Source organism: Salmo salar, chromosome 02, assembly GCF_965601325.2.
Source record: "Salmo salar chromosome 02, fSalSal1, whole genome shotgun sequence".
Classification (NCBI taxonomy): domain Eukaryota; kingdom Metazoa; phylum Chordata; class Actinopteri; order Salmoniformes; family Salmonidae; genus Salmo; species Salmo salar.
In genome coordinates this window covers 75,972,888-76,044,976 of record NC_138292.1, presented here as the reverse complement: position 1 = coordinate 76,044,976, position 72,089 = coordinate 75,972,888, and the positions used below count along the sequence as shown (strand labels likewise).

The window sequence follows — 72,089 nt, the reverse complement described above, 5'->3', positions numbered from 1 at the left end:
CCAGGCTCCTCTCTGGACGTCTTCAAAACACTATGGGAGACTTCAGCAAGGCCAAAATCTGTAAGCTAGAGAGAGAGAGAGAGAGACAGCGAGAAAGAGAGTGAACGTGTGAGAGAGAGAGAGAGAGAGAGATGGGCTTCACATAGACTAAACAGAAATAGTAATGTTCAGTAAATGTGTATACTGCCAGTGGGTAGTGACGACTGCATATAGTTCAGACGTATCTCACCACTAGTAGAGACTCAGGATCTTGGGACTTGCCTTTGCATTAAGGTTGTCATCCAGCAGCACGTTATTGGGCTTTAGGTCGCGATGCAAAAGTGGCTGAGGGAGGTTGTGAAGGAAGTTAATTCCCAGAGCGATCTGGTGGGCCAGGCGGAAGGCTAGGGGCCAGGGTGGGGGGCCAGAGAGGCTGGCCTGGAGGGTGGCCAGTGAGCCTATCTTCATTAACTCCATCACAATACCCAGCTGGCTGGAGAGGCCTCTACTTGGAGATGGAGGGCACCCCTGGTACACCCCCAGAATCCTCACCACATGGGGGCTCCCTCCCTTCTGCATATTTTTTACCTCCTTAAGCAGGAAAGTGCTAGAGCTGGAATGAGGTGTGAGTGTGGGAGGGTCGGGGTGGGGTGGTGGGATAAAGACAGGGATTATAGTCCATGAGCCAGACCAACAAGTTATTGATCACATACTGTATACCCTTTAATCATATTCCATTTGAAAGATTAGTCACAGCTATCCATCAGACTCATTTTCTCATCCGACATATTTCTCATCAGACATATTTTCATATCTTTAGGTTACATATTAGAATGACCTGTATAAATTGCTTTAAAAAGGAAACTGATACATTTTAACTTTGTTTGACAAGTGGTACTGAAAGGTCATGAAATTACCTTTCAAATGATATTTAATATAACCCACTTTGAAAGGATCAGATACAACTATTGTTTAAAAATCAGCTATGTTTTTGGATTGTACACTTTGTTGATAGATGCACCACATTTCACACACACAGCTAGAACAACAGGGTTTTAAAAAAGATTTGTAGATACAGGGCCATCACAGGACTTAACCCGACAGAAGACTTATTCCAATATGGCCGCCAAACAACTCAATGGGTCTTATTGGATTAATTTTGCATGACCAAACCTGTATGAAATATAATTGTAGTACGCACAAGAATGTCTTAAAATGTCCATAGTGATGTAGAACACACAACCACATGACCCATATATAAAGATGTCACATTATGATTGTCACATTATGATTGTCACATTATGATGTCACATTATGATGTCACATTATTCACAGAATTGTGGTAACAAGGTGTCTTAAAAGCTGTATGAATTGATGACTTCTGAATATTTTACCTTCAAACATTTTAAAATGGATATGTACAAATGAATAGTCATGGATGTGAGCTTATTCAAATGACATACAATGTTATATTATTAACTGTTTTCATAAAAGGTTAAAGAAAAGAGCAGAAGCTCTGAATTATCCGTTCAGACTCCAGTTCTACAGTTTATGGAACATGTGCTACTTTAATATTGCACCAGTCGGTTTCCTCAAGTAGAAAGCCTGCACTTCTATGTAAAAAAAACAACAACAACTAAAACACTTTAGTAAAAGCTACGGTAATACCCGCAAAAAATATATAAAAAATAATAAATACTACAGTATACTACAATTAGCAAAAACACCACATGAATTACTATGGTATATACTACATTTTCTTTCACTACAGTGTTTATACTCTTAGAAAAAAAGGTGCTATCTAGAACCCTAAAATGGTGCACTACCGACTGAGCTACACGGGACCCTAGTACCCTAGGTACCCTAGTATTTCACTGAGCTACACGGGACCAGTTTACCCTAGTATTTCACTGAGCTACACGGGACCAGTTTATCCTAGTATTTCACTGAGCTACATGGGACCAGTTTACCCTAGTATTTCATGTGGGTGATCAAATAAAACCACACTGAGTTGTTAGGCGGCCATGTTAGAAAAAGGCTCCACGGGTGAGTCAATAGACTCTTAAGGATTTACAAACTCATTTTTCATAAGCTGTCTGCATCATTTACATAGATGACAGTTATAGAAAAGCACAGAAAAATCAAGAATCACTGTTTTTAAGTCACACAGCATTATAGATTGAGTCACATTGCATTCTAGATTTTAAGTCACATTGCATTCTAGATTTTAAGTCACATTGCATTCTAGATTTTAAGTCACATTGCATTCTAGATTTTAAGTCACACAGCATTATAGATATTAAGTCACACAGCAGGGTGTCAGTGATGTGCACGCCGAGGAATTTTAAGCTTTTCATCATCTCTACTGTGGCCCTGTCGATGTGGATGATCTGTTGTCTCCTGAAGTCCACGATCAGCTCTTTCCTTTTGTTGAAGTTTAGGGAAAGGTTATTTTCCTGGCACCTCTCTGCCAGGACACTCACCTCTTCCCTGTAGGCTGTGTCCTCATTGGTGGTTATCAGGCCTACCACTGTTGTGATGTCAGCAAACTCGATGATTGAGTTGGTGTCGTACGTGGCCACACAGTCATGGGTGAACAGGGAGTACAGGAAGGGGCTGAGCATGCACCCTTGTGGGGCCCCCATGTTGAGGATCAGTGTGGCAGAAGTGTTGTTACTTACTTCCAGGACCCAGTTTCACAGGACGGGGTTCGGACCCAGAGTCCCGAGTTTAGTGATGAGCTTGGAGGGCACTATGGTGTTGAAGGCTGAGCTGTAGTCGATGGACAACATTCTTAGCATAGATTCTGATTGGTCAGACCATCATTGAACAGTCTTTACCACGGGTACTTAATGTTTAAGTTTCTGCCTATAAGAAGGGAGGAGCAAAATGGGATTTGCTGGAGGGAAGGCATGGAAGGGCCTTGTCGCCTTCCTGGAAGGGGGAGTAGCAATAGTCAAGATCCAAGAGTAGCAGAGGAGGTATTTATAAAACCTTGGCAGATTTCCTTTATTAAATTCCCCAGATACAATAAAAAAGGCTTCAGGATATGCAGTTTCCAGTTTACACAAAGTCCAGTGTCGTTCATTGAGAGCCGTCGCAGTGGGGTGTCTGTGTGTGTGTGTGGGGGGGGGTTACACAGCAGTGACGATGACCGAAGAAGGTTGGGAGGTAATACAGGCGCCGTTTGATGGTGAGGTATTTCAGATCGAGAGAACAAAAGGACTTGACTTCTTGTACGTTACTACGGTGACTTAATCATGAAACAAACACCTCCTTTTCTTTTTCCCCAGAGGGTTCTTTCTTCCTGTCCATTAGATGGACGGAGAACCCCGCTGGCTGAATGGACGGGGACAGTATATCCGGAGAGAGCCATGATTACGTAAAACAGAGTCACTGATATCTTTTTGTACCCCAGGGAAAAATACTGTACCCTAACCGTAACCTTATTTCCTAAGAGTGTAGGTTCACCCCTTCCACATATTCTAGACTGACCCTTCAGCCCTGTATCTACAAATGTTTTTTAAACCCTGTTCTAGCTGTGTGTGTGAAATGTGGTGCCTCTATCACCAAAGATACAATACAAAAACATAGCTTCCTCTCTTCGTGGAATGTCAATGGTACAATTTCCGCAATGTTTTAATGGTTGTAGCTGGTATTTTCAAAGTAGGTTATATTACATATAAGTTGAAAGGTAATTTCATGATATTTTAGAACTACTTGTATGAGGGTAATTCTGATGTGTACCCTAGAGGTCAAAGGTAACATTTCTGTTGACCTAAACATTCCGAAAATGTGTCTGACGAATAGCTGTGAATCTTAGCTTTCCAATGATGAGGGAATACGTGATCAGTAACTTCTTGTATACTGGCATTGTTTGTCATAGGATAAAATCCCGATGGGAAAAATGGATGGGATGGATGAATGAAAGAGTGATAACACAGAGAAAAGCTCCCATTGCTACACTGCTATCATACATTTTCAAACTTCAACAAAGACCTTCAACAGAAATCTCTATGAGACATCGTCACCCCAAGTGAGCCGGTCCGACCCCCCTGGCTCATGAACTAGAGCAGGGGTGTCAAACTCATTCCATGGGGGGCCTAGTGTCTGCAGGTTTTTGTTTTTGTCCTTTCAATTAAGACCTAGACAACCAGGTGTGGGGAGTCCTTTACTAATTAGTGACCTTAACTCATAAATCAAGTACAAGGGAGGAGTGAAAACCCGCAGACACTCGGCCCTCTGTGGAATGAGTTTGACACATGGACTAGAACCTTAAAGAAACCTTTACTTCCCCTAGTGGTACCTTGACGTAAATACATTTGACCTAAGAGCAACAACAACAACAAAAATATTTAACAAAGACTGTAGGGGCAGCACTTTAAACCAGAAATAAATTACAGATTGCACCTTTAATCAAAATGGTTGACATCATTAAAACGTATACACTACTGTTCAAAAGTTTGGGGTCACTTAGAAATGTCCTTGTTTTTGAAAGAAAAGCACATTTTTGTCAATTAAAATAACATCAAATTGATCAGAAATACAGTGTAGACATTGTTAATATTGTAAATGACTAATCGAACCCACAAATGCTGATGCTCCAGTTTTATTGCTTTTTTAATCAGAACAACAGTTTTCAGCTGTGCTTACATAATTGCAAAAGGGTTTTCTAATGATCAATTAGCCTTTTAAAATGATTAACTTGGATTAGCTAACACAACGTCCTATTTGAACACAGGAGTGATGGTTGCTGATAATGGGCCTCTGTACGCCTATGTACATAATCCATAAAAATAAATCTGCCGTTTCCAGCTACAATAGTCATTTGCAACATTAACAATGTCTACACTGTATTTCTGATCAATTTAATGTTATTTTAATGGACAAAAAATGTGCTGTTCTTTCAAAAACAAGGACATTTCTAAGTGACCCCAAACTTTTGAACAGTAGTATATATTATGTTTTAAATGTAATGCAGTTCAATTAGTTTTCTTTCATATTGGCCAGGGCCCTTATTTAGAGATTGTGAATGCACCGGAGCAAACAGAATTAACATATTGTCTTATGCACGGCTGTGGGATGGTCATATTTACCCATCATCATAATGCAGCAACTTGATGGCCACATCAAACCTCCACTTTATATGCCTGGCCTTGTGGATCTGTCCAAATCCCCCTCCACCAATCACTTCCCAGTCCTGCAGGCTGTCATTACCGATCAAGTCCAGTGCCGGGCTGCTGGGCAGCGGCAGCGCCATCTTTCATAAAAAAAATATTTAAAAACTCTGATGTTAAATACTTTAACTCAGACTAGCATGAAGACATTTACAGTCAAGATATGGAATTGACACAAAAAGTAGATAAGACTATCGCAACTCAGTTATTTGGCCAAATTAGTTTTTATATATATATATATATATTATATATATATATATATATATATATATATATTACACTAAACAATTAAACTCTGTGTTGCGATTCGCATGTCAATAACCTGTGAAATTAACATTTCGCTATACTTCAGTATCATGTCCTAAAGGTCATTTTCCCCTGCTCAGCGGTTGCATTCATCAACCAATGGTTGAGTGACATATCATCAACTGTGCCGTTGGGCACCAGATTGCTATAACATATGATGTAGTTAGCTGATATATAAAATAGCTATCCAGCCGTTGTAAGATCTGGCATGTGTCAGTAATGTCTGACCAATGGAGCATGACCATCATTTATTTAACTGCATTTTAAATAAATGATGGTAATGTTCCATTGGTCAGACATTACTGACACATGCCAGAGCTTATATAAAATGACATTCCTATTGGGTGGGGGGGGTTCTGAATGAATGTAAATTTAGAAAATGCAAAAGAAAGTTGTTTTAGACCGGAAAACTGTCGAAAGAGAGACATTATACAGCTGGTTGGAGTTGTAGTTCATGATTGTAGTTCTAAATAAACGGATGAAACTTTTTGGCTTCGCGCTTCTTCTTTGCAGTCAAATACAGAGTTTCGAAACCCAGAGGTGGAAGACTAGACTTCCGGGAAAGATTGCGATACACGCCAAACAGACCAGGCCGGGGTTTGTGGTTTCAGAAGTCAATTAGAGAAGTGAAAGATTCTTCCGAAGTTGTTAACTTTCTTGAAATCTAAAAGGCACAACCTAGATTGGAGCCAATGTTTTAAGTAGTTGAACATGGTATTACTCCAACCTTTGAAAGTAAAAACTGATACGTTTTCATAAAAAACGTTATATCGAATGAGTGCCTTTGAGTTGACGGCCCGCACATGCGCAGTTTGCGTTAGACTAAAGCACGCCATCAGTTTTTGAATAGCTTCATACTGTATGGTCTTTGTCAAATACTTTGAAAACCGGCAAATGGTAAGTAAATTCACCCGGAAACACTTACACGTTTTAATATTTATCTTAATGTGATCGCGTTTTCATGTCTTTGACAATGCAAACTTTTAGACTCATTTTTAGCGTACAAAATAAAGATACGGAAGTTACATTTCAGGATCTGACAGTTTCTTCGACTTAAGTAATGTAAATGTTATTCAATAGAAAATGTTATTAGCAATCATTATGAAACAACCACGTACCTGCATTTGGTGTGATTTATTGAAACTGTTGGCCAATCGTGTGCAAATCGATGAAGGCTTCTTGGTTCAGTTTAGCGAAGCATGAATTACTCACTGATAGTTTATAGGAAAAGAGTCTGGCTGCTCTTTATCTGGGAGTAGTGGGGATTTCCACTCTTATGCCATTTGCTATCACGTCATTTCTGGTGAAATATAATTCATGCGGGATTTACTGATTCTGTTACACAAAGGCAACAACAATAACAACATTGTTGAGATTTGTAGTGACCTGATATTATCCTTTAGGTGTTGGGTTGACAGTCCCTGGGTGCCCCTGTTGTGGCTCACTATTTTTGTGTACATAAGTTATTCTTTGATCGTGTATATTTGGTTGATCTAGACATGCGCAGTGCTTCATTTGAGCCGGATCCGGTACATCTACATGAGAAATAAAATCACTGTTTGTAATGTAAAACATTATAATAAAAGCAACCAGAGTTAATTTGAGTTGTCTCCTCATTACCTAATTCTCCTGCCCCCTAAAAAAACGTAATTGTAAAACGTAGATTTTCAGCCCCCACCTGATATTCTTAGAATTCATTCATTGGGCCGGCCCGGTTTTATGGTTTGCGCAATATTATAGACTATGTTTTTGAGACCAACGCGTAGCCGTTGCTGCGGTAAGAGAGAGATCTATGATATCGCTCCCTCTCTCTGCTCTAATAGACACGCAACTCTCATCTCTTTAACGGTTGCACTTCATCATTTATACACTAATAGAATCATACCGCTGGAGGAGCTGCAGCACCCCTGATTAATTGAAATACATTTGCCGAAGTTATAAAATTACTGCTGTCTGTTCAGAAAGAAATTCAATTATTCTGAATACTTCACCAGGAGTAGGTCTATAATTTAGCCAATCATAAGGCATATAGACCTAACCGTGGAACGTGCAGCAAATCTGTCAGTGAACAGCATGCAGCCAGAACAAACCTTTCCCAATATTTCAAATACAATCGCAGGAAAACACAGGTTGGAAAGCAAATGTCTCCTGCTTAAAACAGAAGACTCTAATCTGACTGTAGGCTAACAAAATATTGTATAAACTTCCAAGTAGGCCTAATGAGCAAACATTGTTTTACAAAGTAATACAAAAGAGCAAGAGCCTATTGGCCATCGCCAATGAGTGAGCTGTGCATCATTGGGTGAGTCAGTGAAAGTGGAAAGCTTTTCTAGCTCAGGAGGTTGGTGGCACCTTAAATTGTGGAGGACGGGCTTGTGTTAATGGCTGGAGTGGAATCAGTGGAATGGTATCAAATATATCAAACACATGGTTTCCAAGTGTTTGTTGCCATTCCATTTGCTCCGTTCCAGCCATTATTATGAGCCATCCTCCCCTCAGCAGCCTCCACTGTTTTCTAGGACTATCATTTCCTCCTTATATTGTACAGTATGTCACACCTAGACCTAGACTATTGATGGATTACTTTACTTAGTTTACTTTATTGACCTCAGTTTGTCAGTGTCAAAGTAGCCTGTCATTTAGATCATTTGTGCAGAATTTGAAATATTCTGCTAGTCTCCAGTTATATAAAATGAGGTAGAATTGCATGAAATGTGTTTATAAAAGGCATTTCTTCCCAGACCCAAGTTAAAAAACACCATGAGTGCAACTTCTGTAAGTGTCTCTACTCTAATGCTCTATGTCTCTACTCTAATGCTCTATGCCTCTACTCTAATGCTCCATGTCTCTACTCTAATGCTCTATGCCTCTACTCTAATGCTCTATGCCTCTCTACTCTAAGGCTCTATGTCTCTACTCTAATGCTCTATGCCTCTCTACTCTAATGCTCTATGTCTCTACTCTAATGCTCTATGTCTCTACTCTAATGCTCTATGTCTCTACTCTAATGCTCTATGCCTCTACTCTAATGCTCTATGCCTCTACTCTAATGCTCTATGCCTCTACTCTAATGCTCTATGCCTCTCTACTCTAATGCTCTATGCCTCTACTCTAATGCTCTATGCCTCACTAATGCTCTATGCCTCACTCTACTGCTCTGTGTCTCTACTCTACTGCTCTGTGTCTCTACTCTACTGCTCTGTGTCTCTACTCTAATACTCTATGTCTCTACTCTAATACTCTATGTCTCTACTCTAATGCTCTATGTCTCTACTCTAATGCTCTATGCCTCTCTACTCTAATGCTCTATGCCTCTCTACTCTAATGCTCTATGCCTCTCTACTCTAATGCTCCATGTCTCTACTCTAATGCTCCATGTCTCTACTCTAATGCTCCATGTCTCTACTCTAATGCTCTATGCCTCTACTCTAATGCTCTATGCCTCTCTACTCTAATGCTCTATGCCTCACTCTAATGCTCTATGCCTCACTCTACTGCTCTGTGTCTTTACTCTACTGCTCTGTGTCTCTACTCTAATGCTCTATGTCTCTACTCTAATACTCTATGTCTCTACTCTAATGCTCTATGTCTCTACTCTAATGCTCTATGCCTCTCTACTCTAATGCTCTATGCCTCTCTACTCTAATGCTCTATGCCTCTCTACTCTAATGCTCCATGTCTCTACTCTAATGCTCCATGTCTCTACTCTAATGCTCTATGCCTCTCTACTCTAATGCTCTATGCCTCTACTCTAATGCTCTATGCCTCTCTACTCTAATGCTCTATGCCTCACTCTAATGCTCTATGCCTCACTCTACTGCTCTGTGTCTCTACTCTACTGCTCTGTGTCTCTACTCTAATGCTCTATGCCTCACTCTACAGCTCTATGCCTCACTCTATGCCTCACTCTACTGCTCTGTGTCTCTACTCTAATGCTCTATGCCTCTACTCTAATGCTCTATGCCTCTCTACTCTAATGCTCTATGTCTCTACTCTAATGATCTATGCCTCTCTACTCTAATGCTCTATGCCTCTCTACTCTACTGCTCTGTGTCTCTACTCTAATGCTCTATGCCTCTACTCTAATGCTCTATGCCTCTACTCTAATGCTCTATGCCACTATGCAAATGCAATGATGTGCATGCAATGCTTTATTATAAAGACACTTTTTTTATGATCTGTTCCGGTACCTCAGAGCCCCTCAGGTCATTGTTTTGTTCCGGCACCTCACTAGGGCGGCAGGGTAGCCTAGTGGTTAGAGTGTTGGGCTAGTGACCGAAAGGTTCCAAGTTCGAAACCCCGAGCTGACAAGGTACAAATCTGTCGTTCAGTTAAGGCAGTTAACCCACTAGGCCGTCATTGAAAATAAGAATTTGTTCTGAACTGACTTGCCTAGTTAAATAAAGATAAAATGTTGTTATTTTTTATGGTTTTACAGGGTAGGATAGAGGCTTATCATTGGCCTGGCCATAAGTTCTGTCACACAATATCTGAAGACTTGGTCAGATGAAATCAGGGAAAGATATTTTTGGATGAATCTCTCTTTTAATCCCTTCATGAATAACAGGTTCAGACCCATATCAGGACTGTCTTAACAGAAGTAGGTTAGCACTGGTGATGAATATTAGGGTTTCATCTCTCTTTAAAAATAATCAATATATTCTCTGTTTCTTTTCTCTCTTTATTGGGCTTTTATTCACTTCCAAATTATTAATAATTAAAGTTGCATAATTGCATCAAGAAAATGATCCATCACCAAAGTCCTTCCATCTATATACATCAGAATAGGTCAGTTTTGTGTTTTTGACATATGAAGGGGGCCTGGCAGAAATTGATAGGGGCAATCAAGGTGTGGAAATGTCCACATACTGTATCCTTTAAAAGAGTACGGTGGAACTACAGTACAGCTTTAATACTGGTCCTAATGGCTGTCTTAGGATCAGATTACCCTGAATAAATACTAACCAAACTGTTAAAGAGTAAGGTGGAACTACAGTACAGCTTTAATACTGGTCCTAATGGCTGTCCTAGGATCAGATTACCCTGAATAAATACTAACCAAACTGTTAAAGAGTAAGGTGGAACTACAGTACAGCTTTAATACAGGTCCTAATGGCTGTCCTAGTGTAACAGTGTAGGTTCCGTCCCTCTCTTCGCCCCAACCCGGGCTCGAACCAGGGACCCTTGCACACATCAACAACTGACACCCCACAAAGCATCGTTACCCATCGCGCCACAAAAGCCGCGGCCCTTGCGACGCAAGGGGAAACCCTACTTCAAGTCTCAGAGCGAGTGACGTCACCGATTGAAATGCTACTAGCGCGCACCACTGCTAACTAACTAGCCATTTCACATCGGTTACACTAGGATCAGATTACCCTGACTAAATAATAAACTAACCATTAAAGAGTAAGGTGGAACTACAGTACTGCTTTAATACAGGTCCTAATGGCTGTCCTAGGATCAGATTACCTGACTAAATACTAACCAAACCATTAAAGATCTAAATTATATCAGATATATAGGGGCCAATATGGAATGTAGTATGTTGCTTTATGATGAGTCACTCACCCACTGTAGGTCTCTGAAACACAGGAGTACTCTGTGCAGCTCTGACCAGCTCCTCTTTGTAGGAAGTCAGCAGTTGGCTCTGGACTCTTTCTCCCATGATCCTTTGCTGATCCTTCTCTGGGTTCTCCCCCAGTGGAACTGGCTGGTGAGATGGGGAATGTAATCATTGGAGTTTTGTTCTGTTATGTAACTTTCTCCACATTGGAGTTTGACCTGAGCAAAGCACTACAACAGGATATTTAGTGATTTCGCAATCTTTAGTATTTTTTAATATTAGGAAATAAGGAAGTCAAGGAAAGTTCAGAACTTACTCTGATGCACTTCCATCTCAGCTCAGCCAGGGATAAGGAGACTCTCGTAACAAGTGATGTTATCACAGCACACTGAGGAAGTTATGGAAAACAATATCACTGAATGAGGAAATCACAAACTGTGATGTTTCAGGGTTTGTGTGTGTGTGTGTGTTGTGTGTGTGTTGTGTGTGTAACTCAGCAAGCCATGCAGCAAGTCAACTAAACACTCACCTAATATTCCTATTGCTGTGTGCTCCAATCCTTCTCTCTATCAGGTGAACCAACACTTTTAGGCTACACACATTCTAGACTGGTGCCGTAGTAAGTATGTGAGGTCACCCTCCCTCCCTTCTGGGTCTCTTACCTCTAAGAATCTAAACGTAGTATTACCTGTGCCAGTTGTCGAGACAACATCAGATAAACACCTGTAATGACATGCCCCTCTAATGCTCCAGAATGATATTAATATACCATGTGACTACAGATCTCTCTAACAGAATGATATTAATATACCATGTGACTACAGATCTCTCAGAATGATATTAATAGACCATGTGACTACAGATCTCTCTAACAGAATGATATTAATATACCATGGGACTACAGATCTCTCTAACAGAATTATATTAATATACCATGTGACTACAGATCTCTAACAGAATGATATTAATAGACCATGTGACTACAGATCTCTCTAACAGAATGATATTAATATACCATGTGACTACAGATCTAACAGAATGATATTAATATACCATGTGACTACAGATCTCTCTAACAGAATGATATTAATATACCATGTGACTACAGATCTAACAGAATGATATTAATAGACCATGTGACTATAGATCTCTCAGAATGATATTAATAGACCATGTGACTACAGATCTAACAGAATTATATTAATATACCATGTGACTACAGATCTCTCTAACAGAATGATATTAATAGACCATGTGACTACAGATCTCTAACAGAATGATATTAATAGACCATGTGACTACAGATCTCTCTAACAATGATATTAATATACCATGTGACTACAGATCTAACAGAATGATATTAATATACCATGTGACTACAGATCTCTCTAACAGAATGATATTAATATACCATGTGACTACAGATCTCCAACAGAATGATATTAATAGACCATGTGACTATAGATCTCTCAGAATGATATTAATAGACCATGTGACTACAGATCTAACAGAATTATATTAATATACCATGTGACTACAGATCTCTAACAGAATGATATTAATATACCATGTGACTACAGATCTCTATAACAGAAAGATATTAATATACCATGTGACTACAGATCTCCCAGAATGATATTAATATACCATGTGACTACAGGTCTCTCTAACAGAATGATATTAATATACCATGTGACTACAGGTCTCTCTAACAGAATGATATTAATATACCATGTGACTACAGATCTCCCAGAATGATATTAATATACCATGTGACTACAGATCTCTCTAACAGAATGATATTAATATACCATGTGACTACAGATCTCTCTAACAGAATGATATTAATATACCATGTGACTACAGATCTCCCAGAATGATATTAATATACCATGTGACTACAGGTCTCTCTAACAGAATGATATTAATATACCATGTGACTACAGATCTCCCAGAATGATATTAATATACCATGTGACTACAGATCTAACAGAATGATATTAATACACCATGTAACTACAGATCTAACAGAATTATATTAATACACCATGTGACTACAGATCTAACAGAATGATATTAATACACCATGTGACTACAGATCTCTCTAACAGAATGATATTAATATACCATGTGACTACAGATCTAACAGAATGATATTAATACACCATGTGACTACAGATCTCTCTAACAGAATGATATTAATATACCATGTGACTACAGATCTCTCTAACAGAATGATATTAATACACCATGTGACTACAGGTCTCTCTAACAGAATGACATTAATATACCATGTGACTACAGATCTCTCTAACAGAATGATATTAATATACCATGTGACTACAGATCTCTATAACAGAATGATATTAATATACCATGTGACTACAGGTCTCTAACAGAATGATATTAATATTCCATGTGACTACAGATCTCTATAACAGAAAGATATTAATATACCATGTGACTATAGATCTAACAGAATGATATTAATATACCATGTGACTACAGGTCTAACAGAATGATATTAATATACCATGTGACTACAGATCTAACAGAATGATATTAATATACCATGTGACTACAGATCTAACAGAATGATATTAATACACCATGTGACTACAGATCTAACAGAATGATATTAATATACCATGTGACTACAGGTCTAACAGAATTATATTAATATACCATGTGACTACAGATCTCTAACAGAATGATATTAATATTCCATGTGACTACAGATCTCTATAACAGAAAGATATTAATATACCATGTGACTACAGATCTCTAACAGAATGATATTAATAGACCATGTGACTACAGATCTCTAACAGAATGATATTAATATACCATGTGACTACAGGTCTAACAGAATGATATTAATATACCATGTGACTACAGGTCTAACAGAATGATATTAATATACCATGTGACTACAGATCTCTCTAACAGAATGATATTAATATTCCATGTGACTACAGATCTCTAACAGAATGATATTAATATTCCATGTGACTACAGATCTCTCAGAATGATATTAATATACCATGTGACTACAGGTCTCTCAGAATGATATTAATATACCATGTGACTACAGATCTCTCAGAATGATATTAATATACCATGTGACAACAGATCTCTATAACAGAATGATATTAATATACCATGTGACTACAGGTCTAACAGAATGATATTAATATACCATGTGACTACAGATCTCTCTACCAGAATGAATTAATATTCCATGTGACTACAGATCTCTCAGAATGATATTAATATACCATGTGACTACAGGTCTAACAGAATGATATTAATATACCATGTGACTACAGATCTCTCAGAATGATATTAATATACCATTTGACTACAGATCTCTCTAACAGAATGATATTAATATACCATGTGACTACAGGTCTAACAGAATGATATTAATATACCATGTGACCACAGGTCTAACAGAATGATATTAATATACCATGTGACTACAGATCTCTCTAACAGAATGATATTAATATTCCATGTGACTACAGATCTCTCAGAATGATATTAATATACCATGTGACTACAGATCTCTAACAGAATGATATTAATATTCCATGTGACTACAGATCTCTCAGAATGATATTAATATACCATGTGACTACAGATCTCTAACAGAATGATATTAATATACCATGTGAATACAGATCTCTCTAACAGAATGATATTAATAGACCATGTGACTACAGATCTCTAACAGAATGATATTAATACACCATGTGACTACAGATCTCTAACAGAATGATATTAATATACCATGTGACTACAGATCTAACAGAATGATATTAATATACCATGTGACTACAGATCTCTCTAACAGAATGATATTAATATACCATGTGACTACAGGTCTCTCTAACAGAATGATATTAATATATCATGTGACTACAGGTCTAACAGAATGATATTAATAGACCATGTGACTACAGATCTAACAGAATGATATTAATATACCATGTGACTACAGATCTCTCAGAATGATATTAATAGACCATGTGACTACAGATCTCTCTAACAGAATGATATTAATATACCATGGGACTACAGATCTCTCTAACATAATTATATTAATATACCATGTGACTACAGATCTCTCTAACAGAATGATATTAATAGACCATGTGACTACAGATCTCTAACAGAATGATATTAATATACCATGTGACTACAGATCTCTCTAACAGAATGATATTAATATACCATGTGACTACAGATCTAACAGAATGATATTAATAGACCATGTGACTATAGATCTCTCAGAATGATATTAATAGACCATGTGACTACAGATCTAACAGAATTATATTAATATACCATGTGACTACAGATCTCTAACAGAATGATATTAATATACCATGTGACTACAGATCTCTATAACAGAAAGATATTAATATACCATGTGACTATAGATCTCCCAGAATGATATTAATATACCATGTGACTACAGATCTAACAGAATGATATTAATATACCATGTGACTACAGATCTCTCTAACAGAATGATATTAATATACCATGTGACTACAGATCTAACAGAATGATATTAATAGACCATGTGACTATAGATCTCTCAGAATGATATTAATAGACCATGTGACTACAGATCTAACAGAATTATATTAATATACCATGTGACTACAGATCTCTAACAGAATGATATTAATATACCATGTGACTACAGATCTCTATAACAGAAAGATATTAATATACCATGTGACTACAGATCTCCCAGAATGATATTAATATACCATGTGACTACAGGTCTCTCTAACAGAATGATATTAATATACCATGTGACTACAGGTCTCTCTAACAGAATGATATTAATATACCATGTGACTACAGATCTCCCAGAATGATATTAATATACCATGTGACTACAGATCTCCCAGAATGATATTAATATACCATGTGACTACAGGTCTCTCTAACAGAATGATATTAATACACCATGTGACTACAGGTCTCTCTAACAGAATGATATTAATATACCATGTGACTACAGATCTCCCAGAATGATATTAATATACCATGTGACTACAGATCTAACAGAATGATATTAATACACCATGTGACTACAGATCTAACAGAATGATATTAATACACCATGTGACTACAGATCTAACAGAATGATATTAATACACCATGTGACTACAGATCTCTCTAACATAATGATATTAATATACCATGTGACTACAGATCTAACAGAATGATATTAATACACCATGTGACTACAGATCTCTCTAACAGAATGATATTAATATACCATGTGACTACAGATCTCTCTAACAGAATGATATTAATACACCATGTGACTACAGGTCTCTCTAACAGAATGATATTAATATACCATGTGACTACAGATCTCTCTAACAGAATGATATTAATATACCATGTGACTACAGATCTCTATAACAGAATGATATTAATATTCCATGTGAATACAGATCTCTCTAACAGAATGATATTAATAGACCATGTGACTACAGATCTCTAACAGAATGATATTAATACACCATGTGACTACAGATCTCTAACAGAATTATATTAATATACCATGTGACTACAGATCTAACAGAATGATATTAATATACCATGTGACTACAGATCTCTCTAACAGAATGATATTAATATACCATGTGACTACAGGTCTCTCTAACAGAATGATATTAATATATCATGTGACTACAGGTCTAACAGAATGATATTAATAGACCATGTGACTACAGATCTAACAGAATGATATTAATATACCATGTGACTACAGATCTCTCAGAATGATATTAATAGACCATGTGACTACAGATCTCTCAGAATGATATTAATAGACCATGTGACTACAGATCTCTCTAACAGAATGATATTAATAGACCATGTGACTACAGATCTCTCTAACATAATGATATTAATAGACCATGTGACTACAGATCTCTCTAACAGAATGATATTAATATACCATGTGACTACGGATCTCTCTAACAGAATGATATTAATATACCATGTGACCACAGATCTCTAACAGAATGATATTAATATACCATGTGACAACAGATCTCTGTAACAGAATGATATTAATATACCATGTGACTACAGATCTCTCTAACAGAATGATATTAATAGACCATGTGATTACAGATCTAACAGAATGATATTAATATACCATGTGACTACAGATCTAACAGAATGATATTAATATACCATGTGACTACAGATCTCTCTACCAGAATGATATTAATATACCATGTGACTACAGGTCTCTCAGAATGATATTAATATACCATGTGACTACAGATCTCTCAGAATGATATTAATATACCATGTGACTACAGATCTCTCTAACAGAATGATATTAATATACCATGTGAATACAGATCTCTCTAACAGAATGATATTAATATACCATGTGACTACAGATCTCTCTAACAGAATGATATTAATATACCATGTGACTACAGATCTCTCTAACAGAATGATATTAATATACCATGTGACCACAGATCTCTAACAGAATGATATTAATATACCATGTGACAACAGATCTCTGTAACAGAATTATATTAATATACCATGTGACTACAGATCACTAACAGAATGATATTAATACACCATGTGACTACAGATCTCTCTAACAGAATGATATTAATATAGCATGTGACTACAGATCTAACAGAATGATATTAATAGACCATGTGACTACAGATCTCTCAGAAAGATATTAATATACCATGTGATTACAGGTCTCTCTAACAGAATGATATTAATATAGCATGTGACAACAGATCTCTGTAACAGAATGATATTAATATACCATGTGACTACAGATCTCTCAGAAAGATATTAATATACCATGTGACTACAGGTCTCTCTAACAGAATGATATTAATATACCATGTGACTACAGATCTCTCTAACAGAATGATATTAATATACCATGTGACTACAGATCTCTCTAACAGAATGATATTAATATACCATGTGACTACAGATCTCTCTAACAGAATGATATTAATATACCATGTGACTACAGGTCTCTCTAACAGAATGATATTAATATACCATGTGACTACAGATCTAACAGAATGATATTAATATACCATGTGACTACAGATCTCTCTAACATAATGATATTAATATACCATGTGACTACAGATCTCGCTAACAGAATATTAAAATACCATGTGACTACAGATCTCTCTAACAGAATGATATTAATATACCATGTGAATACAGATCTCTCTAACAGAATGATATTAATATACCATGTGACTACAGATCTAACAGAATGATATTAATATACCATGTGACTACAGATCTCTAACAGAATGATATTAATATACCATGTGACTACAGATCTCTCAGAATGATATTAATATACCATGTGACTACAGATCTCTCTAACATAATTATATTAATATACCATGTGACTACAGATCTCTAACAGAATGATATTAATATACCATGTGACTACAGATCTCTAACAGAATGATATTAATATACCATGTGACTACAGATCTAACAGAATGATATTAATATACCATCTGACTACAGATCTAACAGAATGATATTAATATACCATGTGACTACAGATCTCTCTAACAGAATGATGTTAATATACCATGTGACTACAGGTCTCTCTAACAGAATGATATTAATAGACCATGTGACTACAGATCTAACATAATGATATTAATATACCATGTGACTACAGATCTCTAACAGAATGATATTAATAGACCATGTGACTACAGATCTAACAGAATGATATTAATAGACCATGTGACTACAGATCTAACATAATGATATTAATATACCATGTGACTACAGATCTCCCAGAATGATATTAATATACCATGTGACTACAGATCTCTCTAACAGAATGATATTAATAGACCATGTGACTACAGATCTCTAACAGAATGATATTAATAGACCATGTGACTACAGATCTCTAAACAAATACAAGAGGAGATGGTGAGTACATGAGAAAAGCAACAAAGTGAAAATAACGTTCTATTGGACATTCTTTAATTTTAGAACAAGAATTGTGACTGAAGGGGAATTCCAGATTGGTGTAGTCATAGCTGTACTGTTTGTGTTATTACCCTGTCATAGTAATGGTTTGTATCTGGCACTAAGCAGGAGTGAACTATGAATGGGTGTTGTGCCTCACAGCTTGGTTTCAGTTCAGGGAAAATATAACTTAAATTACCACCACATTAACTGAGGCAGCAGAGACAGACGGGACAAAGTAACAGGTAGGTGTTGAATGGTTTAGTTTGATGAAATTCGATTTGAATCAAGGATACCTGAACAATGTGTATGAAAGGATACACGCTAACGTCCCAAGTACTGCTTTGTAAATGAGGAAAACACGGGGGGACTTTCCTATATCTAGGAGATATGGACACATAAAAACTACCGACATAACTACCACAAAACTACCTACATACCTCCATTCATTTTTTTAAAATGGTACCAGTTACTTTAGATGAGTCCCGTCACATACCATTGTGCTTGTGAGAATCCCACCTTTTCCATAGTGGAGTCATATTAGTTTGTAGCCCAAACCGTTCAGACGCTACAGACAGAAGTTGGCACATCGGCGGTACTGACTTCAGGCAAGTCTGATAACACGTGTGGGGGTCGTAGAGCAAAACGAAGAACATCGTTTGTAGGCCAAACCGTTCGGACGCTACAGCCGTTTTAGTGAGAAGACTGATTTTTGCATGCCACATGGTCTGACAAACACCGCTGTATCTCGGCCACCTTCCTCCACCGCAGATGCAGAAGTCCGATATAGGCGGAGTTGGTAGATTGAGAAGCAGTGGAAAACAGAAAGGAAAACGCTGCACACATTTCCATGACTTTGCCTACATCTCCAGCGCCTGCGGAAAGTGCCTGGATGTGCGTATGTTCTTCAGTTCTGAGATTGAGAAGCAGCCCATGCAAAACAACACATACAGTATCTTTAACTTAAACTGATGGATTTTAATGGGGATTTTTTATTATGTTACTTAGATTGAAGCAAGGGTGAATCAATAGACTCGTTGTTTATTGTGAAACAGTCTGTTCTGTTTAATCTGTTATTGTGTTCTATGTTTATATGTTACATGTTCTATGTTTATTCTGTTCTATGTTAATTCTGTTCTGTGTTTATTCTTCTTTGTGTTCTAAGTTCTATGTTTATTCTGTTCTATGGTAATTCTCTTCTGTTCTGTGTTTATTCTTCTTTGTGTTCTAAGTTCTATGTTTATTCTGTTCTATGGTAATTCTCTTCTGTTCTGTGTTTATTCTTCTTTGTGTTCTAAGTTCTATGTTTATTCTGTTCTATGGTAATTCTCTTCTGTTCTGTGTTTATTCTTCTTTGTGTTCTATGTTTATTCTGTTCTATGTTCATTCTGTCCTATTTTCTATGTTTGTTGTGTTCTATGTTCATTGTTTAACCAGTAAATAACATCACTTCATTGTCTAATTTCAATGCTGTATTGTAGACACCCTCTTCATTGAGTTGAATTGAGTTCAGGATAAACAACAGAGGAAAAGTACATCAACATGATGTCTTCAGGTGAGTGCTGTACCGTGATGATTAAAACCCAAACTTCCCTTAGATATGGAAGAGGACAGTTCAGTAGTGATACTCTACTATGGTAGTGTAACAGCTTCCCTATCATAGAGAAGAGGACAGTTCAGTAGAGATACTGTACTATTGTAGTGTAACAGCTTCCCTATCATATGGAAGAGGACAGTTCAGTAGTGATACTGTACTATTGTAGTCCAACAGAATAGGGAACATAAAACTGACAGGGATGCCAAAGTAAAATATAACCACTTGTTTTGTTTTTATTCTTTCAAGTATCAGTAAATGACAGATCTGCTGAATGCTGTAAAATGCAGCAGATTCTAAATGATTAATACTCAGTGTGTGTATGTGTCACAGCTGCTGATAAGCCAGATTGTGAGCCGATGGTGGTTACTGTTGGGTTCTTGACGTTGATCATTGGAATCGCTGTTGGAGTGAAACTGAAGGTGGCCACAGACCGGTTCGTTCAACAACATCTATGGAAGGTTTATGTCTTTGTCCCTGTTTTTGTTGTTGCTTCTATCATGGTGGTTCTGAACTTGAAGAAACAGGAAGTATAGAGGGATACTGAAGCATGACTCCTACAATTAGCAAACACTTCTCTGTCAGTCACACAAAACTATTGAATGAATGACTGATTTGTACATTTGTTATACATAGCAATAAAATACTTTTCCAAAATGCATGTGTCCATTGTTGATGGAAAGGGGTGGCTGGTAACCTAGCTGTTGAGATTGTTGGGCCAGTAACTGAAAGGTCGCTGGTTTGAATCTCCAACCAAGCCAAATGTGAAAAAATCTGCCGATGTGCCCTTGAGCAAGGAACTTAACCCTAATTGCTCTTGTAAATCGCTCTGGATAAGAGCGTCTGCTAAATGACTGAACTGTAAACAACGTTTTGAAAAAGTGATTTATGGTAGGCTAGATGTATTTGTCTAAGATTGTATTTGTCATCCCATTTGAATGTGACTAAGATCCCTTTCCATCTCTGGCCATCTCTGTGTGTACTCGTACTTTTCTTGTACTTTGTCGATGTGTGTGATTTATAATTGTAAGTGCCTTATTGATCAGTTGAAAATGTACTTAATAATATGTTTTTGTAACCAATTGCATGTGTCACTTCAACTCATTTGTTTCTGCTCATCAACATGTCAGTATCTTCTGGGCTGATTAAACCAAATAATAAAACAGATTTTAACTAACGTGGTCTATTATTTTAGATATTGACCTTTGAACTTTGACCCAGTGACTAAAGAGATGTAGTAAATAAAACATATTTAAATTAGAAAAACACATTGGACAACGTTGAGGCCAACACCCCCAGCAGGTAAGAGGGTTCGGTGCATACGTCGTGGGAAGAAGTTATCCACCACCACCCCATGACACCTACCGATTGAGACCCAGGACGGGCCCCCAGTCCACAGGAGATACATGTCTTCAACTTATCAAGTAAGACCCTGACATCAGCTCACCTCAGTGTTCTCAATAAGGGGTTATGACCCTGACATCAGCTCACCTCAGTGTTCTCAATAAGGGGTTATGACCCTGACCTCAGCTCACTTCAGTGTTCTCAATAAGGGGTTATGACCCTGACATCAGATCACCTCAGTGTTCTGAATAAGGGGTTATGACCCTGACATCAGCTCACCTCAGTGTTCTCAATAAGGGGTTATGACCCTGACATCAGCTCACCTCAGTGTTCTCAATAAGGGGTCATGACCCTGACATCAGCTCACCTCAGTGTTCTCAATAAGGGGTTATGACCCTGACATCAGCTCACCTCAGTGTTGTCAATAAGGGGTTATGACCCTGACATCAGCTCACCTCAGTGTTCTCAATAAGGGGTTATGACCCTGACATCAGCTCACCTTCGTGTTCTCAATAAGTGGTTATAGTTTGTACCCACTGCATACATTAATGTCCAGATCGATCTATTTAAGTTTCTTCATAATCTGAGATTGTGTGAGTTCTTTGATAAGAGTGAAACTTCATGACTCCACTTGAAATGTCATCCTCAGTGAGATGTACATTGGTCTATCATGCTAATCAATAGACTTACCTGTCCTACCTTGAGTCAAGGAGGAGATGAAGCCATTAACCCAGCTGAGGTACCTGAGAACTCTGAGAGAACAACATTTAGAGCAAAAAGTTAATTTGTACCTCCCCCCAAACGCAATGCCCCCATAGAAACCTTCTGCAGGATTGTTGAAAATGATGTATGTGACCTACTGAAAGATAAACAGAAACACAAATCCTCTGATAACCTGAGTAGAGACGAGAGAATGGCTCTTAAGGACTGAAAGTCAGATCCTTCCATTATCATAAAATAAATGTTACAAAGGAGGAGGAATTTGTACAAAACAAGTGCAACTATGTGAATGAATGTCGCCGACAATTATCTAAAGGTAACTTCTATCGCAAACTGAATTGTGACCCTAGAATTCCAGCATAATATCTTGTCCACAGTGGAAAGCTGTTTGGAATCAGGACAAATCACCAAAAAAGAAGTTGAATTTCTATGTGTGAAATTTCCCAAGATACCAACTTTCTATACAGTTGCTAAATTACACAAACAAGTGTCTCCTCCTCCTTCAGGTAGACCCATTGTATCAGCAATCAACTCTGTGACATTAAACATTTATACATTTGTTGATTACCACATTAAACCGATGGTTGAGAATCTCCCATCTTATGTCAATGACACTAATCACATGATCTCACTGATAGAGGGCTTAGGAAGGATACCAGAGGGCTTGCAGGCGCTGCAACACTTCCTTCAGCAGAGAAACTCTACCCTTGCTGCATCCAATGATTGCATCTTACAACTTACTGAACTGGTATTATCCAATACTACTTCGTCTTTGAGTCAGACTTTTTCCTTCAAATTCAAGGTGTAGCCATGGCTCCCCCTTTTACCCCAACTATGCAAACCTATATTTGGGACAATTTGAGGAAGCACTCCTTTATAAAACAGAGACACACTCCTTACTTTCTAAAATCCTCCTATGGAAGAGATACATAGATGATGTCTATGTGCTCTGGGAAGGAAGTCAGCAGGAACTAAATTAATTCCAAACTCTACTTAACAAAAGTTCTGAATACCTCAAATTCACCATGCAAACTGATGAGAGAAAAATAAACTACCTGGACTTATGGATCATCAAAGAGAATGATGCATTACACACAGACTTATACACAAAGCCCACAGACCGCAATACCTTGCTATGTGCGGATAGTATGTATCCCATTCACCTCAAGAATGGTCTACCATACAGCCAGTTATGCAGGGTTAAACGAATCTGTGGCCACCAGACAGATTTTGACAGCAATGCTAAAAAGAAAGTCAGATGAATTCAACATGAGAAGCTACAAGGACATAACTCTTGATGCTGCAATGGTGACAATATCTCAAAAACCAAGAGAGGAATTACTAAAAACTCAACCAAAGAAGAAAAACAACGCAACTGTCTTTTGCACTAAGTACACCAAGGGTTCGGAGAAAATGAAATCAATCCTGAGAAAGCACTGGCATATTCTGCAATCAGACAAAACAAATCGCACACCTCTTCAAGGAACCCCCGCTGGTGGTCTATAAGCGTGGTCGCAATATTTGAGATAGCTTAGTGAGATCTGACCTGCCCCTCAGCCCACTCAGACACTCTTGATAACCATTCCAAATGGGAACAACAAATGTGGCTCATACGCACAGTGCAATATCACTATAAAAACATCCTTCTTCAGACACCCACATACAGGTCGAAAAATCCATGTTAGGGGTATCATCCATGTTAGGGGTATCATCTCTGTTAGGGGTGACATCCCTGTTAGGGTTATCATCTCATGCAAGACCAAAGGAGTAATCTATCTCATCACCTGTTCATGTGGAAAAGCCTATGAAGGACAAACAAAGAGACAATTAAAACAACGCATAGCTGAACACCGCAGCTCAATCAGGTGTAAGAACATTGACTATCCAGTAGCAGCTCACTTTGTTGAAGCTAACCAACCAATCTCCTCCCTCAAATACACAGGCATTGAGCATGTTGCTCTACCAAGGAGAGGAGGAAACATGGAGATCCTGCTACTAGAAAGTGAGGCTTACTGGATATCCTCTCTAAAAACATTGACCCCTAGTGGTCTGAATATTGACTTTGATCTCAGGCCCTTCTTATGAACAATTCCCTCTTTTATGAACAAGTTTTATAAATGTATATATTATTTCCTCTCCTTGGTAGAGCAACATGCTCAATGCCTGTGTATTTGAGGGAGGAGATCCATTATGATCCATCACTACTGATAACAGGCCCCATCATGATCCATCACTACTGATAACAAGCCCCATCATGATCCATCACTACTAATAACATGCCCCATCATGATCCATCACTACTGATAACAAGCCCCATCATGATCCATCACTACTGATAACAGGCCCCATCATGATCCATCACTACTGATAACAAGCCCCATCATGATCCATCACTACTAATAACATGCCCCATCATGATCCATCACTACTGATAACAAGCCCCATCATGATCCATCACTACTGATAACAGGCCCCATCATGAACCATCACTACTGATAACAGGCCCCATCATGATCCATCACTACTGATAACAAGCCCCATCATGATCCATCACTACTGATAACAGGCCCCATCATGATCCATCACTACTGATAACAAGCCCCATCATGATCCATCACTACTGATAACAGGCCCCATCATGATCCATCACTACTGATAACAAGCCCCATCATGATCCATCACTACTGATAACAGGCCCCATCATGAACCATCACTACTGATAACAGGCCCCATCATGATCCATCACTACTGATAACAAGCCCCATCATGATCCATCACTACTGATAACAGGCCCCATCATGATCCATCACTACTGATAACAAGCCCCATCATGATCCATCACTACTGATAACAGGCCCATCATGATCCATCACTACTAATAACAGGCCCCATCACTACTGATAACAGGCCCCATCATGATCCATCACTACTGATAACAGGCCCCATCATGATCCATCACTACTCATAACAAGCCCCATCATGATCCATCACTACTGATAACAGGCCCATCATGATCCATCACTACTGATAACAGGCCCCATCATGAACCATCACTACTGATAACAGGCCCCATCACTACTGATAACAGGCCCCATCATGATCCATCACTACTGATAACAGGCCCAATCATGATCCATCACTACTGATAACAGACCCCATCATGAACCATCACTACTGATAACAGGCCCCATCATGATCCATCACTACTGATAACAAGCACCATCATGATCCATCACTACTGATAACAGGCCCAATCATGATCCATCGCTACTGATAACAGACCCCATCATGATCCATCACTACTAATAGCAGGCCACATCGTGATCCATCACTACTGATAACAAACCCCATCACTACTGATAACAGGTCAGTGGATAACAGGCCTAATCACTACTGATAACAGGCCCATCATGATCCATCACTACTGATAACAGGCCCCATCATGATCCATCACTACTAATAACAGGCCCCATCATGATCCATCACTACTGATAGCAGGCCAGTGGATATCCAAAGGAACGTTATATGGCATACATCATGATCCTTCACTTTCAACAACAAAACCATTGGGGGCACCTGGCAGTTATTTTCTTGCTGAATGAGTAAAAAAAAAAAAAAAAAAAGGTTATAGTTGTCATAGGGACAACACCAATACTCAGTTATGTTAGGATATGTGTTAAGTTAGTAGTTGTCATAGGGACAACACCAGGACTCCAGTGGGTTAACTGACTTCCCTGAGGAAGATGCCATACTTGTTTTGTGTCAGGTTTCCCCTGCAAGTACTATTACATTGAATATGGACTCAAAATCAGTTAAACAATCATATTGAAATGTTAAAAGATTGCCCACCCACCTGTGTCAGGTGATCTGATAAGTAACTTCCAAGAAGCAGTCAAAGGTTGTCTCAGAACATGTTAGGGTATCAATGAAATGCAGGTTGACATTTATTTTCATTCATCTTGACCTGGAGGCAGAACTGAGAGATTTCCGCTAGATGGGTCAGCTGCAAAGTCTAAATTGGCTCTATCGTAAAAAATTATGGAAATAAAAAATTAGCTTTTTGGTCTTAATTTAAGGGTTAGGCATTACGGTTAGCAATGTGTTTAGGGTTATGGTTTGGTTTAAAATCTGATGTTTTGACTTTAGTGTTAAACTGGGGTTAAAGGGGCATTCTGGGGTTGGTACATCTATTTTATTGTATCTGTGATACAGCCATTCGTTATTGAGGATTCAAACTCATAAATGCATCATGAGGCCGATTCAGACTTTTTTACGCGTTTTGATTAAGCACTTCTCAGTATTTGGTATTCAGACTAATCTATTGCAGGTGCATAACAAGGTTTGCAGGTGTGGCTCCCATGCGCACACTAAATACATTTAATGCATTCCCAGAAAACACACCCATTGGATGGCCTACCAACTTGATTAGGGAATTTGTCTTCAATTAATTGTCCTGTTTATTTATTTAAAGCAATACCTTTAGATACTGTACATTTAATTAGAATTTGATTGGCACAAATATTAGAATGTAGCCATCAAATCAACACAATATTAGAATGTAACCTTCAAAACAACACAATATTAGAGTGTAACCTTCAAAACAACACAATATTAGAATGTAGCCATCAAAATAACACAATATTAGAATGTAGCCGTCAAAACAACACAATATCAGAATGTAGCCTATGGAGAATGTGTTCAGAATGGAAACTAATGAAAGGTAGCCATCAAAACAACACAATATTATAATGTAGTTATCAAGGGGCGGCAGGTAGCCTAAATACATTTATTTCAGCGTTGGACTTGTAACCGAAAGGTTGCAAGATTGCAAGATCGAATCCCTGAGCTGACAAGGTACAAATGTGTCGTTCTGCCCCTGAACAAGGCAGTTAACCCACTGTTCCTTGGCCGGCGTTGAAAATAAGAATTGTTCTTAACTGACTTGCCTAGTTAAAAAGATCAAAAATATATTAGAATGTAGTCTATGGAGAATGTCTTCAGAAAGGAGACCAATGAAAGGTAGCCATCAAAACAATACTAGAAGGTAGTCATTAACACAATATTAGAATGTAGTCTATGGAGAATGTCTTCAGAAAGGAGACCAATGAAAGGTAGCCATCAAAACAATACTAGAAGGTAGTCATTAACACAATATTAGAATGTAGTCTATGGAGAATGTCTTCAGAAAGGAGACCAATGAAAGATAGCCATCAAAACAATACTAGAAGGTAGTCATTAACACAATATTAGAATGTAGTCTATGGAGAATGTCTTCAGAAAGGAGACCAATGAAAGGTAGCCATCAAAACAATACTAGAAGGTAGTCATTAACACAATATTAGAATGTAGTCTATGGAGAATGTCTTCAGAAAGGAGACCAATGAAATGTAGCCATCAAAACAACTGACACACGTTCTTCAACCCGTTGGAAGATTAGTGTATGGTGGAAATAGTAAGGTTAAAACATTTTGTGAGTCATCCCCCACTGGGCACAGTCGTACGACAGTTCAATGTCTTGCTTTGATTTACGTTTGATCGAGTTGGCAACTAGCCGTGGATTGGAAGTGAAATCAAGAACAAATGCCACCATGTCATTGGATTTAAGTTAAAAGTTGGGTGAAAGAAAACAACAAAACGTTTTGCAAATCCAATCGGTTATCCACGTTGATTAAATGTCATCACGTTGATTTGTTTGCTTGAATTGACGTGGAAACAACGTTGATTCAACCAGTGTGTCACGGTTTCTGTTTCATTTTTGAGTGTGCTCCCTGAGCTTACCGCTGGAGGGCACCCTTACTTTGTTTCTAGTGTCCAGGTTACCCTGATTGTTATCATTGGTTTCACCTGTGTGTTGATTGCCCTCTCGGTTCACCTGTTGACTGGCTATTTAGGTTCCTCTGTGGGCAGATCTCTTTGCTTAGGTCTAATGTTTTAATTAGTGTGCTGGTATGTTTTTGCTTTGTTTTTCTGTGAAGACCTTAGTAAATGTTCTGGATTTACCCTTACCTGCTGTGTTTCTCTGCGTCTGAGTTTATACTAGCATTATTGTCACACAGTGGCCACATGCTCCAGGCTGCAGTAGACTACCTATTTAGCTGCATCTCCAAGTTTCATCACTGCAAGCTAAAAGGCCATACAGTTAAAATGATGCATAAGGTCACAGCATTCCATAAGGTCACAGCATTCCATAAGGTCACAGCAATCCATAAGGTCACAGCATTCCATAAGGTCACAACATCACAGCATTCCATAAGGTCATAGCATTCCATAAGGCCACAACATTCCATAAGGTCACAGCATTCAATAAGGTCACAGCATTCCATAAGGTCACAGCATTCCATAAGGTCACAGCATTCCATAAGGTCACAGCATTCCATAAGGTCACAACATTCCATAAGGTCACAACATTCCATAAGGTCACAGCATTCCATAAGGTCACAGCATTCTGTACTTTACTGTGCGAAAGGGGCACTTGTTGGGTTTTCAGTTTGCTTCCATGACTGGTTTCACATTTGTCTCCAGCATGCCAAAGTAAAAATCATCTAAAACAATCTGTTTGTATTTACAATCCCCTTCTCCAAATAGATTAGAACCTACTCATTTACCTAGTTTGAATTTTGCAACTTAAAAAAAAAACGATTAAACTTTAACCCCAGCCATCTCTTTAAGGATTCACATGTGAGGCCATGTACTAAACAACCAAAGATTTCAAGACCAAAGGCTGGTTTATACTACGGGTGTGTTCGTAAATTTATCTGGAGTGCCAGAGTGTTTTCTGGGCGTAAAGTCAGACCGCTGTCAGATTGTCCCTTCGTAAATTCAGAGTGTTACGCTCTCGGAGTGGTCAGAGCGCTCACTGGCCGAGGAGTAGGGATGATTTGAGCATTCTGACCTAACAACAGCAGTCAAGCACCCAAGCTAACTGGCTAACGTTGGCTATCTTGCTAGCTACCTCCAGACACAAATGAAAGAACAGCTCACTCTGACAATTTTACTCACCCTAGCAGAGCTGGTTAGGCTGTTTTTATGTTATCCAGAGCATTGGTGACTGCAACTGTATTGCTGGAAACAATTTAATGCTTTTTTTGCCAACGTTTACTGACACTGGCCATATTCAGTTGGTGTTGAGCGTTTGTAAATTCGTCAGTTATTCTGTAAGAACAGCAGAAGCCCAATCAGGCTACATATTTTTGTTAATTTGAGAGCAGGGTTTACTGATTTCATGACAGATATGAGAGCAGGGTTTACTGATTCCATGACAGATTGAGACCAGGGTTTACTGATTCCATGACAGATAAGAGAGCAGGGTTTACTGATTCCATGACAGATATGAGAGCAAGGTTTACTGATTCCATGACAGATAAGAGAGCAGGGTTTACTGATTCCATGACAGATTCAGAGCAGGGTTTACTGATTCCATGACAGATAAGAGAGCAGGGTTTACTGATTCCATGACAGATATGAGAGCAGCGTTTACTGATTCCATGACAGATAAGAGAGCAGGGTTTACTGATTCCATGACAGATTCAGAGCAGGGTTTACTGATTCCATGACAGATAAGAGAGCAGGGTTTACTGATTCCATGACAGATAAGAGAGCAGGGTTTACTGATTCCATGACAGATATGAGAGCAGCGTTTACTGATTCCATGACAGATATGAGAGCAGCGTTTACTGATTCCATGACAGATAAGAGAGCAGGGTTTACTGATTCCATGACAGATAAGAGAGCAGGGTTTAATGATTCCATGACAGATAAGAGAGCAGGGTTTACTGATTCCATGACAGATTGAGCCGACAACAATAACAACATTGTTGAGATTAGTAGTGACCAGGGCCCGTAGGAGTGCTGATCTAGCACCAGTTTTTGACTTTTAGATCATAATGATTATATGGACAGATCCTAGATCAGTACTCCTACTCTGAGGTACTTTCTGGATACGGGCTGTGATCTTGGCCAAACTGTGTTGGGTTGACAGTCACTGGATCGGGGTTCTAGTAAGATCACTATGTTTGTTTACGTAAACTATTAATTGATCATGTATATTTGGTGATCTAGTCATTAGTTCTTGTTGCTGATATTCTGAAGGATTTTACAGGGTAGGATGAAGGTCTTTCATTGGCCTGGCCATAACTACTGTCACACAATATCTGAATACTTGGTCAGATGAAATCAGGGAAAGATATTTCTGGATGAATCTCACTTTTAATCCCTTCATGACTAACAGGTTCAGACCCATATCAGGACTGTCTTAACAGAAGTAGGTTAGCACTGGTGATGAATATGAGGGTTTTATCTCTCTTTAAAAATAATCACTATATTCTCTGTTTCTTTTCTCTCTATATTGGGCTTTTATTCACTTCCAAATTATTAATAATTAAAGTTTTATAATTGCATCAAAGAAACATCATCCATCACCAAAGCCCTTCCATCTATACACATTAAAATAGTTTTATCCTCCAAATGTCTTCATAAAAGTAGATCCATAACCTACACATGGTGCCTCCCAGTAAGTCAGGGGCTCCACCAGTTCCTGACCAGTCCTGTTGTAAACCATATCACCGCCCCTGTCAACCCTCCCATGACAATACCCCCAAAACCACCTGTCAGAACCCCCATCAACAACCCCGTCACTATGGCAACGATGAGCTCCAATCTGTCACTGACGATTCTCTGCCTGTCCTCCTTCCTCCACTGGTATCTGTAGCGCTCCCTCTCCTTTACCTCATTGGACCGCACTGCCAAGAGAAAGACACACCCCTCTTTACTCACAGGGGGAAACGGTCACCAACGTGGAAGAGATCTATGATCTTTGAGGGAAGTTAATGAAAAGAACCTCATAAATTCCTAAATGTATTGTACTGTACTGTATTTTACTGTATTATAACTAGGTTGAATAAGTATAATTAAGTAAATGGTGCAGATTATTTATTCAACGTATTTCACAAATCACCGTTAGATGGCGTGCTTTCACTAAAAGACTGAAAATGAGATATTACTATTTACGGAGAAAGAAGTAGCCTAGACACTGATCTGAGGTCAGACTTGGTGTTTTAGTCCTACAAAGGGGGCCTGACAGGATTGGAAAAGTTGGATAAAGACGAAGTAGCCCCAAGACACTGATCTGAGGTCAGATTTGTGTTTTTGGCCTGTAAGTAGGCCCTGACAGGATTGGATAGGTGCAATCAAGGTGTAGAAATGTCCACAGAGCCTTTCAAAGAGTACGGTGGACCTACAGTACAGCTTTAATACAGCTCCTAATGGCTGTCCTGGGATAAGATTACCCTGACTAAATACTAACCAAACCATTAAAGAGTAAGGTGGATCTACAGTACAGCTTTAATACAGGTCCTAATGGCTGTCCTAGGATCATTACCTGACTAAATACTAACCAAACCATTAAAGATCTAAATCATATCAGATATACAGGGGCCAATATGGAATGTAGTATGTTGCTTTATGATGAGTCACTCACCCACTGTAGGTCTCTGAAACACAGGAGTACTCTGTGCAGCTCTGACCAGCTCGTCTTTGTAGGAAGTCAGCAGTTGGCTCTGGACTCTTTCTCCCATGATCCTTTGCTGATACTCCTCTGGGTTCTAACCGGTGGGACTGGCTGATGAGGTGGTAAATGTAGTCATTGGACTTTTTTCTGTTATGTAACATTCTACACGTTGGAGTTTGACCTGAGCAAGGCTCTACAACAGGATATTTAGTGATTTCTCAATCTTTAGTATTTTTTAATATTAGGAAATAAGCAAGTCAAGAATAGTTAAGAACTTACTCTGACACACATCCATCTCAGCTCAGCCGGGGATAAGGAGACTCTCACAACAAGTAATGTTATCACACCACACTGAGGAAGTTATGGAAAACACTATTACTGAATGAGGAAATCACAAACAGTGGTGTTTTAGGGTTTGTGTGTGTGTGTGTGTGTGTGTGTGTAAATTAGCAAGCCATGCAGCAAGTCAACTAAACACTCACCTAATATTCCTATTGCTGTGTGCTCCAGTCCTTCTCTCTATCAGGTGAACCAACACTTGTAGGCTACACACATTCTAGACTGGTGCCGTAGTAAGTATGTGAGGTCAACCTCCCTCCCTTCTGGGTCTCTTACCTCTAAGAATCTAAACGCTGTATTACCTGTGCCAGTTGTCGAGACAACATCAGATAAACACCTGTAAGGACACGCCCCTCTAATGCTCCAGAATGATATGAATATACCATGTCACTACAGAGTTCTCAAACAAACACAAGACCAGATAGCGAGCACGAGGAAAGCAACAAACTAGTCTAACAGGATGTAACGTTACATTTGTTTTCCCTTCATGAATAGGCACCTTGTCTGAAAGGCACTTCCAGATTGTTGAAGGTGTAGTCATAGCTGTACTGTTCGTGTTATTATCCTGTGTTAGTAATGGTTTGTATCTGGCACTAAGCAGGAGTGAACTATGAATGGGTGTGGTGCCTCACAGCTTGGTTTCAGTTCAGGGAAAATATAACTTAAATTACCACCACATTAACTGAGGCAGCAGAGACAGACGGGACAAAGTAACAGGTAGGTGTTGAATGGTTTAGTTTGATGAAATTCGATTTGAATCAAGGATACCTGAACAATGTGTAGGAAAGCATGTTAATGTCTCCAGTACTGCTGTCACAATGGGTTGCTTGTGGATTCCGAAGAGTCAGGCGCAGGAGACAGAAAGATTCCGTTAATGAATTTAATAAAAATATCCACACGGAAAATATGCAAGGTATGGAGTGCAAGGTGTGCAAAAGTAAGGAGGAGGGGCGCCACCTTCCGTAAGTGTCGTGACAACTGCTTTGTAAATGAGTAAAACATGTAGGGGGGGTGTTACTACTATAGACCATAGAAACACATTCATCAATGGCAAAACAGACAGTCAAATATGTATCATAAGAAATAAGGTTTTGAAGTGTCTTTCCTGTATCTAGGAGATATGGAAACATATTTAACCACAAAACTACCTCCATACTTCCTTACATTTTTTAAAAATGGTACCAGTTACTTCAGATGAGTCCACTTATGGGGGCCATAGAGCAAAATACCATTGTGTTTGTGAGAATCTCCCCTTTCCATAGTGTGGTCATATTAGTTTGTAGCCCAAAGCAATGTTTTAGTGAGAAGACCAATTGCCTCATTGTCTGACAAACACCAGATGTGGAAGGCCGATATCGGCGGATGTGGTGGATTGAGACGCAGCCCATGCAACAAAACAGATATTATATCTCTATCTTAAACTGACGGATTTTGATGGGTATTTTTGATTATTTTCCTTAGATTGACGCACGGGTGCATCAATAGACTCATAGTTTATCGTAAAACAGTGTGCTCTGTTTATTCAGTTCTAATTTTATTCTGTTCTTTTATTTGACCTTTATTTAAGTTAAAAACAAATTCTTATTTTCAAAGACAGCCTAGGAACAGTGGGTTAACTGCCTTGTTCAGGGGCAGAACAACAGATTCTTTCCTTGTCAGCTCGGGGATTGGATCTTGCAACCTTTCGGTTACTAAAAACAAAAAAATTATCAAAAATCGAATTTATTTATAAAGCCCTTCTTACATCAGCTGACATCTCAAAGTGCTGTACAGAAACCCAGCCTAATACCCCAAACAGCAAGCAATGCAGGTGTAGAAGCACGGTGGCTAGGAAAAGCTGCAAGCCCAGCTTCAGACTCAATCGTTAGGGTAATTTTAGTGTAAGAAAGGATGAAACAGCGTCTGTGCCACCAGTAAGTACAGATAGTAGTATAAACCCCCTCGCACAGTCCCCGCAGCCGGACAACTTTCTAATGGCTTCTGGAGGGAAACCGCTGTAGGAATGCTCAACCGGTGTCGCTCAATCAGCCGACAGAAACTTTCAACCGGTTCTCCCCATTAACAGCAAGTCGGAGTCAGAGGCCGAGCCTTCTCTGGTCTCTGCTCCTCCTGTTATGGGGTCTGAGACGCCGAAGCCTCCCACCATTAGCTCTGACAAATTGAAAACCCTAGTCATTGGTGACTCCATTACCCGCAGTATTAGACTTAAAAAGAATCATCCAGCGATCGTACACTGTTTACCAGGGGGAAGGGCTACCGACGTAAAGGCTAATCTGAAGATGGTGCTGGCTAAAGCTAAAACTGGAGAGTGTAGAGTATAGGGATATTGTTATCCACGTCAGCACCAACGATGTTAGGATGGAACAGTCAGAGGTCACCAAGCGCAACATAGCTTCAGCGTGTAAATCAGCTAAAAAGATGTGTCGGCATCGAGTAATTGTCTCTGGCCCCCTCCCAGTTAGGGGGAGGGATGAGCTCTACAGCAGAGTCTCACAACTCAATCGCTGGTTGAAAACTGTTTTCTGCCCCTACCAAAAGATAGAATTTGTAGATAATTGCCCCTCTTTCTGGGACTCACCCACAAACAGGACCAAGCCTGGCCCGTTGAGGAGTGACGGATTCCATCCTAGCTGAAGGGGTGCTCTCATCTTATCTATGAACATAGACAGGGCTCTAACTCCCCAAGCTCCACAATGAGATAGGATGCAGGCCAGGCAGCAGGCTGTTAGCCAGCCTGCCAGCTAAGTGGAGTCTGCCACTAGCACAGTCAGTGTAGTCAGCTCAGCTCAGTCAGCCCATTGAGACTGTGTCTGTGCCTCGACCTAGGTTGGGCAAAACTAAACATGTCGGTGTTCGCCTTAGCAATCTCACTGGAATAAAGACCTCCTCCATTCCTGCCATTATTGAAAGAGATTGTGATACCTCACATCTCAAAATAGGGCTACTTAATGTTAGATCCCTCACTTCAAAGGCAGTTGAAGTAATCACTGATCATAATCTTGATGTGATTGGCCTGACTGAAACATGGCTTATGCCTGATGAATTTACTGTGTTAAATGAGGCCTCACCTCCTGGTTACACTAGTGACCATATCCCCGCGCGTCCCGCAAAGGTGGAGGTGTTGCTAAAATTTAAGATAGAAAATTTCAATTTACAAAAAAAATAAATGTTTTTGTCTTTTGAGCTTCTAGTCAAGAAATCTATGCAGCCTACTCAATCACTTGTTATAGCTACTGTTTACAGGCCTCCTGGGCCATATACAGCGTTCCTCACTGAGTTCCCTGAATTCCAATCATACCTTGTAGTCATGGCACATAATATTCTAATTTCTGGTGACTTTAATATTCACATGGAAAAGTCTACAGACCCAGTCCAAAAGGCTTTCGGTTACAAGTCCAACACTCTAACCACTAGGTTACCTGACGCCCCTGTGTTTATTCTGTTCTATGTTTATTCTGTTCTATGTTTATTCTGTTCTATATTCTATGTTTATTCTATTATATGTTTATTCTGTTCTGAGTTTTCTGTACTATTTTCTATGTTTATTCTGTTCTATGTTTATTCTGTTCTATGTTCTATGTTTATTCTGTTCTATGGTAATTCTCTTGTTATCTGTGTTTATTCTTCTTTGTGTTCTAAGTTCTATGTTTATTCTGTTCTATGTTCTATGTTTATTCTGTTCTATGTTTATTCTGTTCTATGGTAATTCTCTTGTGTTCTGTGTTTATTCTTCTTTGTGTTCTAAGTTCTATGTTTATTCTGTTCTATGTTCTATGTTTATTCTGTTCTATGTTTATTCTGTTCTATGGTAATTCTCTTCTGTTCTGTGTTTATTCTTCTTTGTGTTCTATGTTCTATGTTTATTCTGTTCTATGTTTATTCTGTTCTATGGTAATTCTCTTCTGTTCTGTGTTTATTCTTCTTTGTGTTCTAAGTTCTATGTTTATTCTGTTCTATGTTAATTCTGTTCTGTGTTTATTCTTCTTTGTGTTCTAAGTTCTATGTTTATTCTGTTCTATGGTAATTCTCTTCTGTTCTGTGTTTATTCTTCTTTGTGTTCTATGTTTATTCTGTTCTATGTTCTATGTTTATTCTGTTCTATGTTTATTCTGTTCTATGGTAATTCTCTTCTGTTCTGTGTTTATTCTTCTTTGTGTTCTATGTTTATTCTGTTCTATGTTCATTCTGTCCTATTTTCTATGTTTGTTGTGTTCTATGTTCATTGTTTAACCAGTAAATAACATCACTTCATTGTCTAATTTCAATGCTGTATTGTAGACACCCTCTTCATTGAGTTGAATTGAGTTCAGGATAAACAACAGAGGAAAAGTACATCAACATGATGTCTTCAGGTGAGTGCTGTACCGTGATGATTAAAACCCAAACTTCCCTTAGATATGGAAGAGGACAGTTCAGTAGTGATACTCTACTATGGTAGTGTAACAGCTTCCCTATCATAGAGAAGAGGACAGTTCAGTAGAGATACTGTACTATTGTAGTGTAACAGCTTCCCTATCATATGGAAGAGGACAGTTCAGTAGTGATACTGTACTATTGTAGTCCAACAGAATAGGGAACATAAAACTGACAGGGATGCCAAAGTAAAATATAACCACTTGTTTTGTTTTTATTCTTTCAAGTATCAGTAAATGACAGATCTGCTGAATGCTGTTAAATGCAGCAGATTCTAAATGATTAATACTCAGTGTGTGTATGTGTCACAGCTGCTGATAAGCCAGATTGTGAGCCGATGGTGGTTACTGTTGGGTTCTTGACGTTGATCATTGGAATCGCTGTTGGAGTGAAACTGAAGGTGGCCACAGACCGGTTCGTTCAACAACATCTATGGAAGGTTTATGTCTTTGTCCCTGTTTTTGTTGTTGCTTCTATCATGGTGGTTCTGAACTTGAAGAAACAGGAAGTATAGAGGGATACTGAAGCATGACTCCTACAATTAGCAAACACTTCTCTGTCAGTCACACAAAACTATTGAATGAATGACTGATTTGTACATTTGTTATACATAGCAATAAAATACTTTTCCAAAATGCATGTGTCCATTGTTGATGGAAAGGGGTGGCTGGTAACCTAGCTGTTGAGATTGTTGGGCCAGTAACTGAAAGGTCGCTGGTTTGAATCTCCAACCAAGCCAAATGTGAAAAAATCTGCCGATGTGCCCTTGAGCAAGGAACTTAACCCTAATTGCTCTTGTAAATCGCTCTGGATAAGAGCGTCTGCTAAATGACTGAACTGTAAACAACGTTTTGAAAAAGTGATTTATGGTAGGCTAGATGTATTTGTCTAAGATTGTATTTGTCATCCCATTTGAATGTGACTAAGATCCCTTTCCATCTCTGGCCATCTCTGTGTGTACTCGTACTTTTCTTGTACTTTGTCGATGTGTGTGATTTATAATTGTAAGTGCCTTATTGATCAGTTGAAAATGTACTTAATAATATGTTTTTGTAACCAATTGCATGTGTCACTTCAACTCATTTGTTTCTGCTCATCAACATGTCAGTATCTTCTGGGCTGATTAAACCAAATAATAAAACAGATTTTAACTAACGTGGTCTATTATTTTAGATATTGACCTTTGAACTTTGACCCAGTGACTAAAGAGATGTAGTAAATAAAACATATTTAAATTAGAAAAACACATTGGACAACGTTGAGGCCAACACCCCCAGCAGGTAAGAGGGTTCGGTGCATACGTCGTGGGAAGAAGTTATCCACCACCACCCCATGACACCTACCGATTGAGACCCAGGACGGGCCCCCAGTCCACAGGAGATACATGTCTTCAACTTATCAAGTAAGACCCTGACATCAGCTCACCTCAGTGTTCTCAATAAGGGGTTATGACCCTGACATCAGCTCACCTCAGTGTTCTCAATAAGGGGTTATGACCCTGACCTCAGCTCACTTCAGTGTTCTCAATAAGGGGTTATGACCCTGACATCAGATCACCTCAGTGTTCTGAATAAGGGGTTATGACCCTGACATCAGCTCACCTCAGTGTTCTCAATAAGGGGTTATGACCCTGACATCAGCTCACCTCAGTGTTCTCAATAAGGGGTCATGACCCTGACATCAGCTCACCTCAGTGTTCTCAATAAGGGGTTATGACCCTGACATCAGCTCACCTCAGTGTTGTCAATAAGGGGTTATGACCCTGACATCAGCTCACCTCAGTGTTCTCAATAAGGGGTTATGACCCTGACATCAGCTCACCTTCGTGTTCTCAATAAGTGGTTATAGTTTGTACCCACTGCATACATTAATGTCCAGATCGATCTATTTAAGTTTCTTCATAATCTGAGATTGTGTGAGTTCTTTGATAAGAGTGAAACTTCATGACTCCACTTGAAATGTCATCCTCAGTGAGATGTACATTGGTCTATCATGCTAATCAATAGACTTACCTGTCCTACCTTGAGTCAAGGAGGAGATGAAGCCATTAACCCAGCTGAGGTACCTGAGAACTCTGAGAGAACAACATTTAGAGCAAAAAGTTAATTTGTACCTCCCCCCAAACGCAATGCCCCCATAGAAACCTTCTGCAGGATTGTTGAAAATGATGTATGTGACCTACTGAAAGATAAACAGAAACACAAATCCTCTGATAACCTGAGTAGAGACGAGAGAATGGCTCTTAAGGACTGAAAGTCAGATCCTTCCATTATCATAAAATAAATGTTACAAAGGAGGAGGAATTTGTACAAAACAAGTGCAACTATGTGAATGAATGTCGCCGACAATTATCTAAAGGTAACTTCTATCGCAAACTGAATTGTGACCCTAGAATTCCAGCATAATATCTTGTCCACAGTGGAAAGCTGTTTGGAATCAGGACAAATCACCAAAAAAGAAGTTGAATTTCTATGTGTGAAATTTCCCAAGATACCAACTTTCTATACAGTTGCTAAATTACACAAACAAGTGTCTCCTCCTCCTTCAGGTAGACCCATTGTATCAGCAATCAACTCTGTGACATTAAACATTTATACATTTGTTGATTACCACATTAAACCGATGGTTGAGAATCTCCCATCTTATGTCAATGACACTAATCACATGATCTCACTGATAGAGGGCTTAGGAAGGATACCAGAGGGCTTGCAGGCGCTGCAACACTTCCTTCAGCAGAGAAACTCTACCCTTGCTGCATCCAATGATTGCATCTTACAACTTACTGAACTGGTATTATCCAATACTACTTCGTCTTTGAGTCAGACTTTTTCCTTCAAATTCAAGGTGTAGCCATGGCTCCCCCTTTTACCCCAACTATGCAAACCTATATTTGGGACAATTTGAGGAAGCACTCCTTTATAAAACAGAGACACACTCCTTACTTTCTAAAATCCTCCTATGGAAGAGATACATAGATGATGTCTATGTGCTCTGGGAAGGAAGTCAGCAGGAACTAAATTAATTCCAAACTCTACTTAACAAAAGTTCTGAATACCTCAAATTCACCATGCAAACTGATGAGAGAAAAATAAACTACCTGGACTTATGGATCATCAAAGAGAATGATGCATTACACACAGACTTATACACAAAGCCCACAGACCGCAATACCTTGCTATGTGCGGATAGTATGTATCCCATTCACCTCAAGAATGGTCTACCATACAGCCAGTTATGCAGGGTTAAACGAATCTGTGGCCACCAGACAGATTTTGACAGCAATGCTAAAAAGAAAGTCAGATGAATTCAACATGAGAAGCTACAAGGACATAACTCTTGATGCTGCAATGGTGACAATATCTCAAAAACCAAGAGAGGAATTACTAAAAACTCAACCAAAGAAGAAAAACAACGCAACTGTCTTTTGCACTAAGTACACCAAGGGTTCGGAGAAAATGAAATCAATCCTGAGAAAGCACTGGCATATTCTGCAATCAGACAAAACAAATCGCACACCTCTTCAAGGAACCCCCGCTGGTGGTCTATAAGCGTGGTCGCAATATTTGAGATAGCTTAGTGAGATCTGACCTGCCCCTCAGCCCACTCAGACACTCTTGATAACCATTCCAAATGGGAACAACAAATGTGGCTCATACGCACAGTGCAATATCACTATAAAAACATCCTTCTTCAGACACCCACATACAGGTCGAAAAATCCATGTTAGGGGTATCATCCATGTTAGGGGTATCATCTCTGTTAGGGGTGACATCCCTGTTAGGGTTATCATCTCATGCAAGACCAAAGGAGTAATCTATCTCATCACCTGTTCATGTGGAAAAGCCTATGAAGGACAAACAAAGAGACAATTAAAACAACGCATAGCTGAACACCGCAGCTCAATCAGGTGTAAGAACATTGACTATCCAGTAGCAGCTCACTTTGTTGAAGCTAACCAACCAATCTCCTCCCTCAAATACACAGGCATTGAGCATGTTGCTCTACCAAGGAGAGGAGGAAACATGGAGATCCTGCTACTAGAAAGTGAGGCTTACTGGATATCCTCTCTAAAAACATTGACCCCTAGTGGTCTGAATATTGACTTTGATCTCAGGCCCTTCTTATGAACAATTCCCTCTTTTATGAACAAGTTTTATAAATGTATATATTATTTCCTCTCCTTGGTAGAGCAACATGCTCAATGCCTGTGTATTTGAGGGAGGAGATCCATTATGATCCATCACTACTGATAACAGGCCCCATCATGATCCATCACTACTGATAACAAGCCCCATCATGATCCATCACTACTAATAACATGCCCCATCATGATCCATCACTACTGATAACAAGCCCCATCATGATCCATCACTACTGATAACAGGCCCCATCATGATCCATCACTACTGATAACAAGCCCCATCATGATCCATCACTACTAATAACATGCCCCATCATGATCCATCACTACTGATAACAAGCCCCATCATGATCCATCACTACTGATAACAGGCCCCATCATGAACCATCACTACTGATAACAGGCCCCATCATGATCCATCACTACTGATAACAAGCCCCATCATGATCCATCACTACTGATAACAGGCCCCATCATGATCCATCACTACTGATAACAAGCCCCATCATGATCCATCACTACTGATAACAGGCCCCATCATGATCCATCACTACTGATAACAAGCCCCATCATGATCCATCACTACTGATAACAGGCCCCATCATGAACCATCACTACTGATAACAGGCCCCATCATGATCCATCACTACTGATAACAAGCCCCATCATGATCCATCACTACTGATAACAGGCCCCATCATGATCCATCACTACTGATAACAAGCCCCATCATGATCCATCACTACTGATAACAGGCCCATCATGATCCATCACTACTAATAACAGGCCCCATCACTACTGATAACAGGCCCCATCATGATCCATCACTACTGATAACAGGCCCCATCATGATCCATCACTACTCATAACAAGCCCCATCATGATCCATCACTACTGATAACAGGCCCATCATGATCCATCACTACTGATAACAGGCCCCATCATGAACCATCACTACTGATAACAGGCCCCATCACTACTGATAACAGGCCCCATCATGATCCATCACTACTGATAACAGGCCCAATCATGATCCATCACTACTGATAACAGACCCCATCATGAACCATCACTACTGATAACAGGCCCCATCATGATCCATCACTACTGATAACAAGCACCATCATGATCCATCACTACTGATAACAGGCCCAATCATGATCCATCGCTACTGATAACAGACCCCATCATGATCCATCACTACTAATAGCAGGCCACATCGTGATCCATCACTACTGATAACAAACCCCATCACTACTGATAACAGGTCAGTGGATAACAGGCCTAATCACTACTGATAACAGGCCCATCATGATCCATCACTACTGATAACAGGCCCCATCATGATCCATCACTACTAATAACAGGCCCCATCATGATCCATCACTACTGATAGCAGGCCAGTGGATATCCAAAGGAACGTTATATGGCATACATCATGATCCTTCACTTTCAACAACAAAACCATTGGGGGCACCTGGCAGTTATTTTCTTGCTGAATGAGTAAAAAAAAAAAAAAAAAAAAGGTTATAGTTGTCATAGGGACAACACCAATACTCAGTTATGTTAGGATATGTGTTAAGTTAGTAGTTGTCATAGGGACAACACCAGGACTCCAGTGGGTTAACTGACTTCCCTGAGGAAGATGCCATACTTGTTTTGTGTCAGGTTTCCCCTGCAAGTACTATTACATTGAATATGGACTCAAAATCAGTTAAACAATCATATTGAAATGTTAAAAGATTGCCCACCCACCTGTGTCAGGTGATCTGATAAGTAACTTCCAAGAAGCAGTCAAAGGTTGTCTCAGAACATGTTAGGGTATCAATGAAATGCAGGTTGACATTTATTTTCATTCATCTTGACCTGGAGGCAGAACTGAGAGATTTCCGCTAGATGGGTCAGCTGCAAAGTCTAAATTGGCTCTATCGTAAAAAATTATGGAAATAAAAAATTAGCTTTTTGGTCTTAATTTAAGGGTTAGGCATTACGGTTAGCAATGTGTTTAGGGTTATGGTTTGGTTTAAAATCTGATGTTTTGACTTTAGTGTTAAACTGGGGTTAAAGGGGCATTCTGGGGTTGGTACATCTATTTTATTGTATCTGTGATACAGCCATTCGTTATTGAGGATTCAAACTCATAAATGCATCATGAGGCCGATTCAGACTTTTTTACGCGTTTTGATTAAGCACTTCTCAGTATTTGGTATTCAGACTAATCTATTGCAGGTGCATAACAAGGTTTGCAGGTGTGGCTCCCATGCGCACACTAAATACATTTAATGCATTCCCAGAAAACACACCCATTGGATGGCCTACCAACTTGATTAGGGAATTTGTCTTCAATTAATTGTCCTGTTTATTTATTTAAAGCAATACCTTTAGATACTGTACATTTAATTAGAATTTGATTGGCACAAATATTAGAATGTAGCCATCAAATCAACACAATATTAGAATGTAACCTTCAAAACAACACAATATTAGAGTGTAACCTTCAAAACAACACAATATTAGAATGTAGCCATCAAAATAACACAATATTAGAATGTAGCCGTCAAAACAACACAATATCAGAATGTAGCCTATGGAGAATGTGTTCAGAATGGAAACTAATGAAAGGTAGCCATCAAAACAACACAATATTATAATGTAGTTATCAAGGGGCGGCAGGTAGCCTAAATACATTTATTTCAGCGTTGGACTTGTAACCGAAAGGTTGCAAGATTGCAAGATCGAATCCCTGAGCTGACAAGGTACAAATGTGTCGTTCTGCCCCTGAACAAGGCAGTTAACCCACTGTTCCTTGGCCGGCGTTGAAAATAAGAATTGTTCTTAACTGACTTGCCTAGTTAAAAAGATCAAAAATATATTAGAATGTAGTCTATGGAGAATGTCTTCAGAAAGGAGACCAATGAAAGGTAGCCATCAAAACAATACTAGAAGGTAGTCATTAACACAATATTAGAATGTAGCCTATGGAGAATGTCTTCAGAAAGGAGACCAATGAAAGGTAGCCATCAAAACAATACTAGAAGGTAGTCATTAACACAATATTAGAATGTAGTCTATGGAGAATGTCTTCAGAAAGGAGACCAATGAAAGGTAGCCATCAAAACAATACTAGAAGGTAGTCATTAACACAATATTAGAATGTAGTCTATGGAGAATGTCTTCAGAAAGGAGACCAATGAAAGGTAGCCATCAAAACAATACTAGAAGGTAGTCATTAACACAATATTAGAATGTAGTCTATGGAGAATGTCTTCAGAAAGGAGACCAATGAAAGATAGCCATCAAAACAATACTAGAAGGTAGTCATTAACACAATATTAGAATGTAGTCTATGGAGAATGTCTTCAGAAAGGAGACCAATGAAAGGTAGCCATCAAAACAATACTAGAAGGTAGTCATTAACACAATATTAGAATGTAGTCTATGGAGAATGTCTTCAGAAAGGAGACCAATGAAAGGTAGCCATCAAAACAATACTAGAAGGTAGTCATTAACACAATATTAGAATGTAGCCTATGGAGAATGTCTTCAGAAAGGAGACCAATGAAAGGTAGCCATCAAAACAATACTAGAAGGTAGTCATTAACACAATATTAGAATGTAGTCTATGGAGAATGTCTTCAGAAAGGAGACCAATGAAATGTAGCCATCAAAACAACTGACACACGTTCTTCAACCCGTTGGAAGATTAGTGTATGGTGGAAATAGTAAGGTTAAAACATTTTGTGAGTCATCCCCCACTGGGCACAGTCGTACGACAGTTCAATGTCTTGCTTTGATTTACGTTTGATCGAGTTGGCAACTAGCCGTGGATTGGAAGTGAAATCAAGAACAAATGCCACCATGTCATTGGATTTAAGTTAAAAGTTGGGTGAAAGAAAACAACAAAACGTTTTGCAAATCCAATCGGTTATCCACGTTGATTAAATGTCATCACGTTGATTTGTTTGCTTGAATTGACGTGGAAACAACGTTGATTCAACCAGTGTGTCACGGTTTCTGTTTCATTTTTGAGTGTGCTCCCTGAGCTTACCGCTGGAGGGCACCCTTACTTTGTTTCTAGTGTCCAGGTTACCCTGATTGTTATCATTGGTTTCACCTGTGTGTTGATTGCCCTCTCGGTTCACCTGTTGACTGGCTATTTAGGTTCCTCTGTGGGCAGATCTCTTTGCTTAGGTCTAATGTTTTAATTAGTGTGCTGGTATGTTTTTGCTTTGTTTTTCTGTGAAGACCTTAGTAAATGTTCTGGATTTACCCTTACCTGCTGTGTTTCTCTGCGTCTGAGTTTATACTAGCATTATTGTCACACAGTGGCCACATGCTCCAGGCTGCAGTAGACTACCTATTTAGCTGCATCTCCAAGTTTCATCACTGCAAGCTAAAAGGCCATACAGTTAAAATGATGCATAAGGTCACAGCATTCCATAAGGTCACAGCATTCCATAAGGTCACAGCAATCCATAAGGTCACAGCATTCCATAAGGTCACAACATCACAGCATTCCATAAGGTCATAGCATTCCATAAGGCCACAACATTCCATAAGGTCACAGCATTCAATAAGGTCACAGCATTCCATAAGGTCACAGCATTCCATAAGGTCACAGCATTCCATAAGGTCACAGCATTCCATAAGGTCACAACATTCCATAAGGTCACAACATTCCATAAGGTCACAGCATTCCATAAGGTCACAGCATTCTGTACTTTACTGTGCGAAAGGGGCACTTGTTGGGTTTTCAGTTTGCTTCCATGACTGGTTTCACATTTGTCTCCAGCATGCCAAAGTAAAAATCATCTAAAACAATCTGTTTGTATTTACAATCCCCTTCTCCAAATAGATTAGAACCTACTCATTTACCTAGTTTGAATTTTGCAACTTAAAAAAAAAACGATTAAACTTTAACCCCAGCCATCTCTTTAAGGATTCACATGTGAGGCCATGTACTAAACAACCAAAGATTTCAAGACCAAAGGCTGGTTTATACTACGGGTGTGTTCGTAAATTTATCTGGAGTGCCAGAGTGTTTTCTGGGCGTAAAGTCAGACCGCTGTCAGATTGTCCCTTCGTAAATTCAGAGTGTTACGCTCTCGGAGTGGTCAGAGCGCTCACTGGCCGAGGAGTAGGGATGATTTGAGCATTCTGACCTAACAACAGCAGTCAAGCACCCAAGCTAACTGGCTAACGTTGGCTATCTTGCTAGCTACCTCCAGACACAAATGAAAGAACAGCTCACTCTGACAATTTTACTCACCCTAGCAGAGCTGGTTAGGCTGTTTTTATGTTATCCAGAGCATTGGTGACTGCAACTGTATTGCTGGAAACAATTTAATGCTTTTTTTGCCAACGTTTACTGACACTGGCCATATTCAGTTGGTGTTGAGCGTTTGTAAATTCGTCAGTTATTCTGTAAGAACAGCAGAAGCCCAATCAGGCTACATATTTTTGTTAATTTGAGAGCAGGGTTTACTGATTTCATGACAGATATGAGAGCAGGGTTTACTGATTCCATGACAGATTGAGACCAGGGTTTACTGATTCCATGACAGATAAGAGAGCAGGGTTTACTGATTCCATGACAGATATGAGAGCAAGGTTTACTGATTCCATGACAGATAAGAGAGCAGGGTTTACTGATTCCATGACAGATTCAGAGCAGGGTTTACTGATTCCATGACAGATAAGAGAGCAGGGTTTACTGATTCCATGACAGATATGAGAGCAGCGTTTACTGATTCCATGACAGATAAGAGAGCAGGGTTTACTGATTCCATGACAGATTCAGAGCAGGGTTTACTGATTCCATGACAGATAAGAGAGCAGGGTTTACTGATTCCATGACAGATAAGAGAGCAGGGTTTACTGATTCCATGACAGATATGAGAGCAGCGTTTACTGATTCCATGACAGATATGAGAGCAGCGTTTACTGATTCCATGACAGATAAGAGAGCAGGGTTTACTGATTCCATGACAGATAAGAGAGCAGGGTTTAATGATTCCATGACAGATAAGAGAGCAGGGTTTACTGATTCCATGACAGATTGAGCCGACAACAATAACAACATTGTTGAGATTAGTAGTGACCAGGGCCCGTAGGAGTGCTGATCTAGCACCAGTTTTTGACTTTTAGATCATAATGATTATATGGACAGATCCTAGATCAGTACTCCTACTCTGAGGTACTTTCTGGATACGGGCTGTGATCTTGGCCAAACTGTGTTGGGTTGACAGTCACTGGATCGGGGTTCTAGTAAGATCACTATGTTTGTTTACGTAAACTATTAATTGATCATGTATATTTGGTGATCTAGTCATTAGTTCTTGTTGCTGATATTCTGAAGGATTTTACAGGGTAGGATGAAGGTCTTTCATTGGCCTGGCCATAACTACTGTCACACAATATCTGAATACTTGGTCAGATGAAATCAGGGAAAGATATTTCTGGATGAATCTCACTTTTAATCCCTTCATGACTAACAGGTTCAGACCCATATCAGGACTGTCTTAACAGAAGTAGGTTAGCACTGGTGATGAATATGAGGGTTTTATCTCTCTTTAAAAATAATCACTATATTCTCTGTTTCTTTTCTCTCTATATTGGGCTTTTATTCACTTCCAAATTATTAATAATTAAAGTTTTATAATTGCATCAAAGAAACATCATCCATCACCAAAGCCCTTCCATCTATACACATTAAAATAGTTTTATCCTCCAAATGTCTTCATAAAAGTAGATCCATAACCTACACATGGTGCCTCCCAGTAAGTCAGGGGCTCCACCAGTTCCTGACCAGTCCTGTTGTAAACCATATCACCGCCCCTGTCAACCCTCCCATGACAATACCCCCAAAACCACCTGTCAGAACCCCCATCAACAACCCCGTCACTATGGCAACGATGAGCTCCAATCTGTCACTGACGATTCTCTGCCTGTCCTCCTTCCTCCACTGGTATCTGTAGCGCTCCCTCTCCTTTACCTCATTGGACCGCACTGCCAAGAGAAAGACACACCCCTCTTTACTCACAGGGGGAAACGGTCACCAACGTGGAAGAGATCTATGATCTTTGAGGGAAGTTAATGAAAAGAACCTCATAAATTCCTAAATGTATTGTACTGTACTGTATTTTACTGTATTATAACTAGGTTGAATAAGTATAATTAAGTAAATGGTGCAGATTATTTATTCAACGTATTTCACAAATCACCGTTAGATGGCGTGCTTTCACTAAAAGACTGAAAATGAGATATTACTATTTACGGAGAAAGAAGTAGCCTAGACACTGATCTGAGGTCAGACTTGGTGTTTTAGTCCTACAAAGGGGGCCTGACAGGATTGGAAAAGTTGGATAAAGACGAAGTAGCCCCAAGACACTGATCTGAGGTCAGATTTGTGTTTTTGGCCTGTAAGTAGGCCCTGACAGGATTGGATAGGTGCAATCAAGGTGTAGAAATGTCCACAGAGCCTTTCAAAGAGTACGGTGGACCTACAGTACAGCTTTAATACAGCTCCTAATGGCTGTCCTGGGATAAGATTACCCTGACTAAATACTAACCAAACCATTAAAGAGTAAGGTGGATCTACAGTACAGCTTTAATACAGGTCCTAATGGCTGTCCTAGGATCATTACCTGACTAAATACTAACCAAACCATTAAAGATCTAAATCATATCAGATATACAGGGGCCAATATGGAATGTAGTATGTTGCTTTATGATGAGTCACTCACCCACTGTAGGTCTCTGAAACACAGGAGTACTCTGTGCAGCTCTGACCAGCTCGTCTTTGTAGGAAGTCAGCAGTTGGCTCTGGACTCTTTCTCCCATGATCCTTTGCTGATACTCCTCTGGGTTCTAACCGGTGGGACTGGCTGATGAGGTGGTAAATGTAGTCATTGGACTTTTTTCTGTTATGTAACATTCTACACGTTGGAGTTTGACCTGAGCAAGGCTCTACAACAGGATATTTAGTGATTTCTCAATCTTTAGTATTTTTTAATATTAGGAAATAAGCAAGTCAAGAATAGTTAAGAACTTACTCTGACACACATCCATCTCAGCTCAGCCGGGGATAAGGAGACTCTCACAACAAGTAATGTTATCACACCACACTGAGGAAGTTATGGAAAACACTATTACTGAATGAGGAAATCACAAACAGTGGTGTTTTAGGGTTTGTGTGTGTGTGTGTGTGTGTGTGTGTAAATTAGCAAGCCATGCAGCAAGTCAACTAAACACTCACCTAATATTCCTATTGCTGTGTGCTCCAGTCCTTCTCTCTATCAGGTGAACCAACACTTGTAGGCTACACACATTCTAGACTGGTGCCGTAGTAAGTATGTGAGGTCAACCTCCCTCCCTTCTGGGTCTCTTACCTCTAAGAATCTAAACGCTGTATTACCTGTGCCAGTTGTCGAGACAACATCAGATAAACACCTGTAAGGACACGCCCCTCTAATGCTCCAGAATGATATGAATATACCATGTCACTACAGAGTTCTCAAACAAACACAAGACCAGATAGCGAGCACGAGGAAAGCAACAAACTAGTCTAACAGGATGTAACGTTACATTTGTTTTCCCTTCATGAATAGGCACCTTGTCTGAAAGGCACTTCCAGATTGTTGAAGGTGTAGTCATAGCTGTACTGTTCGTGTTATTATCCTGTGTTAGTAATGGTTTGTATCTGGCACTAAGCAGGAGTGAACTATGAATGGGTGTGGTGCCTCACAGCTTGGTTTCAGTTCAGGGAAAATATAACTTAAATTACCACCACATTAACTGAGGCAGCAGAGACAGACGGGACAAAGTAACAGGTAGGTGTTGAATGGTTTAGTTTGATGAAATTCGATTTGAATCAAGGATACCTGAACAATGTGTAGGAAAGCATGTTAATGTCTCCAGTACTGCTGTCACAATGGGTTGCTTGTGGATTCCGAAGAGTCAGGCGCAGGAGACAGAAAGATTCCGTTAATGAATTTAATAAAAATATCCACACGGAAAATATGCAAGGTATGGAGTGCAAGGTGTGCAAAAGTAAGGAGGAGGGGCGCCACCTTCCGTAAGTGTCGTGACAACTGCTTTGTAAATGAGTAAAACATGTAGGGGGGGTGTTACTACTATAGACCATAGAAACACATTCATCAATGGCAAAACAGACAGTCAAATATGTATCATAAGAAATAAGGTTTTGAAGTGTCTTTCCTGTATCTAGGAGATATGGAAACATATTTAACCACAAAACTACCTCCATACTTCCTTACATTTTTTAAAAATGGTACCAGTTACTTCAGATGAGTCCACTTATGGGGGCCATAGAGCAAAATACCATTGTGTTTGTGAGAATCTCCCCTTTCCATAGTGTGGTCATATTAGTTTGTAGCCCAAAGCAATGTTTTAGTGAGAAGACCAATTGCCTCATTGTCTGACAAACACCAGATGTGGAAGGCCGATATCGGCGGATGTGGTGGATTGAGACGCAGCCCATGCAACAAAACAGATATTATATCTCTATCTTAAACTGACGGATTTTGATGGGTATTTTTGATTATTTTCCTTAGATTGACGCACGGGTGCATCAATAGACTCATAGTTTATCGTAAAACAGTGTGCTCTGTTTATTCAGTTCTAATTTTATTCTGTTCTTTTATTTGACCTTTATTTAAGTTAAAAACAAATTCTTATTTTCAAAGACAGCCTAGGAACAGTGGGTTAACTGCCTTGTTCAGGGGCAGAACAACAGATTCTTTCCTTGTCAGCTCGGGGATTGGATCTTGCAACCTTTCGGTTACTAAAAACAAAAAAATTATCAAAAATCGAATTTATTTATAAAGCCCTTCTTACATCAGCTGACATCTCAAAGTGCTGTACAGAAACCCAGCCTAATACCCCAAACAGCAAGCAATGCAGGTGTAGAAGCACGGTGGCTAGGAAAAGCTGCAAGCCCAGCTTCAGACTCAATCGTTAGGGTAATTTTAGTGTAAGAAAGGATGAAACAGCGTCTGTGCCACCAGTAAGTACAGATAGTAGTATAAACCCCCTCGCACAGTCCCCGCAGCCGGACAACTTTCTAATGGCTTCTGGAGGGAAACCGCTGTAGGAATGCTCAACCGGTGTCGCTCAATCAGCCGACAGAAACTTTCAACCGGTTCTCCCCATTAACAGCAAGTCGGAGTCAGAGGCCGAGCCTTCTCTGGTCTCTGCTCCTCCTGTTATGGGGTCTGAGACGCCGAAGCCTCCCACCATTAGCTCTGACAAATTGAAAACCCTAGTCATTGGTGACTCCATTACCCGCAGTATTAGACTTAAAAAGAATCATCCAGCGATCGTACACTGTTTACCAGGGGGAAGGGCTACCGACGTAAAGGCTAATCTGAAGATGGTGCTGGCTAAAGCTAAAACTGGAGAGTGTAGAGTATAGGGATATTGTTATCCACGTCAGCACCAACGATGTTAGGATGGAACAGTCAGAGGTCACCAAGCGCAACATAGCTTCAGCGTGTAAATCAGCTAAAAAGATGTGTCGGCATCGAGTAATTGTCTCTGGCCCCCTCCCAGTTAGGGGGAGGGATGAGCTCTACAGCAGAGTCTCACAACTCAATCGCTGGTTGAAAACTGTTTTCTGCCCCTACCAAAAGATAGAATTTGTAGATAATTGCCCCTCTTTCTGGGACTCACCCACAAACAGGACCAAGCCTGGCCCGTTGAGGAGTGACGGATTCCATCCTAGCTGAAGGGGTGCTCTCATCTTATCTATGAACATAGACAGGGCTCTAACTCCCCAAGCTCCACAATGAGATAGGATGCAGGCCAGGCAGCAGGCTGTTAGCCAGCCTGCCAGCTAAGTGGAGTCTGCCACTAGCACAGTCAGTGTAGTCAGCTCAGCTCAGTCAGCCCATTGAGACTGTGTCTGTGCCTCGACCTAGGTTGGGCAAAACTAAACATGTCGGTGTTCGCCTTAGCAATCTCACTGGAATAAAGACCTCCTCCATTCCTGCCATTATTGAAAGAGATTGTGATACCTCACATCTCAAAATAGGGCTACTTAATGTTAGATCCCTCACTTCAAAGGCAGTTGAAGTAATCACTGATCATAATCTTGATGTGATTGGCCTGACTGAAACATGGCTTATGCCTGATGAATTTACTGTGTTAAATGAGGCCTCACCTCCTGGTTACACTAGTGACCATATCCCCGCGCGTCCCGCAAAGGTGGAGGTGTTGCTAAAATTTAAGATAGAAAATTTCAATTTACAAAAAAAATAAATGTTTTTGTCTTTTGAGCTTCTAGTCAAGAAATCTATGCAGCCTACTCAATCACTTGTTATAGCTACTGTTTACAGGCCTCCTGGGCCATATACAGCGTTCCTCACTGAGTTCCCTGAATTCCAATCATACCTTGTAGTCATGGCACATAATATTCTAATTTCTGGTGACTTTAATATTCACATGGAAAAGTCTACAGACCCAGTCCAAAAGGCTTTCGGTTACAAGTCCAACACTCTAACCACTAGGTTACCTGACGCCCCTGTGTTTATTCTGTTCTATGTTTATTCTGTTCTATGTTTATTCTGTTCTATATTCTATGTTTATTCTATTATATGTTTATTCTGTTCTGAGTTTTCTGTACTATTTTCTATGTTTATTCTGTTCTATGTTTATTCTGTTCTATGTTCTATGTTTATTCTGTTCTATGGTAATTCTCTTGTTATCTGTGTTTATTCTTCTTTGTGTTCTAAGTTCTATGTTTATTCTGTTCTATGTTCTATGTTTATTCTGTTCTATGTTTATTCTGTTCTATGTTCATTCTGTCCTATTTTCTATGTTTGTTGTGTTCTATGTTCATTGTTTAACCAGTAAATAACATCACTTCATTGTCTAATTTCAATGCTGTATTGTAGACACCCTCTTCATTGAGTTGAATTGAGTTCAGGATAAACAACAGAGGAAAAGTACATCAACATGATGTCTTCAGGTGAGTGCTGTACCGTGATGATTAAAACCCAAACTTCCCTTAGATATGGAAGAGGACAGTTCAGTAGTGATACTCTACTATGGTAGTGTAACAGCTTCCCTATCATAGAGAAGAGGACAGTTCAGTAGAGATACTGTACTATTGTAGTGTAACAGCTTCCCTATCATATGGAAGAGGACAGTTCAGTAGTGATACTGTACTATTGTAGTCCAACAGAATAGGGAACATAAAACTGACAGGGATGCCAAAGTAAAATATAACCACTTGTTTTGTTTTTATTCTTTCAAGTATCATTAAATGACAGATCTGCTGAATGCTGTAAAATGCAGCAGATTCTAAATGATTAATACTCAGTGTGTGTATGTGTCACAGCTGCTGATAAGCCAGATTGTGAGCCGATGGTGGTTACTGTTGGGTTCTTGACGTTGATCATTGGAATCGCTGTTGGAGTGAAACTGAAGGTGGCCACAGACCGGTTCGTTCAACAACATCTATGGAAGGTTTATGTCTTTGTCCCTGTTTTTGTTGTTGCTTCTATCATGGTGGTTCTGAACTTGAAGAAACAGGAAGTATAGAGGGATACTGAAGCATGACTCCTACAATTAGCAAACACTTCTCTGTCAGTCACACAAAACTATTGAATGAATGACTGATTTGTATGTTATGTACATTTGTTATAAATAGCAATAAAATACTTTTACAAAATGTATGTGTCCATTGCTGATTGAAAAGGGACGGCAGGTAACCTAGCTGTTGAGATTGTTGGGCCAGTAACTGAAAGGTCGCTGGTTTGAATCCCCAACCCGACTAGGTGAATAATCTGCCGATGTGCCCTTGAGTAAGGTACTTAACCCTAATTGCTGCTGTAAATCGCTCTGGATAAGAGTGTCTGCTAAATGACTGAACTGTAAACAACATTTGGAAAAAGTGATTCATAGTAGGCTAGATGTATTTTGTCTAAGATTGTATTTGATTTTAACTAATGTGGTCTATTATTTTAGATATTGACCCAGTGACTAAAGAGATATAGTAAAGAAACGTATTTCAATTAGAAAAACACAAACGCAAGTACAACAATAACATGTGTTTCATAGTTTGAATATAAAACACATTTTACACTACTCTGACAAGAGAAACTCATAGTTGATGATTTGTTAGCACACACACTACATTATTTGTTTCAGGAAACAGAAATATACTTGAAAAGTTGGAAATTAAAGAAAGAAAATAAACATATACAAGGAAGGTTGAGGACTGGTTTGAAAGAGGATCCAGTCCCGTCAACTACAGCAGATGGCATCATATACAATGCCTTGGGAAAGGATTCAGACCCCTTGACTTTTTCCACATTTTGTTAGGTTACAGACTTATTACAAAATTGATTAAATTGTCTCCCCCCCACCCCTCATCAATCTACACACAATACCCATAATGACAAAGCACATTTAAAAAAACCATTTTTTTGCTAATTAATTAATAATAAAAAACTGAAATATCACATTTACATAAGACTTCAGCAAGTACAGCTTGAGTCTTCTATCGTATGACGCTACAAGCTTGGCACACCTGTATTTGGGGAGTTTATCACATTTTTCTCTGCAGATCCCCATTTTACCATGCTTCACTGTAGGGATGGTCCCAGGTTTCTTCCAGAAGTGAGGCTTGGCAATCAGGCCAGAGAATCTTGTTTCTCATGGTCTGAGAGTCTTAAGGTGCCTTTTGGCAAACTCCAAGTGGGCTGTCATGTGCCTTTTACTGAGGAGTGGCTTCCGTCTGGCCACTCTTCCATAAAGGCCTGATTGGTGGAGTACTATAGAGATGGTTGTCCTTCTGGAAGGTTCTCCCATCTCCACAGAAGAGCTCTGTCAGTGACCATTGGATTCTTGGTCACCTCCTTGACCAAGGCCCTTCTCCCCCGATTGCTCAGTTTGGCCTGGCTGCCAGCTCTAGGAAGAGTCTTGGTGTTTCCAAACTTTTTCCATTTAAGAATGATGGAGGCCACTGTGGGACATTCAACACTGCAGGCATTTTTTGGTACCCTTCCCCAGATCTGTGCCTCGACACAATCCTGTCTCGGAGCTCTATGGACAATTCCTTCAACCTCATGGCTTGGTTTTTTCTCTGACATGCACGGTCAACTGTGGGACCTTATATAGACAGGTGTGTGCCTTTCCAAATCATGTCCAATCAATTGAATTTACCACAAGTGGATTCCAATCTAGTTGTAGAAACATCTCAAGGATGATAAATGGAAATAGGATGCACCTGAGCTCAATTTCGAGTATCATATTTTTTTATTTTATGAGCAAAAATGTCTAAGAACCTGTTTTCGCTTTGTCATCATGTGGTATTGTGATGTCATTATGGGGTATTGTGATGTCGTCATGGTGTATTGTGTGTAGATTGCTTGAGGACATGTTTTTATTTAACCCATTTTAGAATAAGGCTGTAACGTAACAAAATGTGGAAAAGTCAAGGGTTCTGTCATGGCTGTCAAAAGGAGAGGACCAAGGTGTGTGTAGCTCCACATTTTTAATTACTCTGTGAAACTATGCAATACATCAAAAACGGAATAGACAAAACAACAAACCGTGATGCAGCGGAGAAACAAACACTACTCAAAAATAAATCACCCACAAAACCCAGGAAGAAAAACCCCTTAAGTATGATCTCCAATTAGAGACAACGAGGACCAGCTGCCTCTAATTGGAGATCATCCCAAACAAACCAACATAGAAATACAAAACTAGAACCCAAGAACATAGAAATAGAACACATAGAATAAACCCCCCTGTCACGCCCTGACCTACTCTACCATAGAAAATAACAGCTTACCATGGTCAGGACGTGACAGGTTCTGAATACTTTCCGAAGGCACTGTACCTGTGTAAAAGTCAGTTTAGCTTACAAAATATTTGCTTAGCAACCGGACACAAACACAATTGTTGAACAACAACAAAAAGGTAAATGTTCCAATATTTGCATAACCCTTGTGATTTAAGGGTATCAATGAGGGTTATTGAATCAGGATCAAATCCTCTGATCTTTTCCAGCTCATTAATGATAGAATGTTCATATGTGAAGGTTACTGAAAGGCCAGTATGTTTGGCATTGACACAGATTAAAACCCATTCTGTTTAGCTAACATTACACTGTTGTAAAAATGACACAGATTATAAGCCTGCCTCCTTCAACTCTTTTGTCTGCCTCACAGATACCCAGGTGAAGTTGACTTTCAGAAGGATGTTTGTGTTGTGTAGGTACATGTGGGTTTCTTCCCAAAAGGCACCCTATTCCCTTTATAGTGCACTAGGGTCCTGGTAGAAAGTAGTGCACTGGGGTCCTGGTAGAAAGTAGTGCACTAGGGTCCTGGTAGAAAGTAGTTCACTAGGGTCCTGGTAGAAAGTAGTGCACTATGGTCCTGGTAGAAAGTAGTTCACTAGGGTCCTGGTAGAAAGTAGTGTACTAGGGTCCTGGTAGAGAGTAGTGCACTAGGGTCCTGGTAGAAAGTAGTGCTCTAGGGTCCTGGTAGAAAGTAGTGTACTAGGGTCCTGGTAGAAAGTAGTGCACTAAGGTCCTGGTAGAAAGCAGTGCACTATTAAGGGAATATGGTGCCATTTGTGACTCATGCTACATGTGCCGATGACTGTTCTAAATCCAACACAACACATCCCTGAGTACCACTCTTAATATTTTCAAGCATGGTGGTGGCAGCATCATGTTATGGGTATGCTTGTCATTGACAAGGACTAGGGAGTTTTTTTATGATAAAGAAACAGAATAGGTCAAAATCCTAGAGGAAAACCTGGTTCAGTCTGCTTTCCAACAGATACTAGGAGACAAATTCACCTTTTAGCAGGACAACAACCTAAAACAAAAAGCCAAATATACCCTGGAGCTGCTTGTTCCTGAGTGGCCTAATTACAGTTTTTATTTAAATTGGCTTGAAAATCTATGGCAAGACTTGAAAATGGCTGTCTACAACAACCAACTTGACAGAGCTTGAAGAATTAAAAAAACGAATAATGTGCGCAAATAGTGTACTATTCAGGTGTGCAAAGCTCTTAGAGACTTACCTAGAAAGACTACAGCTGTAATTGCTGCCAAAGATGATTCTAAAATATATTGACTCAGGGAGCTGAAAACTTATGTACATGTAATATTTCTGCATTTCGTTTTGAATAAATTTGCAAAGATCTCTAAAAACAAGTTTTCACATTGTCATTGTGTAGATGGGTGATAAAATGTTAGATTCAGTTTTTAATACAACAAAATGTGGAATACTTTCTGAAGACACTGTATTCCCCATTTTCACAAGGCTACCAGGCTACCAGGCTACAAGGCTACTAGGCTACAAGGCTACTAGGCTACAAGGCTACCAGGCTACAAGGGTACTAGGCTACCAGGCTACTAGGCTACAAGGCTACAAGGCTACTAGGCTACAAGGCAACAAGGCTACTAGGCTACCAGGCTACAAGGCTACAAGGGTACTAGGCTACCAGGCTACAAGGCTACAAGGCTACTAGGCTCAAGGGTACTAGGTTACAAGGCTACAAGGCTACTAGGTTACAAGGCAACAAGGCTACTAGGCTACATGTCTACTAGGCTACTACTCTACTAGGCTACAAGGCTACTAAGCTACAAGGGTACTAGGCTACTAGGCTACTACTCTACTAGGCTACTAGGCTACAAGGCTACTAGGCTACAAGGGTACTAGGCTACTAGGCTACTACTCTACTAGGCTACTAGGCTACAAGGCTACTAGGCTACAAGGCTACTAGGCTACTAGGCTACTACTCTACCAGGCTACTAGGCTACCAGGCTACTAGGCTACTTTTTCCTTCTTCCAATTAAATACTTCAACCACTAGAAACTGTGCATATACATGGTGTAAAGTTTTCCGGGAGGAAAGCACATTCTCACGTCAAGTTCAGATATTACAAATTATAACTTTTGCATGAAAACTGGCGCACGCACATTTTAGGGTCTATTTTGTATGTGCCCACGGTTTATAGACGAGGCCCCAGCTGAGGAAGATAGAGGAGATGGTGAAGCAGAATGGAGGACACTATTACACCAAGGAGGTGTATCAGGAGGCTCAGAGGAAGATCAGAGGAGGAGGAGAGGAAAGAGGAGGAGGAAGCTAGATGACAGGAAGAGGAGAGGAAGTTAAGAGAAGATCAAAATAAAATGGTAGAAAGAGAAAGTCTGAAGTTTCTAAGTGGAAATTACAAACTTCAGAAGCCTTTTTAAAACTCTATTTAAAAATACGCTACAAGTTTGCAACAAAGTGTTCAAATTAAGATCCTATATCTGTACATAGATAAATTCTCAAAGTAAACCATGTTTCAAATAGTAGACTGGTTTAATTTAAAACCACTATCCTCTGTATTAGAACATGTAAATGATTCTGGGACATCAGAGATCAGAAAAGAATAGGAGGAACTATAGAGGTGTGGTTTGCATGTTGCTGGAGGAACTGGTTTTATGATGATGACATAGCAGAGGTGGCCAACAACTCTCACATTACTGAGCTACTGGCTTGACACACACACACACACACACACACACACACACACACACACACACACACACACACACACACACACACACACACACACACACACACACACACACACACACACACACACACACACACACACACACAGTTTTAGAAAACCCCTAGCTCTGCCTCATTATTAATCTTGTGCTATCTATCTGTAGAGTAATTGTTAGGTATGACAGCAGCATGCCAGGAGAAATACTCTTTTGATCTTCAAGTTTGCTACCTACATGTCAGATGTTTCTGGGCTGGTTTTGTTAAAACTATAAAACAAATATGCTGTTTATTTATTTTGAGGTAATATCCAATGTCAATGACCCAGGAGATGCAGTACCATATACCTTGTTTTAAAGAAATATATTTTGTGTCATGTGTCACACACAAAGAGGATTCCAGTTCAAACAAGGTGAACAAAAGTTTTGGTAGAATATGAAATTGTCAATCTGACATAAATTAATATCATATTACAGTTCAGTCCTTTAACAGATGCTCTTTTCCAAAGCAACTTACAGGAGCTTTTAAGGTTAAGTGCTGTCGTGTCTTTGGCTATGCCGGATTAAGTGATATGATATGCTAACTTATAAAATGATTTCTCTGTAATTAATATTACCTGATTAAGCTAATCATGTAAATGTAATTAACTAGAAAGTCGGGGCACCACGGAAGAACGTTTATAGAGCTGTTAACTTCCGAATAAACTCTTAAAATACTTAGTAATATTTTACCTCGATAGCAGTCAATATTAACCCTTGTCTTATTTTCAGTCTCATAATGAAAGTTGTAAGTTCTTGGCTATCTTCACGAACCCTGGCTAACAAGTTGAATCAGCAATACAAAATTGGGTTTAATTATTTATTTACTAAATACCTAACTAATCACACAGAATTACAAATACACAGAATACAATGACGTCATACAGAAAACGTCCTGGTGGACGGAACCTGTATCATGGCTGGTTACACAAAGGAAAGGGGGTTGGGCTTGAATGAAAGAGCGGGAAGATTTAGGAACAAAGAAACAGCAGCTATGCTATCGTAAATACATTATCTTATGCATTCTAAATTACCGCCCATTTGGAAAAGGAAAATGCAATAAATATTTACTCTGAGCTGCGCTTCGGTAGATTGGTCGTAGATGCTGGCCGGGTTGGCCAACAGGTCTTCCTGTACTCGGAACAATGTCTCTGGTGGTAAATTGGATACGTGGTGGTATCTTCGTCCGTCTGTTAGACTGGATCCGTCGTCCGTCCTTTCCTAGCCCACGTCGACAGCGGCAGCTGCTAACTCAACGGCTAGGAAGTATCACTTCTGTAGTGAATAAGCTCAAAGTTCATACCATTCGCCATCAAAGTTCACGCCGAGGTTGGCATAGTTCTGTCCTTGATATGTGTGTCTCCTTCTAACGTGGAGGCTGCAGCCCTCCCGTACTGGAACTACCTGGTTATCTTTTCGTCAAAGGATTATATAGTGGAGAGGGGGAGGGAGGTGTTTCATCGTTTATAACCCATGTCTCTTCACAGGGTTGGGCCACTGATCGAGCAGGGCACTTTCCTTATGAAAACCCAATTCTCTCGTTTGGATGCTAAAATTACATTTCATCTCCTAACAAACATTTTCAATATCAAACATTTCAATTGCATAACAATTCCATGTGACTCTGATAACTAGAGGGTGTATACTTTCTCAGATACAGTTTATGTCGTCCTGTCATCAGTCATAATGTCTCAGATGACAACCGAACTGACATACATACTCATTACGTTCCCAAGCATATTTCCAACTGGTTTTATTAACAAAATATGTGGTACCTTTCCACATTTGTTTGATGTTCCCAGACTCTCTATATTTAACAGGACAGCAGTTCTTCAGTAGGGTCAGTAAGAGAGGGGAAGGGGGAAAGGTATTTATGGGGGGGTCATAAACCTTACCCACAGGCCAACGTCATGACAGTGCCTTGATCAAGGGCATATCGACCTTGTCGGCTCGGGGATTCCAACCAGCAATACCTTATGGTTACTGGCCCAACACTCTTAATGGCTAAGCTACATTTCACCCTCATATCACCGTAAATACCAATACCTTTACATGTCAATCATATTTACATAAGATCTGAACTTTAATATAATTCTACATACAGAACTTTTTGATGGGAACAAAATATTTCATTAGTAGATGTCAGTAATGTGGTCAGGAGATGAAACACTCAATCAGCATTCACCATTCAATCAAACATCTTCTTCAATCTCCTATTGTTTGGCCCAAAAACACACTGCAACTAGTAATGCTAACCCACCTGTAACAGTTGCTAATAACAAGAGTTCCTTCTCCTCCTCTCTCTTCTGCTTCTCTCTCTTCCTCTCTTCTTCTATTTTCGTCTCCTCCTCTCTCCTCTGCTCCTCTCTCTTCCTCTCTTCTTCTATTTTCATCTCCTCCTCTCTCTTCTGCTCCTCTCTCTTCCTCTCTTCTTCTATTTTCTTCTTCTCATCCTCTCTCTTCCGCTCCTCTCTCTTCTTCTCTTCTTCTATTTTCTTCTTCTCATCCTCTCTCTTCTGCTCCTCTCTCTTCCGCTCTTCTATTTTCTTCTCCTCCTCTCTCTTCTGCTCCTCTCTCTTCCTTTTGTCTATCTCTCTCTTCATCAATTCCACTATTTTCTTCTTCTCCTGTGTATTCTGCTCACTCCTCCTCTGCTCTTCTCTCTTCATCACTTCCTCTATCTCATTCACCTCTCCTGCGATCTTCCTCACATGTTCCTGTGCTAGCTTCAAGTCTTCCTCTATTTCCTTTACTTTGTTCTCTTGCTTCCTTGCCTCTTCCTTTACCTTTTGAAGATTCTCTTCTCTCTTCTGCTGCTCCTTTTCTATCAATTTATCCTCCTCCTCTTGTCTTTTTCTCTTCTCCACTTTCTTAAACTCCTCTCTCTTTTCTTGTAACTCTTTATGTCTCTCCTTCAGATCTTCTTCTATCCTCTTTACCTCCTCCAGTGACTTCCTCAACTCCTCCTCCATCCTCCTCACCTCTTCCTCTCTCCTCTCTAATTTCCCCTTCCTCTCATTTATCTCCACCTTTCTCTTCTCCCTCTCCTGCTCCTCTCTGATCTTTCTCTGAGCCACCTGGTACCTCTCCTCTAGGTAGAGCTCTCCTCCATTCCTCTCCACCATCTCTTCTATCTTCCTCAGCAGCTCTGTGACCTGAGTGGTGTGGACCTCTGGCTTACTGTTGAGAGCATAATACCCTCCTCCACACACACTGATTGGTTGTTTAGTTGTTTCAGTCCTCTCAAAGTCCTCCCATTGCTTCCTGGTTAGTTTTTCTCTTCCGGTGAATAACACCATGGTGTAACTCAAGGCCTCCTCACCAAAGTTTTCCTGGATCCATGACAAAGCATTCCTGTCTTCCTGTGTGAATCTCTCCAGCCTGATAACCAGAAGGAACACGTTGGGGCCTGGAGAAGAGAGAGAGATGCACCTTTTCATTTCCTCATTCAGTTGTTCTTTAGTCAGTGTTGTGCTGTAAATCCCAGGAGTGTCAATCACAGTGATGGTCCTCCCCTCCACCTCTCTTTTCCCCAACACACTCTTCCCTGATCCAGTCTCCTCTCTAAACACATCTCTCCCCAGGATGGTGTTTCCTGTTGCACTCTTCCCTGCTCCAGGCGTACCCAGCAGAACTATCCTCATGTTGGTGGAATCTGTTGTGGGACCAGAGTCTGTCCAAGGACATAAAGCATGTTATGTCATCAAACCTCCTGATTGATCAGTAGACACACAATACTGTAAGGCAATGTGACAGGTATAAACAGGTCAATGTGATAGGTATAAACAGGTCAATGTGACAGGTATAAACAGGTCAATGTGATAGGTATAAACAGGTCAATGTGATAGGTATAAACAGGTCAATGTGACAGGTATAAACAGGTCAATGTGACAGGTATAAACAGGTCAATGTGACAGGTATAAACAGGTCAATGTGACAGGTATAAACAGGTCAATGTGACAGGTATAAACAGGTCAATGTGACAGGTATAAACAGGTCAATGTGACAGGTATAAACAGGTCAATGTGACAGGTATAAACAGGTCAATTGGAAAACATAACCTCAATATAGTTTTTTTGTTTGTTTATTCACAGGCAACATTTAAATGAACTGCACACTAACACCAAACACTTACCTTTGTTGCATGTTGCCGCCATCTTGTCTTGTGGTCAGATGAGAATAGCTGAAAAAAGTCCAGCAAGTTCCACTGTAGAATCTGATTTTTGCCAGTCTTGGACTGCTGAGGTAACAAATGTATTATACACAAAGGTGTCTCACATCTCTCATCTCTCTCTATGACAGCACAACAGCGATTCCGGGAAATCACAGACTAGAAAAGAAGAGGAGGAGTTATGCAGATGAGGTGTTTTTCCTGTAGCTAAAGCGACCTGTACCTGAAGAAGGGCAGAGTATAGGGTTACATACATTCCTGCATGCCAGTGTCTAATTGGGTAAAGTCAGCACACAGCAGTGATGGCCCTGATGAATCATCAGTGCTTTGTGGTGACTTTAGTGTTAATCTGGGGTTAAAGGGTGTAAGGGCTGTCGTGAGAGAGAGTAGACCAAGGTGCAGCGGAGTTAGTGTTCATCATTGAATATTTAATTGAACAACGTGAACACTATACAAAAACAAGAAAAAACTGACAGCCAAACAGTCCTGTCAGGTGCAAACACTAACAGAAACAATTACCCACAAAACCCAAAGGAAAAACATGCTCCTTATGTGTGACTCCCAATCAGCAACAACGAGCTTCAGCTGTGCCTGATTGGGAGCCACACACGGCCCAAAACAAAGAAATACAAAAACATAGAGAAAGGAACATAGAACGCCCACCCAATGTAACACCCTGGCCTAACCAAAATAAAGAACAAAAAACCCCTCTCTATGGCCAGGGCGTTACAAAGGGGCAATCTGGGATTGGTACATAAAACAAAACATTTAGCGATATTTGACCGACCGGCTCGATTCGGTCTTATGTAGGAAAATTTGAAATTATGTTTTTTACATTGGATAAAGGTAGAGACTCAGAGCTAGAAAATGCTATATCATACACTGCATTTGAGTGACAATGGGAAAGTAATCCTGCTTTGAAAATGGATAAACTTGTAAAATCACTTTTGAGAAAATGGCCCTTGAATGTTTTGGTGCACATACTGGAAAACTCCTCTTTGTCTACACCCATTCAGAATCGTTCACACCCTATTAAACTTTAACCCCACCCATCTCTTTAAGGATTCACATGTGAGGCCATGTACGAAACAAACAAAGATTTCAAGACTAAAGGCTGGTTTATACTACGGTTGAGTTCGTAAATTTAATCTGGAGTGCCAGTGTTTTCTGGGGATTCATAAACTCAGAGCGTTGTCAGATTGTCCCTTCATAAATTCAGAGCGTTACGCTCTCGGAGCGTTCAGAGCGCACGCCGGACGAGTAGGGTTGATTTGAGCATTCTGACCTAACAACAGCAGCCAAGCACCCAAGCTAACTGGCTAACGTTGGCTAGCTTGCTTGCTACTTCCAGACACAAATGAGAGAACAGCTCACTCTGACCATAATTGCATCATGGAGCCGATTCAGACTTAGTAAATGTATCCCTTTTTGACGTGTTTTGGAGAATGAGTTTAGAATGGAGCTCAATGAAAGACACACACACATACACACACACACACACACACACACACACACACACACACACACACACACACACACACACACACACACACACACACACACACACACACACACACACACACACACACACTCAATCAATGAAAGCTATCAATACAATTGACACATTCAGTTCTTCAACCCATGATGACGTTGGTACAGTAGTGTATGATGGAGGTAGTAGGAAACAGGGAAAGTTATATAATTAAAACATTTTGTAACTGCCCAAAGGTTACAGTTTTTAACAATCACTTTGCCACTAATTCCAAAACCTTGTGGTCATTTTTCTAAACTCTAGACACAAAGCTCAAAATGGTCAGTTCCCTGTGGCTCAGTTGGTAGAGCATGGTGTTTGCAACGCCAGCATGGTGTGTACAATGCCAGGGTTGTGGGTTCGATTCCCACGGGGGGCCAGTACAAAAAAGAAAATGCATGAAATGTATTCACTACTGTAAGTTGCTCTGGATAAGAGTGACTTAAATGTAATGTATAATGTCATTACTTCTAACACAGGATGTTCAAAACATTGCATTGTGCATTTATTTCTTTAAAGAAACCTTGCACTTGCAGAATCATTGGTTCAAATAACTAATGTATCATGAAATACCATAGGAACATTCATTTAGATCAGACACACACAAGATACCGATAGTTTCACTGTGTAGTTGTTCCTACAATCATGAAATATTGTAATACAAAATATGTGATACATGTTTCATTATGCTACTACACGTAAATGCATCACTGTAAAAGGACTAGTAGAGAGAATACTACAGACACAGTGGAATCATTGAACAAAATCTGAAATTTATTGATGAAATACAATAAAATCACAACATAGGTTTCTTTGAATCAAAGCAAAAATAATTAGATACAATTTTTTTTTTTTAAATACAGTAAAACGTCAACTGCAGTGTTCCTCACCTGGCTTACTGTAAAAATCAAAACAAAGATTGATTACTGTACTTCTATATTTCCCTCAACCCTGTCTTGTGGATTTGGCCACAGGTTCTCATCCACATCACAATGGATGTTTTCATTAGCCAAACATCTTGGGAAGAATCTTCGGGCGAATCCAGGCCTGACACTGGTCTGCCGTGATGTCATTGCATGCGTCATCCATGGCCTGGAGAAGGGTGGCTTGTTCGTGAGGGCGCCTATCATTTACCTTCCACCTCTATGTGGAGAAAAATTCCTCAATCGGGTTAAGGAAAGGAGAGTATGGGGATAAGTACAGGGTGGTAAATTGTGGTTGGACCTGAAACCATGCTTGCACCATTTGAGCGTGGTGGAACCTGACATTATCCCACACAATGACATAGGTCACGCCATCAGCTCTACAGACCTGATTTAGCTCATCAAGGAAGGTTACATTCGAAATCATGTGGCCGCCTGCAACTCAATATATAGAGTATATATTGTAGAGAGCTTTAGTTGTTGTTCGACCAAACATTAGAACGGGCAAGATGCGTAATCTAAGAAAATTTGACCGTGGTATGATTGTTGATGCCACACATGGTGATTCCAGCATCTCAGAAACAGCTGCCTTCCTGGGATTGTTACGCACTACAGTCTCTAGAGTTTACAGAGAATGGTGCGATAAACAAAACACATTCAGTGAGCGGCAGTTCTGTGGGCAAAAACACCTTGTTAATGAGAGAGGTCAGAGGAGAATGTCCAGACTCATTCGAGTTAACAGAAAGGCCACAAATAACAGCTGTTTAAAACAGTGGTGTGCAGAAGGGCATCTCTTAACGTACAACACCGTGAATAATTCAGGCTGTTGTGGAGGCAAAAGGGGTTCCTACCCAGTACAAGATAGGTGTACCTAATAAAGTGTACAGTAATGTCAAATCTGAAAATATGGTCTGGAAAAGTGGTACATGGGACCATAGAAACAGTGTCTGATATTTTATTTTTATTTCACCTTTATTTAACCAGGTAAGCTAGTTGAGAACAAGTTCTCATTTGCAACTGCGACCTGGCCAAGATAAAGCAAAGCAGTTCGACACATACAACAACACAGAGTTACACATGGAATAAACAAACATACAGTCAATAATACAGTAGAAAACTCTATATACAGTGTGTGCAAATGAGGTAGGATAAGAGAGGTAAGGTAATAAATAGGCCATGGTGGCGAAGTAATTACAATACAGCAATTAAACACTGGAATGGTAGAATGTGCAGTAGATGATTGTGCAAGTATAGATACTGGGATGCAAAGGAGCAAGATAAATAAATAAATAAATACAGTATGGGGATGAGGTAGATTTGATGGGCTATTACAGATAAGCTATGTACAGGTGCAGTGATCTGTGAGCTGCTCTGACAGCTGGTGCTTAAAGCTAGTGAGGGAGGTAAGACTCTCCAGCTTCAGAGATTTTTGCAGTTCGTTCCAGTCATTGGCAGCAGAGAACAGGAAGGAGAGGCGGCCAAAGGAAGAATTGGCTTTGGGGGTGACCAGTGAGATATACCTGCTGGAGCGCGTGCTACGGGTGGGTGCTGGCATGGTGACCAGTGAGCTGAGATAAGGCAGAGACTTACCTAGCACAGACTTGTAGATGACCTGAAGCCAGTGGGTTTGGCGACGAGTGTGAAGCGAGGGCCAATATTACATCCATAGATAATGCAGTCCAATTGGTTCATGTTCCACGGTAATTGGTGTCAATGGATCTTGTTGTCCTGAAACTTTCATGATCTCAACATGGAATATTGTTTGTCAGTTTCCATAAAACTATGCATTAAGAGTAATGCAACAGTTACTTATCATTTTGATCAGTTGTATCAATTGATAGTTAGATCATTGTAATGGAATGAATAGACAGTCATCTCAGATGTAATGTGTGAATTACATTTTGAAATGGTAATACTTTGATGTTAAGTTGTGTCATTTTGAACAGGTGATTTTAGTTCAATGAACAAATGATCTTAGCTTTATGTGTATTGTATCCAAGCAATTGGAAAAAGTGTTAGAGTTTTGAAAAATGTGCATTTTGATCATTGGTTGTGAGTTTTGTGTCTAGAGTTTTGAAAAATGACATCAAGGTTCGGAAATTAGTGCCAAAGTGATTGTAAAAAACTGTAAATGCTTTGCATCGTCATCACCCACTGGGCACAGACGTCGGTTCACCGTCTGGCTTTGATTTACATTTGGTTGAGTTGTCAACTAACCGTGAATTAAATGTAAAATCAACAACAAATGCCAAGATGTCATTGAATTGAAGTTAAAAGTTGGGTGATAAATATGCCCTCACGTTGATGACTTTTTGGTTATCCACGTTGATTAAATGTCATCACATAGATATTTTTGCTTGAAATGACGTGGAAACGACGTTGATTCAACCAGTGGCCACATGCTCCAGGCTGCAGTAGACTACCTATTTGTCTTGAATCTCCAAGTTTCATCACTGCAAGTTAAAAGGACATACAGTTAAAATGATGCATAAGGTCACAGCATTCCATAAGGTCACAGCATTCCATAAGATCACAGCATTCCATAAGGTCACAACATTCCATAAGGTCACAACATTCCATAAGGTCACAACATCACAGCATTCCATAAGGTCACAACATTCCATAAGGTCACAGAATTCCATAAGGTCACAACATTCCATAAGGTCACAGCATTCCGTAAGGTCACAACATTCCATAAGGTCACAGCATTCCATAAGGTCACAGCATTCCATAAGGTCACAACATTCCATAAGGTCACAGCATTCCGTACTTTACAGTGCGAAAGGGGCACTTGTTGGTAGCCATGAATTTTCCGTTTTTTTCCATGACTGGTTTCACATTTGTCTCCAGCATGCAAAAGTAAAACTCATCTAAAACAATCTGTTTGTATTTACAATTCCCTTCTCCAAACAGATTAGAACCTACTCATTTACCTAGCTTACATTTTACATATTTAAAAATTGTTTTTTTAGTTATTTATTAGATGCTCTTATCCAAAGCGTCTTACATGCATACATTTTCTTACTTCTTACCAGCTCTTATTAATAGTTCTTAACAATTTATAAATGACAGTGCATAGATAATATAGATAATATAGATAATATAGATAATCCATGCGCTGGTGTTATTTCTATCGGAGAAAAGCAAGGAGATGTAACCGACAGGTTCACTGGGCCTTATTCATGGTTTCCTCTCGCCTAAAGATGGTGGAATTATTAATAAATTAAGTCAAGTTAAGAATACAGCATATCTGTAGACACACCCCAAACCAACACCAGGGGGGTATTCATTACGCCGATTCTTAAACAGAAACTGAACGAAATGGGGAGGGACCTACTTCAATGTCCAATAGAAACTCTTGTTTTAGTTGCAAAATGGCTGGCACATGTGTTAACCCATGCTTAAGTTTAAGGTTTGCTCTGGCAGACCAATGGTGGAACAAGCTCCCTCACTACGCCAGGACAGCAGAGTCAATCACCACCTTCCGTAGACACCTGAAACCCCATCTCTTTAAGGAATACATGGGATAGGATAAAGTAATCCTTCTAACCCCCCCCCCCAAAAAAATATATAGATATACTATTGTAAAGTGGTTGTTCCACTGGATATCATAAGGTGAATGGACCAATTTGTAAGTCGGTCTGGATAAGAGCGTCTGCTAAATGACGTAAATGTAAAAAATGTAAATGTAAGGTCAGAATACGTATATATAATTTTTGTTTTTATAAAGGAATGTCACATCCTGACCAGTATAAGGGGTTATTTGTTATTGTAGTTTGGTCAGGACCTGGCAGGGGGTATTTGTTTAGAGTGTTTCAGGGTATGTTGGGCTATGTGTTTAGGTAGAGGGGCATTTGTTTAGAGTGTTCCGAGGTTTTTGGTTATGTTGTTCCGGGGTTTTTGGTTATGTTCTATGTTAGTATATTTCTATGTTCTGGTGTAGTCTTTTTAGTTCTATGTTTAGGGTTATTGGATGGACCTTCAATTGGAGGAAGCTGTTCCTCGTTGCCTCTGATTGATTTTTGTAATGGCTTTTGTGGGAAGTTGTTTTTGCACTGCTGTGTGTGTGTGTGAGAGAGAGAGAGATGCATTACATTACGGTTCGTTCGTTCTCTTGTTTTGTCAGTGTTCAAATAAATGTTAAAATGAGCATTCAACCCGCTGCACCTTGGTCCATTACATACGACGACCGTTACAAGGAATGATGTTTCATTTACGCACCCAAAACTCGGGTAGGAATTTTCCCCCATGAGTTTAGTTAAAATAATAATTGATAACAAACACTATAGCCTGTTTTTTTTTAAATGAGCAAAACATAGTTAAAACTGTAATTTTTATATCATGGTCAGTCCTTGTAGCCATAGCTGTGTTTATGAATTTGTGATGGATAGATTTCTACAGGCCCATTCCTCAGCTGTTTACCAAAAATGTGGCAGAGTAACTACTTTTTTTGGCATTTGAATCCAAGATTACACCTTGCGAATGCCTTTAATATCATGAGTAAATAACTCATAATGATTTCCATCAAAGTTTTATTTGCCTTAAACATCATGTAGATAGTAAATTACATTGATATACATTACAGTGTTTTACGATTGCTTACACACTAAAATGTAACTTTTCCCACAATTAGCAAAACCTTACACTCAAAGAGCAAAACACAAGGCTAGATTTGCACAACTGTAAGCACATTGTCAGCTTCACACTATTTGCAAAACATTACACACAGTGATTTGCAAAACACTAAACACACTTGTATACATCAGGCACAGAAGTATATCATGATGTCACTTCCTTGCAATTCCAAAGCACTGACTGTCAAATTACCACACCTATGAGCCAATCTGTTAAACACAGCCATCAGGTGCACAAACACATGATTGCTAAATTGTAGACACACCAATCAGGTTTAAGCACTATAAAAATGCAGCAGGTAGGTTCACCTGCCTTCAACCAAAATGGAAGGAGTCAGAAGAAGAGTGAGGGTGAGAGGAGAAGTACAAGGAGGAAGAGGCAGAGGTCGAGCCAGAGGTCGAGGAAGACATGAAGCAGGAGGAGAACATGCACAAAGAAGAAGAGGACCAAACTTTTCAAATGACATTCAAGCAACACTAGTGGACCATGTTGTGAACCACGGATTGATGCTGAGGGAGGCTGGACTGAGAGTTCAGCCAAATCTTAGCAGATATACAGTGGCATCTGTCATAAGGACTTTTCGACAGGAAAATTATCTGTCTACAGTTACAGTAATCAGCCACTTATTGTATGCACCATATCAGCACTTGTGATACCCCTTCCTGAACATTTACATTTTAGTCATTTAGCAGACACTCTTATCCAGTGCGACTTACAGTAGTGAATGCATACATTTCATTTTTTTTTCTTTTCGTACTGGTCCCCTGTGGGAATTGAAGCCACAACCCTGGCGTTGCAAACACCATGCTCTACCAACTGAGCCACACGGGTCCTGTGAAATTGTACAGTAAGTTACATGTATTATTCTCTACAGAGGATTGAGGGTCGGGAACGACAAGGAGGAAGGGGGCTCATATTCACGCAAGAACAAGAGAGATAATAAACATGGTTTTGGCCAATAATGCTATCAGGCTCAGAGAACTACAAGCCAACATTATCGGTGACCATGCCATTTTCAATAATGTCCATCAGGTCTCTCAGTCAACACTGGCACGCATCCTGAAAAGACATCAGGTTCAAATGAAACAACTTTATCGAGTGCCTTTTGAGCGGAATTCAGAGAGGGTCAAACGGCTGCGGCATGAGTATGTGGAGGTTTGTATTGTTCACTTTAGCACTGTGATGTTGCATACTGCACACATGACTTTTTTACATTGACTGTATACTAGACCTATCCTGAACTACACAATCTTGTCTTTCACTGTATTTCAGGGAGTTTTGCAGATGGATGCTGAGGAAATCCTGCATGAATTCATATATATTGATGAGGCAGGGTTCAACCTCACCAAAGCAAGAAGGAGAAATATCATTGGCCACAGGGCTATAATCAATGTCCCAGGGCAACGTGGGGGTAACATCACCCTTTGCGCTGCCATTTCACAGCATGGGGTTCTCCTCTGTCATGCCAAAATGGGCCCTTACAACACACCTCACATTCTCGCATTTTTGGACCGATTGCACCACACCATCACAGCAGGTAATGAAATGCACCAGATGCAATACACTGTCATATGGGACAATGTGTCATTCCACCGCTCTGCTTTGGTCCAGAACTGGTTTCAACACCATCCACAGTTGACAGTACTATACCTTCCACCATACTCTCCGTTTCTAAACCCTATGGAAGAGTTTTTCTCTGCATGGCGGTGGAAGGTTTACGATCTCCAGCCCCAGGCTCAGGTACCCCTCATTCAGGCCATGGAGGACGCCTGTGACCAAGTCGACGCCGCAGCTGTGCAAGAATGGATTCGACATTCAAGACGGTTCTTCTCGCGTTGTCTTGCTAATGAGGATATTGCTTGTGATGTTGATGAAATTCTCTGGCCAGATCCAACTAGGTGAAGAGATAATGTATAGTATGTTTACTGTAGTATTTTCTGCACAATATTGTCCGTTTTTTTCAGATTATTTTTTATGTTGTTATTTACTGTAATTGTAACCTGTTCTGGATACAGTATTTTACGTTTGTCTGTTGTTTGCTGAGCTAACAGTGTTATGCACACTACTGTAGTAGCATGAAAACTGGGACATGTTTTGTTGTGATTCTCCATGTTG

General features: G+C 39.6%; 2 protein-coding genes and 3 long non-coding RNA genes across 6 annotated transcripts in view; 2 read left to right on the top strand and 3 right to left on the bottom strand.

Moving 5' to 3' along the window:
• LOC106592457 (uncharacterized) overlaps positions 1–11,989 on the bottom strand; it is a 14,399-nt gene extending 2,410 nt beyond the window's left edge. The window contains exons 1-5 of one of the 2 annotated variants that reach the window (XM_045709818.2): positions 11,345–11,989; positions 11,034–11,175; positions 5,076–5,239; positions 262–592; positions 1–65 (exon numbers count right to left, since the gene is read on the bottom strand). The exon at positions 1–65 is cut by the window's left edge and continues 84 nt beyond it. In XM_045709818.2, coding sequence (XP_045565774.1) covers positions 1–65; positions 262–592; positions 5,076–5,239 — 560 coding nt within the window. In that variant the 5' untranslated portion in view covers positions 11,034–11,175; positions 11,345–11,989. Of the gene's footprint in view, positions 66–261; positions 593–5,075; positions 5,240–6,580; positions 6,925–11,033; positions 11,176–11,344 lie in introns of those variants that run through there. The other variant, XM_014183812.3, reaches the window with a different exon arrangement.
• A 7,019-nt stretch (positions 11,990–19,008) lies between these two features.
• LOC123730982 (uncharacterized) lies at positions 19,009–21,845 on the top strand. The gene is made up of 3 exons (XR_006762491.2): positions 19,009–19,319; positions 20,556–20,629; positions 21,002–21,845. It is a non-coding gene; the product is annotated as an uncharacterized LOC123730982 (long non-coding RNA).
• Positions 21,846–29,995: 8,150 nt separating this feature from the next.
• On the bottom strand, positions 29,996–49,670 carry LOC106595941 (uncharacterized). The gene is made up of 7 exons (XR_014382041.1): positions 49,388–49,670; positions 49,185–49,256; positions 48,876–49,016; positions 32,720–48,138; positions 32,517–32,588; positions 32,208–32,348; positions 29,996–31,470 (listed from the first exon to the last, which is right to left on the bottom strand). It is a non-coding gene; the product is annotated as an uncharacterized LOC106595941 (long non-coding RNA).
• Positions 49,671–49,673: 3 nt separating this feature from the next.
• LOC106592474 (uncharacterized) lies at positions 49,674–53,824 on the top strand. Its single transcript, XR_001325648.3, has 3 exons — positions 49,674–49,961; positions 53,046–53,119; positions 53,492–53,824. It is a non-coding gene; the product is annotated as an uncharacterized LOC106592474 (long non-coding RNA).
• Positions 53,825–59,397: 5,573 nt separating this feature from the next.
• LOC106591539 (uncharacterized) lies at positions 59,398–62,371 on the bottom strand. Its single transcript, XM_014182762.3, has one exon. It carries the CDS (start codon positions 62,356–62,358, stop codon positions 60,928–60,930), a length of 1,431 nt encoding a protein of 476 aa, XP_014038237.3. The 5' UTR covers positions 62,359–62,371; the 3' UTR covers positions 59,398–60,927.
• Between the last annotated feature and the right edge of the window lie 9,718 nt (positions 62,372–72,089).

Bases quoted from the DNA above. Each gene is read 5' to 3' on its own strand.
- LOC106591539 (XM_014182762.3), bottom strand. From the start codon at position 62,358: ATGAGGATAGTTCTGCTGGGTACGCCTGGAGCAGGGAAGAGTGCAACA.